General features: G+C 38.3%; 1 long non-coding RNA gene across 1 annotated transcript; it reads left to right on the forward strand.

The window, feature by feature from the left end:
• The first annotated feature begins 5,178 nt into the window (after window positions 1–5,178).
• On the forward strand, window positions 5,179–18,802 carry LOC113614826 (uncharacterized). Its single transcript, XR_003430739.1, has 4 exons — window positions 5,179–9,531; window positions 9,700–9,847; window positions 15,820–15,888; window positions 17,906–18,802. It is a non-coding gene; the product is annotated as an uncharacterized LOC113614826 (long non-coding RNA).
• Window positions 18,803–72,089: the final 53,287 nt, after the last annotated feature.

Here is a 72,089-nt window from a genome sequence, read left to right on the forward strand (position 1 = left end):
GGAAATAGGCAGTCTGCCTGAAAAAGATTTCAGGAAAATGATAGTAAAGATGATCCAAAATCTTGGAAATACAATGGAGAAAGTACAAGAAACGTTTAACAAGGACCTAGAACTAAAGAGCAAACAAACAATGATGAACAACACAATAATGAAATTAAAAATTCTCTAGAAGGAATCAGTAGCAGGATAACTGAGGCAGAAGAACAGATAAGTGACCTGGAAGATAAAATAGTGGAAATAACTACTGCAGAGCAGAATAAATTTAAAAAAATTAAAGAATTGAGGACAGTCTTAGAGACCTCTGGGACAACATTAAATGCACCAACATTTGAATTATAGGGGTCGCAGACGAAGAAAACAAAAAGGAAGGGACTGGGAAAATATTTGAAGAGATTATAGTTGAAAACTTCCCTAATATGGGAAAGGAAATAGTCAATCAACTCCAGGAAGCACAGAGAGTCCCATACAGGATAAATCCAAGGAGAAACACGCCAAGTCACATATTAATCAAACTATCAAAAATTAAATACAAAGAAAAAATATTAAAAGCAGCAAGGGAAAAGCAACAAATAACATACAAGGGAATCCCCATAAGGTTAATAGCTGATCTTTCAGCAGAAACTCTGCAAGCCAGAAGAGTGTGGCAGGGCATTTTTAAAGCGATGAAAGGGAAAAGCCTACAACCAAGATCACTCTACCCAGCAAGGATCTCATTCGGATTCGACGGAGAAATTAAAACTTTTAGAGACAAGCAAAAGCTAAGAGAATTAAGCACCACCAAACCAGCTTTACAACAAATGCTAAAGGAACTTCTCTAGGCAGAAAACACAAGAGAAGGAAAAGACCTACAATAACAAACCTGAAACAAGAAAATGGTAATAGGAACATATATATCGATAATTACCTTAAATGTAAATGGATTAAATGCTACAACCAAAAGACATAGACTGGCTGAATGGATACAAAAACAAGACCTGTATATATGCTGTCTACAGGAGACCCACTTCAGACCTAGGGACACATACAGACTGAAAATGAGGGGATGGAAAAAGATATTCCATGCAAATGGAAATCAAAAGAAAGCTGGAGTAGAAATTCTCATATCAGACAAAATAGACTTTAAAATAAAGACTATTACAAGAGACCAGGCCACTACATAATGATCAAGGGATCAATCCAAGAAAATACAACAATTGTAAATATATATGCACCTAGCATAGGAGCACCTCAAACATAAGGCAAATGCTAACAGCCATAAAAGGGGAAATAGGCAGTAACAAATCATAGTAGGGGACTTTAACAGGCCACTTTCACCAATGGACAGATCATCGAAACTGAAAATAACTAAGGCAACACAAGCTTTATTTATTTTATTATTATTTAAATTTATTTTATTTTATTTTTGGCTGCGTTGGGTCTTTGTTGCTACGCACGGGCTATTCTCTGGTTGTGGTGAGTGGGGGCTACTCTTCATTGAGGTGTGTGGGCTTCTCTTGTTGTGGAGCACGGGCTTTTGGCGTGTGGGCTTCAGTAGTTGTGGCTCATGGGCTCTGGAGCGGCAACACAAGCTTTAAATGACACATTGAACAAGATGGATTTAATTGATATTTATAGGACATTCCATTCAAAAACAACAGAATAAAAAAAAAAAACCACAACAGAATAGACTTTCTTCACAAGTGCTCATGGAACATTCTCCAGGGTAGATCATACCTTGGGTCACAAATCAAGCCTTAGTAAATTTTTAAAAATTGAAACTGTATGAAGTATCTTTTCTGACCACAATGCTATGATACTAGATATCAGTAACAGGAAAAAAAATCTATAAAAAATACAACACATGGAGGCAAAACAATACAGTACATAATAACCAAGAGATCACTGAAGAAATCAAAGAGGAAATCAAAAAATACCTACAAACAAATGACCATGAAAACATGACGACCCAAAACCTATGTGATGCAGCAAAAGCAGTTCTAAAAGGGAAGTTTATATCAATACAATCCTACCTCAAGAAACAAGAAACATCTCAAATAAACAACCTAATCTTACACCTAAAGCAATTAGAGAAAGAACAAGAAAACCCTAAAGTTAGCAGAAGGAAAGAAATCATAAAGATCACATCAGAAATAAATGAAAAAGAAATGAAGGAAATGATAGCAAGATAAATTAAAAGCTAGTTGTTTGAGAAGATTAAAAAAATTGATAAACCATTAGCCAGACTCATGAAGAAAAAAATGGAGAAGACTCAAATCAATAGAATTAGAAATGAAAAAGGAGAAGTAACAACTGACACTGCAGAAATACAAAGGATCATGAGAGATTACTACAAGCAACTCTATGCCAATAAAATGGACCACCTGGAAGAAATGGACAAATTCTTACAAAAGCACAACCTTCTGAGACTGAACCAGGAAGAAATAGAAAATATAAACAGACAAGTCACAAGCACTGAAAATGAGACTGTGATTAAAAATCTTCCAACAAACAAAAACCCAGGACCAGATGGCTTCACAAGTGAATTCTATCAAACATTTAGAGAAGAGCTAACACCTATCCTTCTCAAACTATTCCAAGATATAGCAGAGGCAGGAACACTCCCAAACTCATTCTACAAGGCCACCATCACTCTGATACCAAAACCAGAGAAAGATGTCACCAAAAAAGAAAACTACAGGCCAATATCACTGATGAACATAGATCCAAATATCCTCAACAAAATACCAGCAAACAGAATCCAAAAGCACATTAAAAGAGTTATACACCATGATCAAGTGGGGTTTATCCCAGGAATGCAAGGATTCTTTAATATACGAAAATCAATCAATGTGATAGACCATATTAACAAACTGAAGGAGAAAACCATATCATCTCAATAGATGCAGAAGAAGCTTTTGACAAACTTCAACACCCATTTATGATAAAAACCCTGCAGAAAATAGGCATAGAGGAAACTTTCCTCAACATAATAAAGGCCACATATTGCAAACCCACACCAACATCGTTCTCAATGGTGAGAAAACGAAACCATTTCCTCTAAGATCAGGAGCAAGACAAAGTTGTCCACTCTCACCACTATTATTCAACATAGTTTTGGAAGTTTTAGCCACAGCAATCACAGAAGAAAATGAAATAAAAGGAATCCAAATTGGAAAAAAAGAAGTTAAGCTGTGACTGTTTGCAGCTGACATGATACTATACATAGAGAATCCTAAAGATGCTACCAGAAAGCTACTAGAGCTAATCGATGAATTTGATAAAGTAGCAAGTTACAAAATTAATGCACAGAAATCTCTTGCATTCCTATACACTAATGATGAAAAATCTAAAAGAGAAATTAAGGAAACACTCCCATTTACCGTTACAACAAAAACAATAAAATACCTAGGAATAAACCCACCTAAGGAGACAAAATACCTGTATGCAAAAAACTATAAGACACTGATGAAAGAAATTAAAGGTGATACAAACAGATGGAGAGGTATACCATGTTCTTGGATTGGAAGAATCAACATTGTGAAAATGAGTATACTACCCAAAGCAATCTACAGATTCAATGCAATCCCTATCAAACTACCAATGGCATTTTCCACAGAACTAGAATGAAAAATTTCACAATTTCTATGGAAATACAAAAAACCCCGAATAGCCAAAGCAATCTTGAGAAAGAAAAACAGAGCTGGAGGAATCAGGCTCCCTGACTTCAGACTATACTAGAAAGCTACAGTTATCAAGACAGTATGGTACTGGCACAAAAGCAGAAATATAGATCAATGTAGCAGGATAGAAAGCCTAGAGATAAACCCATGCACATATGGTCACCTTATCTTTGATAAAGGGGGCAAGAATATACAATGGACAAAAGATAGCCTCTTCAGTAAGTGATGCTGGGAAAACTGGACAGCCACATGTAAAAGAATGAAATTGGAACACTCCCTAACACTGTAGAGAAAAATAAACTCAAAATGGATTAAAAACTTAAATATAAGGCCAGACAGTATAAAACTCTTAGAGGAAAACATAGGCAGAACACTCTATGACATAAATCACCGGAAGATCCTTTTTGACCCAACTCCTAGAGAATTGGAAATAAACAAAAAAAGTAAACAAATGGGACCGAATGAAACTTAAAACTTTTGCACAGCCAAGGAAACCATAAACAAGATGAAAAGACAGCCCTCAGAATGGGAGAAAATATTTGCAAATAAAGCAACTGACAAAGGATTAATCTCCAAAATTTACAAGCAGCTCATGCAGCTCAATATCAAAAAACAAATAACCCAATCCAAAAACGGGCAGAAGACCTAAGTAGACATTTCTCTAGAGAAGGTATACAGATTACCAACAAACACATGAAAGGATGCTCAACATCACTAATCATTAGAGTAATGCAAATCAAAACTACAATGAGGTGTCACCTCACACCAGTCAGAATGGCCATCATCAAAAAATCTACAAAGAAGAAATGCTGGAGAGAGTGTGGAGATAAGGGAACCCTCTTGCACTATTGGTGGTAATGTAAACTTACCCAGCCACTATGGAGAACAGTACGAAGGTTCCTTAAAAAACTAAAAATAGAACTACCATATGACCCAGCAATCCCACTACAAGGCATATACCCTGAGAAAAGCATAATTCAAAAAAGTCATGTACTATGTTGTTCATTGCAGCTCTATTTACAATAGCCAGGACACGGAAGCAACCTAAGTGTCCATTGACAGATGAATGGATAAAGAAGAGGTGGCGCATATATACAATGGAATATTACTCAGCCGTAAAAAGAAACGAAATTGAGTTATTTGTAGTGAGGTGGATGGACCTAGAGACTGTCATACAGAGTGAAGTAAGTCAGAAAGAGAAAAATAAATACCGTATGCTAGCACATATGTATGGAATCTAAAAAAAGAAAAAGATAAAGGTTTTGAAGAACCTAGGGGCAGAACAGGAATAAAGTCACAGAAGTAGAGAATGGACTTGAGGATATGGGGAGGGGGAAGCATAAGCTGGGACAAAGTGAGAGAGTGGAATGGACTTATATACACTACCAAAGGTAAAATAGATAGCTAGTGGGAAGCAGCCGCATAGCACAGTGAGATTAGCTCGGTGCTTTGTGACCACCTAGAGGGGTGGGATAGGGAGGGTGGGAGGGAGACCCAAGAGGGAGGAGATATGGGGAAAGAAAAGAAGGGAGAAACCAAAAGGGAGGAGAGGGCATCAAGACAGCAGCAAAGGGAAATCCCAGGATTCATCCATTCAACAGAAATTTTTGGTTGCCTACTACATGCCAAATTCTTTTCTAGGTAGTGGATATAGCACATTAGGTAATAAGTATTAAGAAGGAAAGTAAAGCAGAGTAAGAGACAAACAGTGACTGGTGCACGAAAGAGATGCTATTTTAAATAAGGTCATCTTGGAAAGCCTCAATATAGTAGAATCGAGCAGAGACCTGAATGAAGGGAGAGAAAGTGAGTGTGCAGATAACACAAAGAATAGCATTCTGAGGAAAGGGAAAAAGTATGTGCAGAGGCCCTGAGGCAACAATATACTTGGCATGTTTGGGAAATAGGAAGGAGGCCAGTTTAGCTGGACCAACTTGTTGGAGGGGAAAAAGTGGTTGAGGACTGGATCATAGTGGAGTAGGGATAAGGGGTCACATCTTTAATGCTTTGGAGACCATGGTAGTTGTTTGGATTTTACTCTGAGTGAGATATGAAGCCATTGGAGGGTTTAAGCAAAGGAGTGACAAGATTTGACTTATATTTTTAAAGGATTATTCTGACTCATTTGTGAAAAATAGACTGTAAAAGGGTAAGGAGTTAAGTAGGAAGATTAATTAGAATACTATTTCAATAGTCCATGTGAAAGATGATACGTGCTTGGACAAGAGCAGTCATGATAATAAAAGAGTGGTAAGGAATGGTCAGATCCTGGATATATTTGAAGTTAGAGCCAAAGATGATTTGCAAATGGATTAGGTGCTCTGATAGATATGGAGATGTGCTGCCTTGATCCCCCTTCCAGGAAAGACTTGATGAACCTCAGGAAGTGTGGAGGACAGAAATTCTCCAGCTGTCAGCACTTCATCTGCAGCAGCTATAGAAAACACTTTACCTGAGGTCACATCTTCCCTAGATCTGAGGACCGAACACAATGGGGATGTAAAACCCTTGCCATTTCAGCCTAATGCATCACATTATGTCAGGCAAAACTCACTCCAGAGCTTCCTCCTTTGCAGCTTGACTTCTTCCTCTGCACAATCTGCTTCTTCCCCTTCCCTTGACAAGTGCTCTGTGATAAATATCTTGCAGCCCAAATTCCATCTCAGGATCTTCAAAGAACCGTACTGTGACAGTTGGTCCCAGTAGTGGTCTAAGATGCCTGTGAGAAACCCATCACATGTGGCACATGGAACATAAGGAGCCCCTGGCTCAAGGTGGCAGCTTTCACCAGTGGTAAAATGAGAGAGTTCACCTGTGGAAGAGAATGAACTAGTGAGTGCAGGATATCAGGTACTTGAGACTCATGAAGGAACTCATGGAGTTAAGAATACCAGAATTGGATGGCTAAGTACCACTGATGCTCTACAGAAAGTGGGCCTCTTTAGTTGCACACAAAGCTTGTCCAGAACTGAGTAGTCTGAGTGGCTGAACTGGCGATTGTCCTAGGAGAAGAAATATTGGAAGATCAACCACAGGAAGTCTGAAATAGAGGCCTATGGATGGACATATTGGCACTGAGCGTGAGCATGAACAGTGAAGGTCTTTGTATCCCATGTAACACCCACCAGAGAGCATCCACTACTGAAGAGGCACTAAACAATAAAGAAGACTGAATAAATTGCCCAGTTGACATCATCTGCCTCAGTCATTGGCCAACTGGTGCTGGCCCTTGGGCACATGAATGGAGTGTCCACTGGAGAAGGGATGAAGACAGAGTGTGGGTTCAACTGATCAAGGCTAATTTAGCTTCTGCTGCTGCTGAATGCCCAAACTGCCAGCAATAGAGAGCAACACTGAGCTCCCGATATGACACCATTCCTTGAGACCAAGTGTCAAGTTGGCTACGTTAGGCCCCTTCCATCCTGGAGTGACCACCTGTTTCTTGTTACGGGAGTAGACACATATTCCAGATATGGGGTTGCTTTTCCTACCCAAAGAGCCTCAGCCAGTACCACCATCTGAGTGTTATGTAATATTAGATTCTCTAGCATGAGATCTCACATAATGTCACATCAAACCAGGGAACCTGTTTTGCCAAAAAAGGAAGTGCAGGAGTGGACCCTTATCCCCAGGATCCACTGATAATGTCGCATATCTCACCACCCAGAAACTGGTAGCTTGACAGGGCCTCGGAGCAACCTGCTGAAGGTACAGCTGAATGCCAGTTCAGAGGCAATACTCTGAAAGAGTGAGATGCCATACTCCAAGATGTATTATATGCATTGGATCAAAGATATTTGTATGGCACGGTGCCTCCGTACAAAAAATATGGGTCTAGGAGCCAAGGGGTGAAAGCAGGAGTGTCCCTAGCCCTTACAATCACTTCTAAGGACCCTTAAAGGGCTATTTATGTTTCCTGTCTTCACAACTCTGAACTCTGCATATTGAGAGGTCTTGGTCCCTAAAAGGGATACACTTCTAAGAAATAGAGCAAAAATTCCATTGAAATATAAGCTGCAGCTGCTACCTGGGTACTTTGGGCTCCTTGTGCCCAGAGACCAGCAGGCAAGAAAAGGGGACACCTTCTTGCCAGGGGTAATTGACTCTGATCATCAGAAGGAGATAGGGATCCTGTTACACTCACCATTAAGGTAGGAAACAGTAAATATGGAGCCCACTTAACAAATTGTGAATATAAAGAGAAGGTATAGCAATTCCATCCTGATAAATGCATGATGGCAGAAACTCAGACCCCTCAGGGAATGAGGGTCTAGGTCACAACACCAGGTAAGCCAACAACAGCAGCAGAGGTGGTAGTGGAGGATGAGGGAAATCTAGAATTGATAGTGGAGGGGGGAGATGACAAGTATTCTACAGCCTTACTACAGCAGTAGGGACTGTAGTTTGTCCCACTAACCTCTATCTTCTAAGTTCCCCTCAGGAAAAGAGGCCCCTTCACTCTTGTAGGAGCTGCTTCCTAAACATACATGGAGAAATAGACCTATATGAAGCAAGGGGTGGATTGTGGTAAGCAAAGAGATATGCTGTCCAGATTCATCTTCAAGAAAGGGCTTGCTGAATGAGGTCAGCAACCTCCAGCTTCCAGTTTCTTCACAGTCTAGCTCAACTGCAGAGAGCCACTTTGCTTCAGGTCCTGCCCTTCCTACATTTGGTGACTGAGTGAGATCAGCTGCATGCAGCTGCAGAAGTGACCCCAGCACACATGGGGAGCAAAAAATATAAACAGTCAAACAGTGAATTAAGAGAATTTATAAATGATTGTTATTATTTTAAAACACTACATTTTTGGGGGTGATTTGTTATTCAGCAACAGATAGAGAAATTGGCATCTGGAGTAGCATGTAATCTTAACAAAATGCAGAAACATATGGTACTGGCTTTAAGACTAGGTAGCAGGTTGGGGATTGGAAGAGTGTCAAGAAGACTGCTAGTGGAGGCTGAAAGGTGATTGTGGTAGACGGAATAATGCTCCCCTACCTCAAGATATCCACATCCTAATCCCCAGAAACTATGGATATGTTACCTTACATGGTAAAAGGGACTTGGCAGATGTGATTAAGGTTCTTGAGATGTAGAGGTTACCTTGGGTTATCCAGATGGGCCAATATAAACACAAGGGTCCTTAAAGTGGAAGAGGGATACATAAGAGGAGGTCAGAGTGATACGAAATTAAGACTCTGTTGCTGGCTTTGCAGATGGGCGAGGGGAACCACAAGCCAAAGAATGTGGGCAGCCTCTAGAAGCTGGAAGAGGCAAGGGAACATATTCTTCTCTAAGAGCCTCCAGAAAGGAATATTGTTCAGCCAACATCTTGATTTTATTCCTGTGAGATCAGTGTTGTGCTTCTAACCTACAGAACTATATAATAATAAATTTGTGTTGGTTAAGCCTGCTAAGTTTCGTGTTATATTACACAAGCAGGAGAAACATAATACAGGTGGTTAGAAGGCTATTAGCCTTGAAGAATAGTAAACAGACTCTTAGTAGAGGGTGGAAAAAGTCAGTAAGGAAATTATTAAATGGGGGAAAATGTAGGACCTGAGTTATATGGTAACAGAATGCTTGGCAATACTTCTGCCTGCCATAACAAAGAACATAGAAAGTGAACTTGGTGAGTTTATAGATCTCTTAAGGAGATTTCCAGGCAGAGTGATGAAAGTACCAATTAACTTTGTACAGCTACGGATGATAATGTACAAGAAGAGAGAAATGAGCTAACGAAGGAACTGTTCAATTTAAAAGAAGAGTTTAAAGGAAATATTTCCAACCCAGTGCTTTCCTTTTCTTAGGAAAAAGGAAGAATGACTGGCGGGCAGAGCCAGAATCCCAGAGGGAGGAGCCAAGAAGCAAGGTGAGGGATGGATTAGGAAATCACCACTAAAGGGATGAACAGAACCACAATCAAAGACTATCCGTTGCCTTTAGTGTAGAGGCCCTCAACAACAATTGTAGTTTTGTGTCTCCCGTTTCCCTGACCCCCTTTCTGACTGGGAGTGTTTGTGTGGTTTTTCTATCCTAGAAAATCTGGACTGAGAGAAGCCACCCCCAAGTAGCTGCACCTGAGGAACAATACCTGAGGCATTTTCTCCACATCTGGACCTGATTTAGATGATAAGAGATTGAACTTAAACTAATGTCATCATGGGACGAGACTTTTAGGGTACGGGGTGAGTATAGTTTTGCATGTAGGTGGGACAAGAATTGTGGCCAGATGGTGGACTATGATAGTTGTCAAAGATGGCCCCCAAATAATTCTTCCCCTCCCCGTACAAGCATACCACTCTTCTCTTCGAGGAGTGGGGTCCATTTTCCTTCCCCTTCAATCTAGGCCGGCCTTGTAACTTACTTTGACCAATAAAATGTGGTGAAAATAAGGCCTGACAGTTTCCATTTTCATGCTGCTGGAGTCCTGAGCCATCATGCTAGAATTCCATGCTATCCTGCTGGAGAGAAGGATCACATGCGGAATCCCTAGAGACACCACATGGAGAGAAAGGCCATATAGGGAAGAAATGAGATGCCCCAATCAATCACATTTTCAAGGCCTCAGACAAGTGAGAGAGGTCTTCTTGAACCTTCTAGCTCAGCTTAGCAACCATCTGAATACAGCCATGTGAGTGATTCCAGCTGACACCATTTGAAACAGAAGAATGACCAGTCAATCCACAGAAACATGAGAAATTTTAAAATCATTTGTTTTAAGCCAGTAAGTTTTGGGATTTTTTTTTATGTGGCAATAGATGATACAGAAATAATTTTGTTTGCAGAGGAGAGCTTAAGAGAAAAAGACTTAAGAAGAAAAGACTTGTAGAGAATTAGGGGGACAGACTTTTCCTTTTGAACTGCTTCTCCTTTAGTTGACTGATGGTATCTTCATCAATATAATTTTCTTAAAAATTGTGTGAGCCTTATTTAGCAAATTAGTCCACCCCATTAGACAAAAGCCACTTCCATAAATCTCTTCTAGGCAGGCCCCTCCTACCTTGGGCTGAGAATCCAAGTGCTGTAGAAAATGCCCACAGTATTTATTCTGTATCCTTCAGGGCCTATGAGGCATTGCTTGACATCATTCTAAAATCTTAAAGGGTCTTACAGCCTCTAATTTATTATAACCCTGATACTGTGTTTTATTGTTGGCACTTTGGGCCTTTGTCTTTGCCCCAAGATCATTTATGACATTGAAAATATTTTTCTGGCTGATAAAGATGGGAATAAAAAATGGTAGAGAATACTTCTTAGGCTTCTGGATGTGCTAAGAGTTTATAAGAGATGACATCTACATATTTTACTTTCCTCTCTAGACTCATCATAAAAAGCTTTGAAAATTTAATACTACTTTTTTAAGCTTGAATATAAGTTAAACTTAGAGGTAATATCTATTTTGTTATTAAGTATATTATAAATATTTATGTTATTGTAATACAGTACAGTCATAACAAGCATCCATGAGCATTTAACAAACAACTGTTAATTTCTGAAGCAGAGAAGAACATGAGTGAAAGTTCTGGTTAAATTTTTATAGTGAAAGCTAACTATTTATTACTTAAGAAATAATTTATGTTTGATTATCCTGTATGAAAGTGTTGATACCAACTGGTTCTCTGCTGGGAGTTCAAAAAACAACTCAAATATGTATAAAAGAATATTTATCTTATTTCCTCTTGACACCAATAACAATGTTTACAATCTTATTATCAAGGGCAATGGTTTCTTTTAACACATGTATATCCTTGACAATGCTGCAAATAGACTCAAATTTTCTAATTATTGATGGCTCCTTTTTCTTTAATTGATTACATATTTGGAATTTTATAACTATCCTGAATCTGAGAAAAATTGCTTTGTTAACCTCAGGGATTTTTTAAGTCTAAGTATAATGGATTGTAAAGATAATGGAATTTTTTAAAGTCTAGATTTCTTCCATTCTCAGAGAAGATTATCTAATCTTTTTATAACTTACTATAGAGGATTTTTTTTCACAGTGATATGTTATTAAATGTTTGCTATTGTAACCTTTTTTTCCTCCAGTTTCTCAAGCAAACATTTCACAAACGCTTTAGGAAACTCTAGAGAAACTTTTAATAATTTAACACACAATAAATTCTGATTTTAAAGCACTTAGGAAGGAAGGAAGGGAAGGAAGGAAGGAAGGAAGGAAGGAAGGAAGGAAGGGGAGACAACACATTGAACCAAGTAGCCTAATGTTTTATAATCTTAGGGGAAAAAATTCCTTTTTCTCCTTTCAAGACACATTTCCCTGAGAACATGTTTTTTGTGTTTAAAAAACAGAAGTCTTTGTTACTTTTGGAAAATACTTTTGTAAAGTTAAAAATATTTTCCAAATTTAAGTCTGGACACCTCAATTTATTTTCACAATGGGAAATGAAAATAAATGAAGAGCTATTCCAAAAGTAAATTAATTTTACTTCTCAGATGAAATCAATGTATAGAGATATTTAAAACTGGAACATGGTATCTTGAGAAGTCCAAGCTATCCTTCTAGAGATGTGGCAGATCCTTGGAGGCAGGCACTACGTGGAAAGAAATGCTACACAGGGAATAACTGAAATGCCCCAGTCAATAACACCAAAGCCCCACACACATGAGAGAGACCTTCTTGAACTTTCTTGCTCAGCTTAGCCACCAGCTGAATGCAGCCATAACAGCAAACCCACCTAACATCACTTGAAGCAGCTATAGAAAATAGTTTAACTGGATACCACATATCCTCTATATTAATCAACCAGATAGCTGACTGAATTTTTTTCAATGCCTAGTCAGTGATTCTGTCATATATGAAAGTAGCCATACTTGAAAGCCTTAACTCTAAACAAGAAAAACAAAGGTTTACTAATCATTGCTTTTACCCCCAAGGTTGCTAACATTAGGTCTTTACATTTAATGTGCACTTTAAAAATAATGAGTAGCATATTGCTTATTGAAGTGCGTTTGCAAATTGCTGACAATCACCTTTTTATAACCATTTATTAGAAACAACAAGAAATATTTGCTATTTCAAATTTCAGTTCACTAAAGAGCATGGCATAGTTTATATATCATTCTATATAAAAGATTTTACTTATGGGTTGGTGGACAACTGACCATAATTAAATGATAACCAACTAGTTTTTTAGGGGCAGTGAATTTGGATAAAGAGTTGCTCCTTTTTCTACCTATCTATATTAAGATCTTTTTTCCCAGGTGCAATGGATTGAATGTTTCTGTCCCCACCCCCAGCTCCCCTCAAATTCATATGTTGAAATCCTGATCCCCAGTGTGATGGTGTTAGGAATGGGGGCCTCTCGGAGGTGATTAGGTCATGAGAATGGAATCCTCATGAATGGGACTCCGTGCCCTTATAAGAAAAGAAACCAGAGAGATAATCTCTCCTTACTCTCCTCACATTGGTCAGAACTATACTATATGCACACCCCGAACTAATCATCAGCAAGGGCAGCCCAATCAGTATTTGCCTTTAAACTGGATTGACTTCATTGAAGGGATACATTATTTGAAGTCACTTCTGAATGAAGTTTTTAAGCAAAGAAGTAAGGAGGAAGGGGACGGGTATTGGGTAAAATAATATTTTTCAAATTTTAGATCGCAACCCATTAGTGGATCATGAAAGCAATTTAATGGAGAGTAATTGACATTAAAAAATTAAATAAAATGGAATAAAATAAGTAGAAATAATAAGCTCATCATACTTAGTTGGCACTAACGTGGTTTACGAAATTTATGAGTTATCTGTGTGTATATTCGGTCATGATGTAAAATGAATTTCTTAGTACAGATCAGAGTTTGAAAGCCACTTGAGTAGACTGCCAGCTGTGTCTGCTATACACAATCCCCACTGGTCTTCTGAAAATTGGTTAAAAAGGAATAGCTGCGTCCAGTGATCCTCCCCTACAAGATATAATGAGGCTCACCAGACAAAAGAGATCCAAGAGTAAAAACTAAAATATGTGAACTCTTTAAAATACATGGGCTTATATAATTATGTAAGGACAGACTAGATAATAATAAAAAGTGCCATTAATGAGAAATCATGCACCTGGAATTTTACATACTATCTCTTTTAATTTTCTCAACAATACATCTCTTCTAATACAACTCAATGTTATGTATTATTCTCATTTTAAGGTTAGAAAAAACAGCCAAACAAAGCTCAAAGAGGTTAAATAATTTACTGTGTAAGTCACATAGCAAATAAGTGAGAGACCTTGGATTTAAACTTAAGTCTTTCTGATTAAAAAAAAGCTAAAGCTTATTGACTACATTAATTTACCTCCCCAATGCTCACATGCTTCCAAACTATCACTATAACAGCAGTTTTATTCTATGGAACAATGACAGTGTTAACTTAAAATCACTCTAAAATTATGCAAACAAAAGCAACCATATAAAGGAAGGAAATAAAAAACCATAGATTTCAAAATAATTAAGGCTTTTCTGTTGGTGATTTCAAAGTGAGTCATTGACTGTCTTCCTTATTTCTAGTTGAAATTTTCCATTCAGTGCAAGAATAGTGATTTATGATGAATATCTTCTGATTATAGACCACAAGCCAAATAAGTGTTTGTGTTGAAATAAAAAGAAATCTTTTTCTAAACATCTTTATTGGAGTATAATTGCTTTACAGTGGTGTGTTAGTTTCTTCTGTATAACAAAGTGAATCAGCTATATGCATACGTATATCCCCATATCCCCTCCCTCTTGCGTCTCCCTCCCACCCTCCTTATCCCACTCCTCTAGGTGGTCACAAAGCACCGAACTGATCTCCCTGTGCCATGCAGCTGCTTCCCACTAGCTATCTATTTTACATTTGGTAGTGTATATATGTCAATGCTACTCTCTCACTTTGTCCCAGCTTACCCTTCCCCCTCCCCATGTCCTCAAGTCCGTTCTCTAGTAGGTCTGTGTCTTTATTCCTGTCTTGCCCCTAGGTTCATTAGAACCAGTTTTTTTTTAGATTCCATGTATATGTGTTAGCATATGGTATTTGTTTTTCTCTTTCTAACTTACTTCCCTCTGTATGACAGACTCTAGGTCCATCCACCTCACCACAAATAACTCAATTTCATTTCTGAAATAAAAAGAAATCTTAAGTACAATTTTTATATATAAAGTAACCATTTTCTCTATATCAAGAGATGAACTGGTTATATATTTAGCATTTTAAAGCTCTTATTTCATTTTTTTTCATTTATAGATTTATAGACCATTTGTCTGCTTGAACAGTTGGATACAAATAATTTTATTACTGAGTGCTTTAAGATGAATGATGTTTGCGTCTTGGTGCCTCAAAGAAAGACCTTAAACCTTCTCTGTTTCACCCACTAAAATAGAATATGTGCTATAGCTATTAGAAAGAACTGCAGTTTTATGAATATAATAATGCAAAAGTAAAATTAATCACAAATAACTAATAAATATGTGTTTACTTCATGAAAGATGTATTCCTATCTAACAAGAAATACTGTGGTTTCTCATTCTAAATGGAGGGTTGGAATGGATGTATAATGCTAATATTTGAAGACCTAATCTCCTGCTATTATTAGCAATGTTATTCTTGAGAATTTTTCTTCCTTATTTGTGTTGAAAGATGAATAAATTCAATGTACGTAAGATCATTAAGACAATGCAAATAGAATGTAATTTTTCAATCTTTCTGATATACGTTAATTGACCCAAATGTACAGAGCATATTACATATGAGTTATAGGAAACTAACATGCTACTAGAAGCTTAAGGTAGACTATTCATTATAATGTTTTAAGCCTAGCTTCTAGCTATCTTCTAGCTACCTAGCTTATTCTCAGCTGCTACTGTCCATGAGTAATTGTTATACTTTGGAGTATATCAGACCATGTTAATAACACCCAGAAGAACATATTTTGAAATGTAAATTTATTGAAAAACAAAAATAGAATACATTTGAAAGCTAAATTGAACACTTATTCAACAAATATTTATTGAACATCCTCTATATGCCACTATGCTTGTGACTGTTTTTAAAATTTTTGACTTCCAAATGTGTATTGCTAGTATTTAGAAATGTGCTTTGTTTTGTGTATTGGACTTCTATCCTGTGAATTTGCTAAACTCACCTTTTTTTTTTTTTTTTTTTTTTTTTTAGGTTTCTTGGGCTTCTACATAGACAGCTCTATCATCTGTGAATAGAGACTGTTTTGTTTCTTCCTTCCCAGTAAGTATGCTTTTTATTTCTTTTCTGTCTTTCTCTAGTTTAGATATCAAGGTAATATTGGCTTCCTAAAATGAGTTGGGAAGTGTTCCCTCCTCTTGTGTTTTATGAAAGAACTTGTATAGATTTTTATTCTTTCTTTCTTAAATGTTTGGTAGAATTGACCAATGAAACCATCCAGGCCGGAATTTTCCATTTTTGGAAAGTTTATAAGTGAAATTCAATGAATAGATATAGGAAAATTAACTATTTTTTCTTGAATGAGTTTTGACAGTTTATCTCTTTCAAAAATTGGTCCAAATCATCTGAGTTGTATAATTTACGGGCAGTGAGTTGCTTGTAGGATTCTCTTATTACCCTTTTAATGTCTGTAAGGTTTATGGTCTTCTATTTTTTCTTGATCAATCTAGATAGTGGTTTATCAATTTTATCAATCTTTCAAAGAATAAACTTTTTCACCTTGATTTCCTCTAATTTTTATTTAACCAATTCTATTGACTTATGCTTTTTTTTTTTTTTTTTTGCTTACTTTGAGTTCAGTTTGCTTTTTTTCCTGGTATTTTCACATTAAAACTTAGATTATTGATTTCACATCCTTCTTCTTTTCCAATATAAGCATTTAATGCTATAAATTTCCTTCTGAGCACTGCTATAGCTGCATCCCATAAGTTTTGATATGTTTTTTTTTTCATTTTCAGTCAGTTCAAAATAATTTCTGATTTTCTTTGAGACTTCCTATTTGACCCATGAATTATTTAAAAGTATGCCATTTAATTTTCAAACATTTGGAAATTTTCTAGAAAGTAATTGATTTCCAATGTAATTCCTTTTGATCAGAGAACAAATTATTATTGTTCAATTATTTTGAATTTGTTATGATTGATCTATCATCATGAATTTCCATGTGCACTTGAAAGAAATGTATATTCTACTGTTGTTGGAGTTTCCTTTAAGTGTTAAGCAGGTTAAGTTGATTGATAGTGTTGCTCAAGTGTTCTGTAATCAGTAGGAGAGATAGGATGTAGTTGGCTTACTCCATCTTGGCCAGCAGTGGAAATTTAGGTTGGATTTTGAACCCAGATTTTTCTGACTGATAAATTGGTATTCTTTTCATTATGCCATAATGAAATATTCAGGATCTCTAAAAGCTCTAAAAACTCCTTATTTATTATGCAATGTAATTCTTGATCCTAATAAATTCATTTTTATGCAGCAAGTAAATTTTATTTTTGCTTTAAAGGGAAATATCAAAACCTACTTAGGAAATGAACAAGTTTTTCTTGTTCTTTGAATACACTTTAAACTTTTTATTAAATTGCTCCTTGCAAACAGGCTTTGCATATATTTATGCAAATTTTAAAGGCATGCCCTTCTGACTATCTCTTGCAAAGGATAATAGCTGGATTCATTTCCTTTTAGAGTCAAAGAGTTACTTCTTAGCTTTATAGGGAAAACTGAAGCATAGTGAAGGAAAGATATCTACTAAACCACTGAATCAGGTGTTGAATTTGAGCTTTTATTTTCTTCTGGCTGATCACTCTACTGTGTTTTCTTCCATTCATGGTGAATTAGACAGGCAGGTTAGAGCAGTGTTTCTCAGTATTAAAAAAAATAAAGAAAGAAAAAAGAAAAAGAAAAGAAACAACAACAAAACTGTTCCCCTTTCACAAATACAAATATCCCAAACTCTCCTTCTACTACATTTACATTTTCTAAATAAATGAACATTTTGACTTAAAGAAAATTTTAAATAATAACTTTAGATTAAAAAAAATTCCGCATGTTTCCCTCTCCTAAGATTCATATACACTACTTATATTGAAAGTGCAAATCATTTCTCTGTGCTAGATTCATCTATACCTGTTCATCTGGGGATCCTTTGGCAGTCTTCTAGTTTTCTTCAAAGTCTTGTTCACCCTAACTGGTCAAACTGTGGCCCATCTGTATATCTAGAAATAGAGCAGGCTCCACTACCATAGACGGTCTCCTCCCTTTACCCCTGTAAACCCATGCCTTCCAGATAGCAGCGGGACACAAAGATGCCAACCAGTCCATACAGAAGTATGCAGAGGAATCACCTGTGTCACAGCCCATGAGGACAACCAGTGACAGGTCAGAGATGGTTGGCCAACGGCTAAAGGCCAAGCAAATGCTCTGGGGCAGGGTAGGCATACCAGCAGGTCATTAGTAATGATAAACTTTCTCCTTTGCTGTTTGTTATAGTAGTGAAACCATATCTGGCTCTGCTACCAAGTCTGCCATCATTTAAACAAAGCCTGCAGATAGACTACCAGACAAGTCTATTTTTTAATGGGTACCTTCCCTAACATACTTATAATAATGGGAAAAATTAACAGGACATATTATATCAATGGGTCATACTAACCTCTCTCTTCTTTTTCTAAGTTCTTTTTAATTCTTGGGTATATTGGCTGTGGGATGATGTGGGATATTTTTAAGGATTTTTCCTAAGATTTCTACAGTGTTATATAAAGCATGAGGAAGGGTTATAGGGGTATGGAGAAAGAAAGGCAGTAATAAAAATAAAAGAGAGGGAGTGAGCAAGAGAATGGGCCAGGGTGAGAATGAGAGTGTGCATGAAACTAAAGGCTTGGCATATTTTAAGCCTGAGATTAACACTATTTCTTAATTGAGCTTCTTGCTTCCATTTTCATTCTCCTCTAATTGAGCTTCTTTTATGCCAGAGTCAATCCTTAAACTGCAAATCTAACCATATTGGCCCTTTGCTTAAAACTCTTTAGAAGATGAAGTCCCTCCATGATCTGACCCCAACCCTCTGCTTTATTCTCACCAACTGCTACCCTTCAGCTTACACTGAGACAATCTTCATCACCTTTGAGTTTCTGAAGAACAGTGGGCTATGCCATTCCTCTGGGCCTTTGCATTTTTTGTTCCTTTTCTCTGGCATGTCTGGTCCTTGTCTTTGCTGTAACACCCCCTCTGTGACTTTCTCCCAGACCATACATTCTGTGGGAGTTAATAAGTTCTTCTTCTGCAAAATATTATACATAGTACTTTCATTTTAACAAGCAATTGTTGTATGGTAATCATTGGTTTTGTGTTTGTTGTGCTACTTGCTCTGTGAGCGCCTATGGGCAGGGACGAATTCTTATTTGTCATTTTGTCATCTGTGTCACTGTGCCTGATACAGCATAAGCTCTTAGAGAATGTTGGTTGATCTAAATCAGATAGAGCTGTAACAAGAAGTCACCATACAGTCTCTCACTTTGTAGACTTATGCTCAAGTATGTAGCTGTGTTCAGCTATTATAATTTATCCACTCTGGAAAAAAACCCCAACAACATTATTTTAGGCAGATAGCTGGGTCAAGCAATCATGTTGTCTTTTTCCATTGGGGTAAGGATATCCCAAAGGAAAAATATAATGAACAGAAGCCTCTTACATCAGTCTTTTATATTTAGGGGGGAAAAGGATTTGCAAAATTTTCCAAAAGCCAGTTAGAAAAATTAAGCACCTATGCAATGTGATACTTCTAAAAATAATGCCCAGAAGAACAGCAGTTCTAGAGAATACTAAATCCGAGTGTGGCTAGATTCCATCTTCGTTTTGGAAACAACCACAGCTGTGGTCAGCCCAGTCAGACAGTGGAATGCAGTTGAGAATTTGATATGGGGTGAAAGGAAAGGGAACTAGGTTTCCTGCCCTGAGTCAGTTGGTGCAAAGTCCCTGGTCCCTCCCCTTGCCCCCATCTCTTGCCCCCAACTCTCTCCTCCTCACCCAGGAAATTTATTGGTGATCTGGGCAAGATCTGGTATTTGGATTCTGTTTGTACTTTGGGGGATATTGCAGTAAAAGGGCTTTAAGAAAACTAAGATGGCACTGTTATATTATACAGTACATCTCTAATTCTTCCAAGTTTGGACAAGTATCAAGTTAAGCCACAGAGAAATGCTTTCCTTCTCTTTAAAAATTTCTATAAATGGTATTTTGCAATTTATCTGAGACGAAAGAAACACAATAGTTCCAACTTCATTAAGCTTTCCTTTACCAAAAATATTACAAGATCACACGCCTACTAGAAATGACACACTGGTCTTAACTGACAATATTTTATGGAGAAGATAATTTCCGGTCCTATCTTCTGTATCTGTCTTGTACTCTACCCACCTTTTCCCTGTCCTTTATTAAATCATAAAACACTTATATAGCAAAAATGAGGGAGCTATCAGCAACTACATGGAAGTGGCGTGTCTTCTGTTAAAGAGCTGCCAGGAAAACTAATTTATGGCTGTGTTAGTCAGGATAGTGGTTACCCTTAGGAGGAAGGGTTGGCAGTAACTGGAAGGAGACACGGGGAAGACCTCTGGGGTGCTGCTCATGCTCTATTTCTTATTTGGGTGCTGATTACATGGATATGCTTAACTAGTGAAAAATAATTGACCTATACCCTTATGATTTATATAATTTTATGTAGGTATGTCTTATTTCAAAAAAATAAATAGTAATAATGATAATAAAGGTATCAGGCTTGTGTTGGTTCAAAATGTACTTAGCACAAAGAAAATAAAGACCAGTAAATCCATGTCTGTACAATAATAGACAATGAGTATATATATATACTCAGTAGGAGCATGTGGAATATACTGTGGACGCCTGCCATATCAGTAAACAAAGGATGTTGCAGCCATCAAGCCCTCAGCCACTGCAGCCACCTCCAGCAGTGCACCCTGAGGGGATTCAGGATGGAAAAGAACATGATACTGGCCTTAGATAGCCAAGGTACATATCAAAGGAATGATTTCAGTGAGCCAGACTCTTGCATTTCCCCATATGTAGAAAAGAGCTAAACTCATTAACTTGAGATGTCTGGTTTTCTTTGTTTGTTCGGTTGTTTTTTTTTTAAGGAATTCCTTAATTTTTATTATTTATTTATTTATTTATTTATTCATTTTTGGCTGTGTTGGGTCTTCGTTTCTGTGCAAGGGCTTTCTCTAGTTGTGGCAAGCGGGGGCCACTCTTAATCGCGGTGTGCGGGCCTCTCACTATCATGACCTCTCGTTGCGGAGCACAGGCTCCAGACACACAGGCTCAGTAGTTGTGGCGCACGGGCCTAGTTGCTCCGCGGCATGTGGGATCTTCCCAGACCAGGGCTCGAACCCGCGTCCCCTGCATTGGCAGGCAGATTCTCAACCACTGCACCACCAGGGAAGCCCCTGGTTTTCTTTAATTAACAGTACTCTTTTGATGTTCCGACAGCCTGGTTTTTGTTGCAAAAACTCCTACATATCCTGGCTCCTCCCTTCCCTCTTCAGAACAGTCCCTCAGAGCAATCTTCTGAGCTTAAGTCCTTAGGAAGTCTACTGAATAAAACATAATTCTCAGCTTTTATGTTGTGTATCTTTTTCAGTTGATGATACCTTTTAGTAAGAGGTCATTTCTTTACTTTTGGAATAGGAGGCCCAGAAGTCCAGACGAAGAGGCCTGTTTCTCAGCGAGTAATAGGCAGGAAAGGTTCTGTCCAACTCTTGTTGCCACATTGCCCAGATTTTGTTGGGTCATCTTCTTATTGTTACAGAACAATTTGGGGGGAAATACAGGGCAGATATTATTGACTCATCTTTTAAAAAGAGGAGGCTTAGGTACATACTTTTGAATAATTTGTTCAGGATAATAGAGATAATTCCCTCTTTTTGATATCAAATGAAGAAAATACTATGATTATTGACGGAAAGCCTCATTTGGACTCTGCTGACCTTGATCAAAGCCTTCCTGGTTAAACTCTTTTCTGTGACTAATCTTACCTAATCTTCTAGGAAACAGTACCCATTCCTCTCTGGAATCTCCTGTAGGCAGGAAGACATGAGATTTCTCAGCTTTCCTCAAATAGCAGACAAAGATAGCATGTCTATGAGAGGAATTTTTAATAAAAGAGGATGGTGGAACTTTATGGGATACCTGCATTGTGAGTTTTTGAGATCTATGTGAGAACTCAGCAGTGGCTTCCCAAGAGGTGGGGGTGGGGGAGCTGTGGAAGCAGTCTGCCCTAGGCGCAGGCAATAAAGGATGCATCTTCTATAGAGAGTTTTCAAAAATAATAAAGCCAACTGAAGTTGTTCATCTGATTTTTATTATCACCTTGTGCCTGAGAATCCTCTGGAGCCCTTCCTAGAGGCTCTCACCAGACCAGAAAGCAGTGGTGAGGGGTGCAACTGACCCTTCTCCCCACCTCCACCCTGTGCCCCATTTGGGCATTAAAGTATTAGTTCTTATAGTTGTAAAACATGTCATAATTGCCAGTGCACTGAGAGACATTCTCTGTCTGTCTCTGGGGCCAAAAGGAGGAGGGAATTTTTTGTAGGAGGTGTGGTAGGTAGACCTTCTGGCTTGTTCAGGGTCTGCACCTATCTCAGGGCCACATTACTGGTGTCTCTTCACAGAACCGGAGCCCACAGTATTTGAGCAGATGATTGATACGTGTGTAGGGTTGGGCTCAGAGGCTGTTGTGAAGGAGATACTCTTGCTCCTATCACTTTTCAAGACCACAGTGCTTCCAAGGTGCTGCCCACTATCTTGAACAGCTGAATAACTTCTCCTCCACCCCTACCCACCCCCCACCACCAAGACATCTTTGTTCACTTTACCTACTCAGGCTAAACTCACTGTCTTTCCTCTTCTACTCCCCACCATTTCACTGTAGAAATGAGTTAAAAGCTCCAAAACAAAAGAGTACAAATGATAGCGTGTAACTGTCGCTGGTCAGTGACTGAAGAAGAGGAAAGGAGTGAAGGGAAGTGCATCTCCTTCCAGTCAGACTCTGGATATCTGTAGTGAGATGTCTGCTACCCCCAATTATGCCCTGTGCCAAACTTATTATGCCTTAGTAACTGACTCCAAATTTAGTTCCAAAAATTTGAAAAGTAAGGGTAGACCAGGTTGAACTTAGCAAATGATAACTCAAATAAAGCATAAACAGTAATATTAATATCAGAGAAAGTAGAATTTTAAAAGGTCATTAATTATAACAAAGAAGATACACTAAGCCTAAGTGTTTATGTACAAAAATTATAACCATACAATATGTATTACAAAAATCTTTGGAAACACAAAGACATTTATAGAAACTTAATAGTAGCCTTGAACATATTCTTTTCAGAAACTGATGGATCAAGTAGACAGAAAAAAGTGAAGTTATTGAAGATGTAAATGAAAAAATAAGCAATGATAGATATATACAACAGAGATTAGATTGTTCAAATACTCTTGGAACATTTAGAAAATTTGATCAAGTAGGTCATAAATTAAATCATAATAAATTCTCCAATGAAGAAATCTCAGGGTCCACATTCTCTGACCAAAATATAATAAAACTAGAAATTACAACAAAAAGATAGCTCAGAATGTTTAGATTTCAATAACAAATAATCTCCTTGAGCTAAAGAGGAAACTAGATTGTTTATAAATCTATTTAAAAATATAACAATGAATACATAATACATCAAAACATATGGGATGCTACCAATACGTATAGTTATTAAAAAACAAAAAAGATGGAAAATATTTAAATGAACTAAGATTCAATTAAAATTTTGAAAAAGAAAATAACAGAAGAAAACCAAAAGAAAAAAGAAGGAAGAAATTTGTAAAGGTAATATCAGCAATTAATGAAGTAGGGAAAAGTTTTAAAAGTGGGTAATAAATAAAACAGATAGTTCCCTGAAAAGACCAATAAACTGCTGACAGACATGACCAAGATAATGAAAATATCATGCACATGTTCATTTATTGAGTGTCACAATAATCCAGGCATTATTCTAAGTTCTGAGATATTTGTTAATTTTTCTGCTTGTTCAGCATTTTTTTTTTTTTTTAATTGATGCTTCTTCCATTGCTAAGGTTTCGTCACATAGCTCTGACTTTTCCATATCAAGAGTAAATAGGTCCCAAACTGGCCAATTCTCCTGGATACAGTGATTTATCCAGGCTTGCATATGTGACACAGGTAGGCACCAAGAGAGTCCTCTTTGGGGGGGATTCAAATGGACCCTGAGAGACATAGACTCTCTCTTTTTCTAAGGAACTAAATTCAGACTTATTTAGTACCTTTTTCTAAGGTACTAAATAAGCCTGAAGATCCTGGGGCCCTCTTTGCTGCCTGAGGATAATGTCAACAAAGAGGCTTTTTAAGAAGAGATAAAAACAGAGGGAGAAAAAGAGAGCAGTACATGCACATATGAGTACCTTGCCAGGAGAGTGGCTTTGGTTCTGAAGTTCACAATGTTCCACCTTTGATCTCAAAACAAATATGTTTTCTTGGTCTTGAATGTGACTCTGAGCACTGGACACTTTCTTTTCTGGAGGTCATCACTTGCTTTTACCACCAGCAGAATATACACTGAGAAATAACATCAAAAGGGCTTCATCTGTGTGCTTAGCACGTATGTTAGCATTATGGTATCACTGAATCCTCACTTCAACAGTGACAGATGAGCAGAAACCAAGAGAACTTAGGTAAGGTAATGTCTTAGTCATTAGACATTCATTCATTAAACAAAAATTACTATATGGCAGACACTATTCTAGTTACTCCAGATACATTAATAAATAAACTAAACTAAAACTTTGTCCTCAGGGAGCATATATTCTAGTGGGGGGAGAGAAACAAAAACCAGTGAATGTCGTAAATAATATGGCATGTTAGAAGGGGACAAATGCTATGGGAAAAATAGAGCAGGCTTAGGGGTTTCAGAAATTGTATATGTGTGTTAGAGGGTAGTGCAGGTTGCATATTAAATAGGATGGTCAGGATAGGCCTTGAGAAGTTATCATTTGAATAGTGACATAAAGGAGGTACGAGAGTTCCCCAAATGTATAACTGGGTGTGAATTTCAACACTGAAGAAATAATTTTGCAAAACCCTAAAATAGAACCAGCTTTGTTGCTAGTCCAAATAGCCTTCCTTTCCCAAAACACTTCATTGCCACTTGACAGAAATGTGTGGTAGTAAATATGCACATCTATGATGACAGTGAATGTGAATGGTGCTCTCTACAATTGGGTACTGCACAACCTGTACAGTTATCACAGCCATCCGTTGCAATCATAGTGCTGGGCATATCTGGGGTAGAAAGAGCATGAAGTGGAGAAAGCCTCGGGGAGATGCAGTCAGCGAAGTCAGGCAAGATGTTGGTCATTGTAAGGAACTTGTCTCGTATTCAGATGTAATAAAATGCCATTGGAGGTTTTCAGCAGAGAAATGACATTACATGACAAGTTTTAAAAGGATTACTCTGGTTACCCTGTTCAGAATACACTGTTGTGGGCAAGGGTGGAAGCAGAGAAAGATGCTATTGCAAAAATCTAGGTGAGAGATGACAACATCATGGAGCAGCGTATCAACAAAGATGTACTTGGAGAGAAGTGGTTGGATTATGTATATGTTTTACAGATTGAGCCAAAGAATTTGCGGACAAATTGGGTTTTGGATGTGAGAAAATGAGAGGCATCAAGGATGATGCCAGGTTCTCTGGCTCAAGATACTGGCCCCCAACTATTGTTGAAGTCTTTAGCTAAAATCCTTTTTTTTTTTTTTTTACAAAGCTGACCCTGATTATCTTAACTATGTTTAGCCAAAACCCCAAAATAAACGAAACAAAACAAAATCTTTTGATATGAGGTGGTTATAATATACCACACAAATAAATGTAAATATATAAATATAGGGAACCATTTTTTTCCATTCCTCTTCCTGTAACCAATTATCTATCTACGTCATCTACCTATCACCTATTTATCCATCTATTAATCACCGTAAAACTGTATTACATTTTAAAGTAATACACTGTTTACAAAGCATTTTAGACCATTATCATAACTGATTCTCAATGATCAGGTAGGTATATTGTCTGTATCAATTTGAGTAAATTCCAGAAAGTCTCTATGCTCTCCTCTGTAAAGCATGAGACATCCTGTTTTTACATATAAAATGTTGCTAAGTTGAGTATCTGTTAACTGAGTAGAGCCTATAGACCATACTAGACTTTCTGAGGAGGCGCAAGGCCAAGTAATTAATTTTCAAGCAAAATTTTTTTAAAAAATTACCCTTCCAGGACAATTCATTGTATATTTGAATTACAGCTTAGCAAATTTCACCAGGTTTTACAGACATGTACTTCCCAAAGTGAATTTTCTCTTACCCAAAAGTGACAGTCTTTTAGAAATTGTATCATGAAGGAGATGCTGCTGGTGCCCTGCACAGACGCCCTTCACCAGCCAGGACAGCTATCCTCTAGATACTAGTAACTCAACTCATTGCTACTTCTTTTTCCAGAGAATTGCTCTCAGCCCAGCAAAAGCCATCTCACCCAGGAAGCTATTCTTGCTTTACTTAGTGCCTTTGCACTATATGGCTTCTCTCACTTCCCATCTCCTGAGAGCATTCCTCCAATAAATCACTTAATCAGGAATCCCCTTCTCAGCTCCTGCTTCTAAGGAACTTGACTAACGATACAACATTTGATCATTAAATGCATACACGTCCCCAGACATACTCACTATAATCCAGTAGAGAGCATAAGGTGCTTATCATGCTGGAATGCATGTTATAGGGAAGCCAAAACACACATTAGAAGTGTCCTTACTTTTTGTTGTGGGGTAGAGAAGATTTAGCACTCTTACTCTCCACTGTTGTCACTGTCAGACAACCTGACATTTGAACATTTCCTGAACCATACAGAGCCAGTTCTGGTAAGATCCTCAAAGTACCAACTGCTGTGTGTCAAAGTAGCTTCATGTTGGATCCATCCCTTAGGAACAAGGTGGTTGGAATTCTGTTGGCAGAAGGTTGAAATGATAATTCAATCTGGCACATAACCTATCTCTTTGTAATGGGGACCTTGTGAATGAAGACAGAGATGACAGAGGATGAGGGGGATATGTCACCAAGAGAGAAGAGGGAGTGAACTCTGGTTGGGAAAACAAAGTCATATGAATTTGTATAAGTTGTTTATATCCTAGGTTTCTCTGGATGGATATGGAGTATAAGGGAAAACTATTTTACTAACTAAGATAATTAACTTTCTTGTATGTCAAAGACAATGTAAAAAGTTAGCGGAAAGTTTAAAGCTCAGATAATATTACCCAGGTATGTTTTCTTCTATGTACACAGACGTATGTAGACATATATTACAAAACATTGAGGAAACGAACATGAGATGGCTCAATCTTTTATTGCTTTTATACATGTCTTTCTTTATATGTCATTTTTGTGGTATTTATCACATCATGTCTTCTATGATATCTATTTGTGTTTATTTTTCATTATGCTTTCCCCATCCCTGTCATATGATTTTGAGCTCCTTGAGGGCAGGACATGGTATCCCTCATAGAACCGGGCACAACATTCAGCACACAGCAGGTGATCTGTGTTTACCAACATGAAATGAATATGGCCCTAACCAAGCATCACTAAGGCACATAGAGTTGACTTTTTAAATTGGGATGGCTTTATTCTTATTATTATCTCCTCTCTCTCTGGAAGAGTTTAACTTTGTGACATGAAAAATGAATTTATAAGACAGAAGTTAGGCAGTTTGTTAGGTAGAAGTTTATGGCTATAAAACAGAATTGGGATAATTCTTCTGCTTTGGGGCTGAAATGGGCAATGGAAAATTGCTCCATTGACCAAGGAGCTGGGAAAAAGTGCAAATTAGCCCCTGCCAGACTGACAGAAAACCAAAACCAAACAGAAAACCAAAACCCTGTCTTGTTATATTCAGCTGAGGATGAAGGAAAATGAAGAGTCAATCTTTGAGAAACTGCATATTTAATTCTAGTGCTCTGACTTCTGATAACGTTAAAAAGCCTTTAGCTTGACTGATACTGATCATCTGTACTTGAACTAAAGTTTAGTTTCTCAAGTGCTTTCTTTTAAAAGGAGGAGAATATGTGATTCTTCCTGTTATTTCTAATTTTTTTTCTACTAATAGCTTTCATACTCCCTTGATCTCAGCCCAGAACAAGATGCCTGATTTGAAAGACATTTCCTGTAAGAGGCCTGATCTAGACATATCTACATCAAGTCAGAATGCTTGGGCACCATCCAAAAGAGCAGAAAATATGTTCTGTGTTATCAGAAATGCTGGAATGGAAGTACAAAGTAGTATACAGTAAGTGAGAGCATGTTTTAGATCTGTGACAGGGTTTTCTAACATTTTGAGGCGCAGACTAAAATCAGACGAAAGGGAGCAGCAGTAAGTCCAGCCCTTGGCTTTGTAAAAATGCCAGGTTGTAATCACATCTTATTTATTTTACAAGATGACACAACAGCCTAAGAAAATTTAGTTTACAGGAAGATTCCAGAAACAGTGCATCAATAATCCCCCAAAGTATATGTAATTATTATTTATTTCTTGGTGGAGGTAGTGGAAATAAAAATGGAGGTGAGTGGGAGAGTCATTATGGACCTTGATGATCACTGAAATATTGACAGTGGGGATGAAATAAACTTCCTTCATTGCTGGCTGCTCAGTTTTATGCCCCCTTGCATTTGAGGCCTGTGAATTCTCAAGGGCTGGTTCCTGAAGAAATAAAGAGACTCTACTTGAGCTTCTTAAGACTGAGAGTCTCCAGGAGAGGCTGAGTATTTAAAGGAAAACCTATCGGAAAACTTGAACTTGGATTATCCCGTAGTATCCCAGTTGATCAGAGTGAATACGTTCCAGAGGAGCACTTCATTTCCGGAGCCCTACGGCACTGCCCCCAGGATAATTCACAGGATTTACTTGTGGCAACCAAGTCATCAGTGACCCTGAAGATCGATTCCACTTACTGTTTGCTGTTCAACAAATCATACCAAATTTACTTTTTGGTGTTATCTTCTTGCCCACATGCTGTTGTTTCAACTTCTGCAAATGGACCTCTGTCCTTGTTAAGACAAGCTGTTGAAGGCCTCCAGCCAACTCTTGTGCATCTGACTTATCTGATGGACCCAAGACAAAGGTCAGTCTTTCTGAGAACCTTCACAGCACTGCTCTTCTCTTCTCCAACATCACCCTACCTCGTTCCCAGAGGCCTAGAAGTGGTGTGCTATTCACTGGGTCTGTGATCGTAAATGCTTCTTCACAGAGGGCAGGGGAGTTGAAAGCTTACGGAGGAGTTAAAATATTTACCAATCAACAGTCAAGGTCAGCTGAAAAATCATAGAAATGTACAGGCCACCTGACATTCTCTCTCTATCTCATTTCTTACTTCCTTCCAATTTATGCAAAGAATTGAAGATCCCAAGAAATAGTTAAAATAGGCTAACTATAAAAGGCACTTTTCCTTAGTTTTTAAAAATATAGGCATAGATGTCTGACTTAATATATCTTAAAATAAAATAAGATGCAGATGAAAAACCATATTTATATGGGGATCTCTCAAAAATTCATTATTTATCCTATGACTCAAATGATTACTGACAAAGCTACAAATAGTGTTCACTTTGGGGAATACAATGATTTTCAACTATTAATCACTCATTTCTTTACCAAATATTTGTGAAACAGGAACTGCTCACTAAGGAAGATTTACAGGGTAAAAAGTCAGGAGCTTATTGTGAGAATGAATTACTCAGAGAGAAAAAGGGAAAATGGATATTGTGTAGAAAACAGGAAGACAAACAAATGTGAGAGAAAACACCTGCTTTCCTGTAAACATTTGACTTAATACAGTTCCCAGAAATGTTCAATGAAATAGCTGCTAACAAGAAATTCATATTCAATTAACATAACATTACAATTTCAAAGGTCAGGAGAAAAGGCTGCCTTTCTTCTCTCTTTACTTTTTAGCTTTCTCCCTGTCCAGAATTCTCTGGTGTTGCAGCCAACAGATGAAGTTATTTCTTTTTAAGCTTGGAGAAAGGTCACAAATATCTTTCAACAGATTACAAACGATTTGATACATGATTTCAGAAGCTGGAAAAATTCCTTGGATGCAGGAAAACTTCGAGAACTGATGAAAAGATTTTATAACAGTGCAGGCCAAAATTAATATTGCTAACACAGGTTCTATTTTAATTAATTAGGTGTAAACCATAGCACAGCCCTCTGGATCCGTTGTGACTGTTTTACTAGACAACTTTGAGAATTCTTTGATATTTAAATTTGATGTTATTGCTTAACAATGAAAGGCCTTTTGTTACCTTAAGGTAAAAAAAGCTTCTGCTTTCAAACCCAAACCCAGTCCATAGTGTAATTTGAAGGCTTACAAAGGCACTGTCCTGTCCAAAATTATTTTCTTTAGACTCAACTGAAACAATATTCTTATTCTATGCTCCCTACATGGGATAGAGACCCTTTTCGTTGCTGTGGATGTCTGGAATTTGCTTTTTAAAGATAAAGGAATCCTCAGAGATGACTGGTCTCCAGTTTTACTAAAAGATTCCAGATATTGGGAGAAATCCTAGGATACTACAGTTTTACTTGAATCAGGCTCATTATGGGTTAAAAAGTGTCTTTTATTGCTTAAAGGAGAACAGTTCTGAGGTCCCTTAAACTTTGGGATGTGAATCCTCCAAAGAATATAATATTTTTTTTTTAATCTTTTCTAATTGATTTCAGAGAGATTAATGGAGCCACCATCAATCTTAAACTCTTTCTGTCTTTGGTTATTAGTCGATGGAGGTCAGTGAATTATAACAGTAATTAGTAAATATATTTCATTTCAGGATCATTATTAATAAGTCAGCACCCTGTACCAATTAGGAGCTAGTAAGAGTTGCCTTAGTATAGATACATTTGTCCTCTTTCTCAGCTCTGTCCATATTTAACCTGGTAGTTGAGAGTATCACAAGCTTCCTCTCAAAGTTACACAAAGAAGATTTTTAAAATTTCTTTTTAAGAATAGACTCTCATAGATTTCATAGCAGTGTAATTTAAATGAGAGTTTGTTCACCTATTTCAGTCTTGGTTTCCTCATTTGTAAAATGAAGTACAAAAATTTTTTCTTGCTCTAAAAGTGTTATGATCCATGGAGATTTTTTTAATGAATGATGTAACTCTGTGGTAGTCAAGAGTCTTTGTGTACCACCCATGCGCTCTTCCTCCCAAAGTCCTAAAAACATCCTAAAAAAATGTACTCTACCAACAGAAATTAAAGCAAGAAAGAGGAAGACCTAGGGTCTAGGGTATAATGATGTCCATACAGTAGACGTGAGGAAGTCCAATTATGACAGTGAACAAAAATCCTGGGACAGTATTGGGTAGCAGGATTATACCGTTACTAATCGAGTTCAAAACAAGAGGACAGAGGGCTTCAGAAATGCTACCTTAAGGAAAAAATAATATGGAACTTATAATTATTTTGGTTGTGTTTGCCATATTTGAAAAGGACTTTAGAATTCTCTTAAAAGAATTTGAGGATAAATTAGAGTTAGTGCATAGAAAAGTAATCATTGAAAAATTAATTTGTTATTAACTCCAGGGAAAACAAAAGTTGTACAAGAGAGTAAATGCAATACACACTACGTGATTCTACTGTAAACCATATTAATATCTTGATAATGATGTAAATGTTACTCTTTATGCAGCTAAAGTCTGCATTGTAATTATATTACGATAATTGGTGGGAGGTCATAGAAAGAAAATGTGTGCATGTGTGTTAGTGTGCATGTGTGTGTGTAGCGGGTGGGTGAGGGGAGTTGGGCTGTGCAAGAGAGCTGTATCCTAATATTTCATAGCCAGAAATCAATAGATATTATCTAAAGTAGTAACAGCAGTTTATGCACACAATTTAGAAATATGGAAATAAACACCAGGAAAAAACCCAAAATGTGTTGAAAGTGATTGCCTCTGGAAAGTGGGATTCCACAGTGGGGATGACATAGCAGGGGACCGCTCTTCTCCCTCAGAGCATTGTACTGCTATTTGATTTCTCAAACTATGTACAATAATTATTTCAATAAAAATTAAAATGTTTTTAAATGTATCTTATGTATGTTCAGGAGAAAGACACCACCATTTGGCAACTGTTTCTACCCAGACAGAATGATTCACTTTATTTCAGAGTGGTGCTTATATTTTTACACTTCATTTACATTTGTACAAATGAGATTACTACACTAAAATTTTATTTGTTTATCTGACATTCAAATTTAATAGGGCATCCTATAATTTATTTCTTTTGACAACTTTATTGGAGTATAATTGCTTTACAATGGTGTGTTAGTTTCCGCTTTATAACAAAGTGAATCAGTTATACATATACATATGTTCCCATATCTCTTCCCTCTTGCGTCTTCCTCCCTCCAACCCTTCCTATCCCACCCCTCTGGGTGGTCACAAACCAACGAGCTGATCTACCTGTTCTATGCGACTGCTTCCCACTAGCTATCTATTTTACGTTTGGTAGTGTGTATATGTCCATGCCACTCTCTCACTTTGTCACAGCTTACTGTTCCCCCTCCTGATATCCTCAAGACCATTCTCTTATTTATTCTTTATTCCTGATCTTTATTCCCGTCTTACCCCTAGGTTCTACATGACATTATTTTTTCTTAGATTCCATACATATGTGTTAGCATATGGTATTTGTCTTTATCTTTCTGACTTACTTCACTCTGTATGACAGACGCTAGGTCCATCCACCTCACTACAAATAACTCAATTTCGTTTCTTTTTATGGCTGAGTAATATTCCATTGTATATATGTGCCACATCATCTTTATCCATTCATCCGATGATGGACACTTAGGTTGTTTCCATCTCGGGGCTATTGTAAGTAGAGCTGCAATGAACATTTTGGTACATGACTCTTTTTGAATTATGGTTTTCTCAGGAAATATGCCCAGTAGTGGGATTGCTGGGTCATATGGTAGTTCTATTTGTAGTTTTTTAAGGAACCTCCATACTGTTCTCAATAATGGCTGTACCAATTCACATTCCCACCAGCAGTGCAAGAGTGTTCCCTTTTCTTCACACCCTCTCCAGCATTTATTGTTTCTAGATTTTTTGATGATGGCCATTCTGACTGGTGTAAGATGATATCTCATTGTAGTTTTGATTTGCATTTCTCTGACGATTAATGATGTTGAGCATTCTTTCATGTGTTTGTTGGCAATCTGTATATCTTCTTTGGAGAAATGTCTATTTAGGTCTTCTGCCCATTTTTGGATTGGGTTGTTTGTTTTTTGTTATTGAGCTGCGTTAGCTGCTTGTAAATGTTGGAGATTAATCCTTTGTCAGTTGCTTCATTTGCAAATATTTTCTCCCATTCTGAGGGTTATCTTTTGGTCTTGTTTATGTTTTCCTTTGCTGTGCAAAAGCTCTGAAGTTTCATTACGTCCCATTTGTTTATTTTTTGTTTTTATTTCCATTTCTCTAGGAGGTGGGTCAAAAAGGATCTTGCTGTGATTTATGTCATAGAGTGTTCTGCCTATGTTTTCCTCTAAGAGTTTGATAGTGTCTAGCCTTACATTTAGGTCTTTAATCCATTTTGAGTTTATTTTTGTGTATGGTGTTAGAGAGTGTTCTAATCTCATACTTTTACATGTACCTCTCCAGTTTTCACAGCTCCACTTATTGAAGGGGCTGTCCTTTCTCCACTGTACATTCCTACCTCCTTTATCAAAGATAAGGTGACCATATGTGCATGGGTTTAACTCTGGGCCTTGTATCCTGTTCTATTGATCTATATTTCTGCTTTTGTGCCACTACCATACGGCCTTGATTACTGTAGCTTTGTAGTATGGTCTGAAGGCAGGCAGCCTGACTCATCCAGCTCCATTTTTCATTCTCAAGATTGCTTTGGCCATTCGGAGTCTTTTGTGTTTCCATACAAATTGTGACATTTTTTGTTCTAGTTCTGTGAAAAATGCCAGTGGTAGTTTGATAGGGATTGCATTGAATATGTAGATTGCTTTGGGTAGTAGAGTCATTTTCACAATGTTGATTCTTCCAATCCAAGAACATGGTATATCTCTCCATCTATTTGTATCATCTTTAATTTCTTTCATCAGTGTCTTATAATTTTCTGCATACAGGTCTTTTGTCTCCTTAGGTAGGTTTATTCCGAGATATTTTGTTCTTTTTGTTAAAATGGTAAATGGGAGTGTTTTCTTAATTTCACCTTCAGATTTTTCATCATTAGTGTATAGGAATGCAAGAAATTTCTGTGCATTAATTTTGTATCCTGCTACTTTACCAAATTCATTGATTAGCTCTAGTAGTTTTCTGGTAGCATCTTTAGGATTCTCTATGTATAGTATCATGTCATCTGCAAACAGTGACAGATTTACTTCTTCTTTTCCAATTTGGATTCCTTTTATTTCCTTTTCTTCTCTGATTGCTGTGGCTAAAACTTCCAAAACTATGTTGAATAATAGTGGTGAGAGTGGGCAACCTTGTCTTCTTCCTGTTCTTAGTGGAAATGCTTTCAGTTTTTCACCATTGAGGATGATGTTGGCTGTGGGTTTGTCATACATGGCCTTTATTATGCTGAGGAAACTTCCCTCTATGCCTTCTTTCTGCAGGGTTTTTATCATAAATGGGTGTTTAATTTTGTCAAAAGCTTTCTCTGCATCTATTGAGATGATCATATGGTTTTTGTCCTTCAAATTGTTAATATGGTGTATCACGTTCATTGATTCGTGTAAATTGAAGAATCCTTGCATTCCTGGAATAAACCCCACTTGACCATGGTGTATGATCCTTTTAATGTGCTTTTGATTCTGTTTTCTAGTATTTTGTTGAGGATTTTTGCATCTATGTTCATCAGTGATATTGGCCTGTAGTTTTCTTTCTTTCTGACATCCTTGTCTGGTTTTGGTATCAGGGTGATGGTGGCCTCATAGAACGAGTTTGGGAGTGTTCCTCCCTCTGCTATATTTTGGAAGAGTTTGAGAAGGATAGGTTTTAGTTCTTCTCTAAATGTTTGATAGAATTCGCCTGTGAAGCCATTTGGTCCTGGGCTTTTGTTTGTTGGAAGATTTTTAATCACATTTTCAATTTCAGTGCTTGTGATTGGTCTGTTCATATTTTCTATTTCTTCCTGATTCAGTCTTGGCAGGTTGTGCATTTCTAAGAATTTGGCCATTTCTTCCAGGTCGTCCATTTTATTGGCATAGAGTTGCTTTTAGTAATCTCTCACGATCTTTTGTATTTCTACAGTGTCACTTGTTACTTCTCCTTTTTCATTTCTAATTCTATTGATTTGAGTCTTCTCCCCTTTTTTCTTGATGAGTCTGGCTAATGGTTTATCAATTTTGTTTATCTTCTCAAAGAACCAGCTTTTAGTTTTATTGATCTTTGCTATCGTTTCCTTCATTTCTTTTTCATTTATTTCTGATCTGATCTTTATGATGTTTTTCCTTTTGCTAATTTTGGGTTTTTTCGGTTTTTTTTGTTTTTTTTTTTTTTTTTTTTTTGCAGTACGCAGGCCTCTCACTGTTGTGGCCTTTCCCATTGCGGAGCACAGGCTCCGGAAGCGCAGGCTCAGCGGCCATGGTTCATGGGCCTAGCCGCTCTGCAGCATGTGGGATCTTCCCGGACCGGGGCAAGAACCCGTGTCCCCTGCATTGGCAGGTGGACTTTCAACCACTGCGCCACCAAGGAAGCCCTGGGGTTTTTTTGTTCTTCTTTCTCTAATTGCTAGGTGCAAGGTTGTTTATTCGAGATGTTTCCTGTTTCTAAGGTAGGATTGTATTGCTATAAACTTCCCTTTTAGAACTGCCTTTGCTGCATCCCATAGGTTTTGGGTCATTGTGTCACCATTGTCATTTGTTTCTAGGTATTTTTTGATTTCCTCTTTGATTTCATCAGTGATCACTTCGTTATTAAGTAGTGTATTGTTTAGCCTCCATGTGTTTGTACTTTTTCAGATCTTTTCCTGTAATTGATACCTAGTCTCATAGCGTCGTGGTCGGAAAAGATACTTGATACGATTTCAGTTTTCTTAAATTTACCAAGGCTTGATTTGTGACCCAAGATATGATCTATCCTGGAGAATGTTCCATGAGCACTTGAGAAAAATGTGTATTCTGTTGTTTTTGGATGGAATGTCCTATAAATATCAATTAAGTCCATCTTGTTTAATGTATCATTTAAAGCTTGTGTTTCCTTATTTATTTTCATTTTGGATGACCTGTCCATTGGTGAAAGTGGGGTATTAAAGTCCCCTACTATGAATGTGTTACTGTCGATTTCCCCTTTTATGGCTGTTAGTACTTGCCTTATGTATTGAGGTGCTCCTATGTTGGGTGCATAAATATTTACAATTATTATATCTTCTTCTTGGATGGATCCCTTGATCATTATGTACTGTCCTTCTTTGTCTCTTGTCATAGTCTTTATTTTAAAGTCTATTTTGTCTGATATGAGAATTGCTACTCCAGCTTTCTTTTGGCTTCCATTTGCATGGAATATATTTTTCCATCCCCTCACTTTCAGTCTGTATGTGTCGCTAAGTCTGAAGTGGGTCTCTTGTAGACAGCATATATATGGGTCTTGTTTTTGTATCCATTCAGCCAGTCTGTGTCTTTTGGTGGGAGCATTTAATCCATTTACATTTAAGGTAATTATCGATATGTATGTTCCTATTCCCATTTTCTTAATTGTTTTGGGTTTGTTATTGTAGGTCTTTTCCTTCTCTTGTGTTTCTTGTCTAGAAAAGTTCCTTTAGCCTTTGTTTAAAGCTGGTTTGGTGGGGCTGAACTCTCTCAGCTTTTGGTTGTCTGTAAAGGTTTTAACTTCCCCATCAAATCTGATTGAGATCTTTGCTGGGTAGAGTAATCTTGGTTGTAGGTTTTTCTCCTTCATCACTTTAATTAAATATGTCCTGCCAGTCCCTTCTGGCTTGCAGAGTTTCTGCTGAAAGATCAGCTGTTAACCTTATGGGGATTCCCTTGTGTGTTATTTGTTGTTTTTCCCTTGCTGCTTTTAATATGTTTTCTTTGTATTTAATTTTTGATAGTTTGATTAGTATGTGTCTTGGCATGTTTCTCCTTGGATTTATCCTGTATGGGACTCTCTGTGCTTCCTGGACTTGATTACCTATTTCCTTTCCCATATTAGGGAAGTTTTCAACTATAATCTCTTGAAATATTTTCTCAGTCCCTTTCTTTTTCTCTTCTTTTTCTGGAACCCCTATAATTCGAACGTTGGTGAGTATAATGTTGTCCCAGAGGTCTCTGAGACTGTCCTCAGTTCTTTTCATTCTTTTTTCTTTATTCTCTTCTGCAGTAGTTATTTCCACCACTTTATTTTCCAGGTCACTTATCCATTCTTCGGCCTCAGTTATTCTTCTATTGATCCCTTCTAGAGTATTTTTCATTTCATTCATTGTGTTTTTCATCATTGTTTGTTTCATCTTTAGTTCTTCTAGGTCCTTGTTAAATGTTTCTTGCATTTTGTCTATTCTATTTCCAAGATTTTGGATCATCTTTACTATCATTATTCTGAATTCTTTTTCAGGTAGACTGCCTATTTCCTATTCATTTGTTAGGTCTGGTGCATTTTTATCTTGCTCCTTCATCTGCTGTGTGTTTTTCTGTCTTCTCATTTTGCTTATCTTACTGTGTTTGGGGCCTGCGTTTTGCAGCTGCAGGTTTGTAGTTCCCGTTGTTTTTGGTATCTGTCCCCAGTGGCTAAAGTTGGTTCAGTGGGTTGTGTAGGCTTCCTGGTGGAGGGGACTAGTGCCTGTCTTCTGGTGCATGAGGCTGCATCTTGTCTTTCTGGTGGGCAGGTCCACGTCTGGTGGTATTTTGGGGTGTCTGTGGCCTTATTATGATTTTAGGCAGCCTCTCTGCTAATGGGTGGGGTTGTGTTCCTGTCTTGCTAGTTGTTTGCCATAGGGTGTCCAGCACTGTAGCTTGCTGGTCGTTGAGTGAAGCTGGGTGTTGGTGTTGAAATGGAGAACTCTGGGAGATTTTCAGTGTTTGATATTACATGGAGCTGGGAAGTCTCATGTGGACCAGTCTCCTGAAGTTGGCTTTCCCACCTCAGAGGCACAGCAGTGACTCCTGGCCTGAGCACCAAGAGCCTTTCATCCACATGGCTCAGAATAAAAGGGAGAAAAAGAAGAAAGGAAAGAAAGAAAGAAAGGAAAGAAAGAAAGAAAGAAAGAAAGAAAGAAAGAAAGAAAGAAAGAAAGAGGAAGGAAGGAAGAAAGGGGATAAATAAAATAAAATAAAGATAAAATAACATAGTTATTAAAATAAAAAAATAATAATTATTAAGAAATAAATTTTTTTAAAAAGTAAAAAAAATGGACAGACAGAACCCTGGGACAAATGGTGAAAGCAAATCTATACAGACAAAATCTCACAGAGATGCATACACATACACACTCACAAAAAGAGGAAATGGGGAAAAAATAATAAATCTTGGTCTCAGAGTCCACCTCCTCAATTTGGGATGATTCGTTGTCTATTTATGTAATCCACAGATGCAGGGTACATCAAGTTGATGGTGGAGATTGAAGCCACTGCTTCTGAGGCTGCTGGGAGAAATTTCCCTTTCTCTTCATTGTTCGCAGGGCTCCCGGGGCTCAGCTTTGGATTTGGCCCCGCCTCTGCGTGTAGGTCGCCTGACGGCATCTGTTCTTCGCTCAGACAGGACGTGGTTAAATGAACTGCTGATGCGGGGGCTCTGGCTCACTCAGGCCGAGGGGAGGGAGGGGCACGGAGTGCGGGGTGACCCTGCGGCGTCTAGAGGCCGGCGTGACGTTGCACCAGCCTGAGGCGCGCTGTGCGTTCTCCCGGGGAAGTTATCCCTGGATCCCGGGTCCCTGGCAGTGGCGGGCTGCACAGGCTCCCCAGAAGGGAGGTGTGGAGAGTGACCTGCGCTCACACACAGGCTTCTTGGTGGCGGCAGCAGCAGCCTTAGCGTCTCATGCCCGTCTCTGGGGTCCGCGCTTTTAGCCGCGGCTCGCGCCCGTCTCTGGAGCTCCTTTAAGAAACGCTCTTAATCCCCTCTCCTCGCTCACCAGGAAACAAAGAGGGAAGAAAGAGTCTCTTGCCTCTTCGGCAGGTCCAGACTTTTCTCCGGACTCGCTCCTGGCTAGCCGTGGTGCACTAACCCCCTTCAGCCTGTGTTCTAGCCGCCAACCCCAGCCCTCTCCCTGCGCTCCGACCCAAGCCCGAGCCTCAGCTCCCAGCCCCTGCCCGCTCCGGCGGGTGAGCAGACAAGCCTCTCGGGCTGGTGAGTGCTGGTCGGCCCAGATTCTCTGTGCGGGATATCTCCGCTTTGCCCTCCGCACCCCGGTGGCTGCGCTCTCTTCCGCGGCTCCGAAGCTTTCCCCCTCCGCCACCCGCAGTCTCCACCCGCGAAGGGGCTTCCTAGTGTCAGGAAACCTTTCCTCATTCACGGCTCCCTCCCACTGGTGCAGGTCCCGTCCCTATCCTTTTGTCTCTGTTTATTCTTTTTTCTTTTGCCCTACCCAGGTATGTGGGGAGTTTCTTGCCTTTTGGGAGGTCTGAGGTCTTCTGCCAGTGTTCAGTGGGTGTTCTGTAGGAGTTGTTCCACTTGTAGATGTATTTCTGATGTATCTGTCGGGAGGAAGGTGATCTCCGCGTCTTACTCCTCTGCCATCTTCCCCTGATCCCCGGCATCCTGTAATTTTATTTGCTAGATCTGACAACCCTACCATGCCTAAGTGTTAGTGCGGGGGTTCCTTTAGTTGCTGGGGTTAATGAGTGGTAAACACAGTTAATGACTTTCCCAGACTCTGAATTTTTCAGGTTCAAATCAGATTACTGTCTCTCAATTTCTTTCCCCCTGCTTGCCAAACTCACTGAAGACTTTATTTCGAATATGTAGTGTATAAACAAAATAATAACAGCATATACAAGACAAAAAATAAACAAGGACAAAACCCAGTGATGTAAACTCCTTTACCCCAGAAGACTCCATTCTCATATATCCTGCATTCTTATATATTGATGGTCCACAGCTTCTTTTATCCACTGAATGAACAAATACAGAAAGCAAGAGCTTTATGTTAGTGATTTAGTTAGCTATTTCATTCTCCAGCTCAGTACATTATAATAAACAAATATTAGAAGGATTTAACAAATATTAGTTGGTTCAGAGCATGGTTTGCTAAGTCCGTTTCGTTATTTATCTGAATAGAGCACATTTCCATATACTGCCTCTATCAGGCATCTTTACTTAAAAAAAAAAATACCTGAAGCCTTAATGAATTTCAGATGCTTGATGAAGAAATAGTGGTCTAATCCACAAAATCATCCAAATACATGAGTATCATGAGGGATTAAAAACAAATGTCAATGACTCAAACTTTTTGTGATTAACTCTATGTCCAAACAGGTAACCAAAAATGACCTCTCATGCAGCTTTTTGAAAACGATTCAGTGATATTCTTGATTCTAATAAGAAGGAAAGGTTTAGTAATGTTTAGAGAATCCTTATCAGAAGCTATTTTGATACCTGAAATGGACACCAACTGTTGATGGATTTGCTTCAGATGGCCCAATAGCAGTGTTTCTTAGTAAAATGGCCATGAGTGTTATCAAGTAAAAGCAAGAAAATTCCCCACCCTGAATGCTTTCCTAGACTGAAAATAAAATAATGGATCCAGAATTGCAAAAACAAATAAACAAACACAAACTCCATTTCAGGCAGTATTCAAAACCACAGACAACGTGGATGATCTTTTCTCATGGTAACCCACATTCTGCCCCAGTCTATACTGCTACATTTGGTTGAGCAGTTTGTGTAGCCAAGGACTTCTGGCAATTTACACAGAAAAACTGGACTAAAAAATTTTTCCCAACTGTAAAATATTTGTTTTATGCAAATTTCTAAAGAGTCCTGAGACCAATAAAAGAGGGGGAGAGGAGAATGAACCAAATGTAGCTGTCCTAAATTCTGACCATTAGATAGATTTCCTAATGACCTCTCACATCTTTTACGGCTGTATATTTAAAATCTGGGAAAAAAAAGAAAGTGGTTGAACATCTGAATATTATTAAAGCAGAACGACCACACAAACATTAAATGATTTCTAAATGGCATTGTCTCCTTTCACTCATCACTCTTTGACATGTTTTGGACCCCTTTGTTTTTATTATTAGGGGAAAAACAGGAGCAAAAAAAATTTTTTTAAAAAGGAGGAAAAGTAGATTTTTCTGTATGAGGCCTATAATCACCTTCAACAATTACCCTGGCATCTTTGCTTAGCATTTTAAGGCCTTTACATCTGTAATGCTAAAACCATTAATTTGCTAAATTCCATGCTTTATTCTGTAGAACTAGCTAAAGACAAAAGTCTCTGGGTTTCTAGAAAGAACTTGCTTCTTCCTGTCTGCTTTCTGTAGACTTCCTGTGACCTTTCTATCTACTTGCAGCCCAACAACTGGCTTGACTGATTTTCTACATTGAGTTCAGAAAATAGTTAGCAGTTCCATAAACACAGTCTGAATCATCTCCTGGTTGAGGTTTAAATGATGGAATGAGAAGGTTCACCCAATTGTGAGTTTTATTTAAACATATGATATTCATGGGCCTAAAGAACAATAGAACTGACCACTCACCTTCTACCAGCAGGGGCAACAAAGGAGTTTCTCTCTTTTCAGTAGCTTTGTAGGATATTGTTAGGTACCATGAAGAAAGTGAGGAGAGTTTGATTGTTTTTAGTGAGTATAGATCCAAGGGTAATGTGTTATTTAAAATTTTTGTAAACCTGAATCCTCAAGATCCTTGCATTAGAAAACTTTGATCTACAAATTAGCATTGACTAAAGATCTTGGAAACCAAAATGCTATTACTTAAGAATGGGACATAGTAAACTCAGAAATCCTAACTGATAATGAAAATTGCTTGAAAAAAATAAATATGTAACATACTATTGCTGACTTAGGAGCACAGAATTTTATGCATTATTTCTCCTGATTTCCCATTTTCCCCTTAAAGGAAAAAAATATAGGTATATTTTCTTAAAAATTGTTTTTGCAGCTATTTCTTTGGTTGAATATTCTTCTGGATAAGCCTAACCCTGTTGATGATAGAAATTTTGAAAAGTAAAAGTTATGCAAAAGTGCAGACTCTGTCTGCCTTCCAAGTGACTGGAGAAAAAAATTACTTTAGATGCTTCTGTAACTTTTGCTCATTAATCAAATATCTGTACAACTGAAACAGGAGGGATCATTAGCAGAGGTAGGAAAATCCATTCTTGGGAGAGATATTACAGTTATTGGCTTTGGACATAGGAGATTGAGTTTCAAGTAATGATTAGGACATCTTTGTGGAAATTTGCAGCAGACAAAAGAAATTCTAAACTGAGTCTTGGGATAGAGGAAATGCTTAAGATATTGCTTTGGTATCATCTATCCGTCCAAGGGAAGCAGAGAGAAGAGAGAGAGAGAAGGTAAAGCAGAATTCCTAGAATCAAAGCAGGTAAAGCACTCACATTTTTAGACTGAAGAAATAAAAATCAGAAGAGGCAAGGTTTGAAAAAGATCAGGATAGCTGCGTATTGTAGAAGCCAGGAGGAAAATATTTTAAGGAATAAGGTGGGCTTCAAGAGTGCCAAAAGGTGCAAAGAGGGCAAGAAGTACAAACACTGAGGAAAAAGTCATTGTTGGTGACTACTGAGTGACTATTAAATGATCTAATGAGGGTAGAAAACAGATTTTTGGATACATTCCATTTAGAGAACAGAACCATCCTTGGGGAAATCCTCAGATGACTCTCTCCAGTTACATAGGAAGCCCTGATATTGGGATATGTCTGTACAAAGACACACTATCCATAAATAATGGATCTAAGGTCCTCACTTTACCACAGATCAGAGACCACTTCACCAATGGAGCCACCTCATAAGTTCATTGAACAACTTCATTTTAAGCAGTCCAGTGTGTGAATAAATACACCATTTACTCCTAATGATACACAAAGATAATCTGTGTTCACAAGCATAAATGTTCTTTGTCTAATTTTGCTAAGGTTCTCTAAAGGCATTTTGTGAAATTGAGGACCCAGTTATATCAGTTCTACATGTCCAGGGCCGTACGGTTTTTTTTTTCCTCCTATTTTTTTTATTGAAGTATAGTTGATTTACAATGTTGTGTTAGTTTCTGCTGTACAGCAAATTAATTCAGTTATATATATATATAAAGTTATGTATAAGTTATATATATATAACTTTTGTATATATAAAAAGAATGTGTATATATATACATATATATACACATTCTTTTTATATATTCATTTCCATTATAGTTTATCACAGGATATTGAATATAGTTCCCTGTGCTATACAACAGTACCTTGTTGTTTATCCATCCTACATATAATAGTTTGCATCCGCTAATCCCAAACTCCCAGTTCTTTCCTCCCTCACCCCCTCCCTTGGCAACCACAAGTCTGTTCTCTATGTCTCTGAGTCTGTTTCTGTTTCATAAATAGGTTCATTTGTGTCATATTTTAGATTCCACATATAAGTGATGTCATACGGTATTTGTCTTTCTCTTTCTGATTTACTTAGTGTGATTATCTCTAGGTCCATCTGTGTTGCTGCAGATGGCATTATTTCATTCTTTTTGATGGCTGAGTAGTATTCCATTGTATGTTTTTACCACATCTTCTTTAACCATTCATCTGTCGATGGACATTTAGGTTGTTTCCGTGTCTTGGCTATTGTAAATTGTGCTGCTATGAACGTGGGGGTGCATGTATCTTTTTGAATTATAGTTTTGTCTTGATATATGCCCAGGAGTGGGATTGCTGGATCACATGGCAACTCTATTTTTAGTTTTTTGAGGGCACCTCCATACTGGTTTCCATAGTGGCTGCAGCAACTTACATTCCTACCAACAGTGTAGGAGGGTTCCCTTTTCTCCACAGCATCTCCAGCATTTGTTATTTGTAGACTTTTCAATGATGGCCATTCTGACCGGGGTGAGGTGGTACCTCATTGTAGCTTTGATTTTCATTTCTCTAATAATTAGCGATATTGAGCATCTTTTCATGTCCCTGTTGACCATCTGTATGACTTCTTTGGAGTAATGTCTGTTTACGTCTTCTGCCCATTTTTCGATTGGGTTGTTTGTTTTCTTGTTGTTGAGTTGCATGAGCTGTTTGTATATTTTGGAAATTAAGCCCTTGTTGGTCACATCATTTGCAAATATTTTCTCCCAGTCCCTAGATTGTCTTTTTGTTTTGTTTATGGTTTCCTTTGCTGTACAGAAAATTGTAAGTTTCATTAGGTCCCATTTGTTTATTTTTGCTTTTATTTCTATTGCCTTGGTAGATTGACCTAAGAAAACATTGGTATGATTTATGTCAGAGAACGTTTTGCCTATGTTCTCTTCTAGGAGTTTTATGGTGTCATGTCTTGTATTTAAGTCTTTAAGCCATTTTGAGTTTATTTTTGTATATGGTGTGAAGGTGTGTTCTATTTTCATTGATTTACATGCAGCTGTCCAAATTTCCCAACACCACTTGCTGAAGAGACTTTTTTCCATTGTGTATTCTTGCCTCCTTTGTTGAAGATTAATTGACTGTAGGTGTGTGGGTTTATGTCTGGACTCTCTATTCTGTTCCATTGATCCATCTGTCTGTTTTTGTGCCAGTACCATGCTGTTTTGATTACTGTGGCTTTGTGGTATTGTCTGAAGTCTGAGAGGGTTATGCCTCCTGCTTTGTTCTATTTCCTCAGGATTGCCTTGGCAATTCTGGGTCTTTCATGGTTCCATATAAATTTTAGGATTATTTATTTTAGTTCTGTGAAAAGTGTTATGGTTAATTTGATAGGGGTCACATTAATTCTGCAGGGCCATAAGTTTTTAAACATAGGTAATAGGAACTTAAAATTATAGAAGTGCTACATCTAATCCCTAAAACAGTCATGGCATGAATGTATCCCCATCCTTTATGTGACTTTCTGTTCCTAGTTAGAAGCATCCTTGCCACCAGTTCTTGGTAAACACTTATTGAGTATCTACTATGTGATGGCAACCCTGAGAGTTAATTTATCCTGTTTTTATAGATCAGCCACACGACAACCTTAAACATACTGCCCAAGGTCACTCAATAGAGAGTGATAAATGAAATAGAAACTTGTACAAGGTATAGAGTTGCAAATAGGAAGGTACAACTATCTTAATTGATATAACAGGGGAGTCCTTTTAAAGTTGGGGACATTTGAGCTAGGTTTTGAAGGACAATGAAAGGCATTTATAATCAGTAGAGGAGGGAGAAGGCATTCTTGTACAAAGGCAGAGACTCACCCCACCCTCCAGATGGACCTTTGGCATTTAGTATGAAGGGCTTAGGGTAGCATATAGGGATGGAGTGTCACTTGCCTGAGGGCTTTCCTGCTTGGAACCAGGAGGGAAAAAAAACAGAACAGAAAATATTAAGGAGAAGCTGAGTAAAAGTAAATAATAATGGAAAATATGGGTAAAACATGATGACAGTCAAGGAGTCCGGATATAAGGGAAACTTGGACAATTCCCAGAGCTAAAGAAATAGCTGTGAGGGGTCTTTATAGAGGTTTTGTATGTTACCTAAATAGTAGCTGTTGAGGGAACTGACCTATTCTGGATAGGGATGGAGGCGTGAATAACTAGGAATGTTCAGAGACCTGTCTGAACTGGAGACATCATTACTGGAGGATAAACAAAAATGAGCACATGGTTTGAAGGAGCCAAGCCATGAAGGGCCTTAGGTGCTATACCAAGGAGCTTGGGCTATCTTATGTAAAAATTTAGGAGCCATTGAGGCAGGGGTGAGAGAGAGAGTTAAGAAGGGGGTGTGATACGATTGTGATTTAGAAATTTCACTTCTGTGGCTTTGTGGAGGGAGAATAGAAACTGGAAATAGTTGAGACTAGTTTGGAGGCAATTGGAATCATCCAGAGGAGAGATGTTGTTGGCCTAAAATAAGGCAGTGGTTGTGGCAGTGGTGATGGAAAAGAGAGAATGTACTTGAGAGCTATTTAGAAGATCATACACAAAGTGAGGGCTGTTGATTGGTGTGGAGAACTAGGGAAAATGAGGAATTGAAAAGTCCGCTTGGATTTCTGGTTTGGGTACATGATAATGCCACTAACTGAAGTAGAAACTCTAATAAGAAGAACATGTCTTGCAGAAAAGATGTTGGGCACGTTGAGACTGAGGATCTATGACATCCTGGTGAATCTGTCTGGTGTGCAGTCTAGTATATTGGTCATGAGTCCAGAGGAAAAGATGAAATTGGATTTAAAAGCTATTTTTTTCAATTCTACATAATTTATTCTACTCATTACTTTTATAAGTAGGATCTAAAAGAAAAATTTACTTCACTCTCTCCAAGGATTATAATATAGTATTTTAATACAGACCCATGTGTTGGTATTGGAAGGACTATTTTGAGTACCTTGGCATGCCTCTCATTCTGTTATGGGTACAGCCTGTACTTGGAGAGAGATACCTCTAATATAATCTAGAAACTCAGCCAAAAACTTAGGAGTGTTTGTCTACAGTGGTTTGCTGACTTCCTGACATATGAACTTCTGGGAGAAATTAAGGGAGAACTCACTACACTCTAGGACAATGAGCAAACTATTGAATGAGTCCTTACATCACAAAAATTTAATTAGAGAAAACTGTATGCATCTTGAAGAGCTAGGAGTCACAGAACAAATTCAGAGACACTCCCAGAGGACTCACGGTACATGAAAGAACATTTGCTCAAATATAAAACAACTTGCCGTTCCCTGTCCCATCCTCTAGTTGCATGACAGGACAATATGTCAAGACTTACCTATTTGTTGAGAAATGTTTTATTTCCCTCTTCTCCTGAGGCAAGAATATTAAGGAATGGAATTCAACAACCACCAAAGATTTGAAATCTGCTTCAAAAATTTGTTTTATCTTGTACCCATTTTTAAACCTTGGCAAGTGGAAAAAATAAAACTAACAATAAGCAACAGACAAAAAGCCCTGGCACAATAATGTACCATAGACCTGACTTGCCTCTTTTAAGTATTTAAGGATAATTCTAACTGACAGCAATGGAAGTTGAATCTGAGGGTTTGGGCAGAGTTTCGGCTGCGTTTAGTTCTCTTAGGCAGATATTATTTTCACTGCCTTGTCTTAAATGAATTACAGTGAAATCTTCTAGATGTTTATTCATTTGAAATTTTTGTCACAGTGGTCCTAACTCAGTGACCTTTGGGTTGTGACTGTTGCTCAAAATGTGCTAAATAATATATGAAAGGTCTTTTATCTTTGCAATGGGATTTGAGGGGAGGGAAAAAGAACTGCATATTCCTGAACTTCCACTAAAAATATACAGTAGTGCAGCTCTCAGTGGTTTGCCCCATGTTGGGGGTCTAATTTAGGGGAAGCAGGAGTATGAGTACACGTCCCACCATTTTCCTTGGTGTACCACTACTTTCAACCTACATAAAAACCATCAAGTCCCCAAGAAGCTTTCCCACCACTGTTGACATAGACACTTATCCCAGTTACTAGGGCTCTAGAAATGATTGGCTACAGTCAACAATTATCCATTGTGATTTAGGCCTGAACAAAGTGTTGGGCAGAAGGATCTCAAACTTGACATATCTAAAACTGAACATATTAGCTCTATACTTGTCCAAAAGAAATACGTTCCTCCTTCTTTTTTCCCAGTCTCCATAAATGGTGCCACCATTTACCCAAGCCACTAGTTACCCAAGCCATGGAATGAACTCCTGATCTGGATTATAAAAAGCAATGTGGTAATAATGGTTAAGAGGAAGGATGCTGGAACCAAACTGCCTGGATTTAAATACTGGATTTATCATTTATTAGCTGTGTGACTTTGAACAAAATTCTTAGCCTTTCAGTGCCTTGGTCTCCTCAGTCAAAAAAAAAAAAAAGGATGATAATAATAGTACTTTACTTCATAGGGATGTTATAGTTATAGGGGGTGAGTTAATATTTATAGCATGCTTGGACCAGGGCTTAATACATAAGTACTCTGCAAATATTCGTTAAATAAATTCAAATACCTGTTATCCTCAGGAACTTATCAATCACCTGGACTTTTTGTATAACAGCCTTCTAACTGATTCTTCTGTCTTCATTCTTATTCCTCACAACTTGTCCTTCATACTATGACGTGAAACCTTTCAGTGAGTCTCCTTCAACGAGCTATAGGATAAAGTTTCAACTCAGCCTCATCTCTTCCTACTTCTCCTCACATACCTCATGACCTGACCTAATTTCACGTAAAGTTTTTCCCTTTTCCTGGAAGGTGCTTCAGCCATTTTCTACCTACCCAATTTCTATTGTTTTCAATACCAAGTTCAAGCATTCCTCGACCCACTAGACCAATCCCCTCATCTAACCCAGGCACAGTTAGATATTCCCTTCTCTGCGCTCTCATGGCACTTGGCACACATTCTATCAGTAATTGTGATGCAAATATCCAACTGTGTTTATCTTTCCACCAGGTTAGAGCTTCCATGACATCTCCAGTACCAAGTTCAGAGTTTGTCACATATTTGGAGCTAAGACATGGTGGATAAAGCGCTCAAAATTACCTATGTCTCTCCAAGAAGTCTACTGTTGTACATTTTGGAGACAGAAAGGCAGAAAAGTATATAAAATACATGATGAAAACAGGCACGAATTTATTTCATATGTTAAGGCTAAAGTCACAACTCTTTATGAAGTTTATTTTTTGTATTTATTTATTTTTATAAATTTTTATTTATTTTGGCTGCCTTGGATCTTCATTGTTGCGTGCAGGCTTTCTTTCTAGTTATGGAGAGAGGGGGCTACTCTTCATTGCGGTGCACGGGCTTCTCATTGCATTGGCTTCTCTTGTTGTGAAGTGTGGGCTTTAGGTGCGCAGGCTTCAGTAGTTGTGGCATGTGGGCTCAGTTGTTGTGGCTTGCGGGCTCTAGAGCGCAGGCTCAGTAGTTGTGGTGCATGGGCTTAGTTGCTCTGTGGCATGTGCGATCTTCCCGGGCCAGGGCTCAAACCCATTTCCCCTGCATTGGCAGGCAGATTCTTAACCACTGTGCCACCAGGGAAGTCCCTATGAAGTTTTAGATGAGCTGTTTAAGTACAGATTTGACTGATGATCAACTAAGAACAAAACGATAATGTCAGCAATATTATCACAAAATTGACAAATATTTACTTTTTCAATGATCAAGGTTGTCACTTCCTAACTAGCAAGTAAAGACCTTAATAGCTATTTTTATGAAATCTGTGAACTGTAGCTTGCTAAAGCTTATTCAGCTCTTACACTGTACCTAGAATGTACTAAGTACTTCACATGAATCTACATGTAGACTCAAGTAGATATTCCTATAAAATGTAATAATTTGAACAATATTAGTTATAAAGAGTGAATCCAAGCCCAAAGCTCCTCAAAGAAATGCTCACATATATTATGAGGGAGCAGTGAAAATATTAATAGAAACAGAAAAAAAGAGTGCCACATATTTTAAAAACTGCCTCTGTTCTTCCTTGGCTAGAGGCAGTCTTCAGGGAGTCAGAATGGCCTGTCCCTCTGTCCCTCAAAGGAGAGATTTAGGGTAGATAATACATAAATAACCTATCAAACCTGCTGTCTTGCCACATAACATTAGTAAGAGAAAAACTACACCTATGACACTAGTGCATATGTATTACATGATGATGTATATTTAGAAACATGTGAGATTCATTAAGTATTGTTTAAGCTAAAATTCTAATGTTTTCAACAACCCCCCTTCCCCTGTTGCAATGCTAGCCTACTGGTATTCAATAATCAATTGCAACTTCATATTTTTTCTAAATTACCTGTTCTTTGGACAAAATCTCCCTGCCTTCTTTGCAAAGGCCCTTAGATTAAACTAGACTTTTCAGGAAAAAAATGTTCTCTTTGGAGTGTGCTCATGAGGATTAGAAAATTTCTGTTTTCTTTTGCAGGTGAAAACATACAATTTCCAATATACCTACTTTGATTTTTTTCTCCATGTTCTGCTAATTAATCTATGCATTAGCCTCTAAATTCATATACTTTCTAGTCACTGGTTAGAAACCATTCTGAGTAGTTAAGGAAATCTTTATCCAAAGTATCTCTTTTCCTGCATATGAATATTATTGAAGCATATCTATTCCTCATCCAATCCAGCTGGGATGTTTTTATTTCTTTGGAACTTACTTCAGCTCCAACACTTGCCTATTCCCTGGAATAAATGAACTATTTCAAAGATGCCAACTCACCCTTTCTCCTACCCCAATTCTTCAGAATTAGGATTTCCTTTTGTATTTGTTAATAATTTCCCTAAATTATCCCAGGGTATTACCAGTTGTACCCAAATGGAACATTTCTTACTTGTGTACCAATTACAAACTGAAAATATAGCACAGAGTGCCCAATCTCTACCAAATGAATCTCCTAAGTTTTATCATCAATTTATTTATTCAGATTTTGCTTGAATATCAAAACCCAATGAATGAAAAAGTAATATCTGCATATTTAAGTTAAAAGTCGGATATTTGGTTCAGTCAAACCTAAATAGTTATGTGTTCATATTGTAACTGAGAAGACAAGCACAGCTATGATTTTACTCTCAGTTTCCATGTCATTGTTTCTCTGATGATCCAATCAAATCCCTTAATCACACTCATCCTTTGGCTCAAGGTGAAAAATACTCTTTGCATGGAGAAATAGTTTTTAATCAATTCAAGATGCAGCTGGAATAAATGCTACTGGCTTGAGTAGCCATTGTTCTTGGCAAATCTCTCCAAGCAATAAACAATGAACACCACACCCTCATGAGAAAGGGAGTGAGGGATAGGGATAGTCATTGTTCTCATTTTATATTGCTAAATATTATTACGGTCTATTTATATGCTGTGGGGACTGACATATACACTTGATACAGAATAATACAGAACAATCAGTGATTGTGAATTGCTGGAGACAAGTATTCTAAGTTTAACAAGCTCTGAATTCAGTCATGAAACTAGTGCTCATTGCAGACTATTAAAAAAACAGAACACTTTATCAATAAGCCGATAGGAGGAAAATTTTAGGAGCCAGTCAAGGATTGAGCATATAGATCCATATAGTGTTTATTTGGAAAAAGAACAAAGTATTCACAAGCTTTGAAAACTTTCATGGCTTATCCAAAACCACTTACACATAGCAGTGAGTATCTCATCAATTGTGTTTTCATTCACTCATTAAATAGGGTTTCAATAAACGATGCCTTTTATAGTTATGTATTTTTGATATTTTAAAAACAGAATTTCTTATTTCTTATCATGTTAAAATTGATACTTGTGGTTCAATGATGGCGGGAAATCCAATTCCACAGCTTCAAACTATAAGGTTTTAAACTTTGGAGCCTATGCCTTAAATTCAGAGAATTTTCTTGTAGCATTGAGTATCCTCCTTATTAAACAATTCAGACTTAAACATCTGAGTTGAACCTCTTGCTAACTCTTCCTATGGGTAGTCTGTGTTTTAGTGTTTTAGGCATAGAGGCTGAGAAGATAGTGTGCTATGATTGACAGGATTAGTCAGCTCTATATTACACTCATCCTCTAAAGAAGTGACCATTTGGAAATACAGAACATGCCCTTCATCCACTGGCCTCGACCAAGGCAAGAAAATCTTATGGGAGGCATCATATTTACGGAGACAATTCAGCATAATGGTTAAGAACAGGGGCTTTGGATTTAGAGACCCCAGGGTAGGAGTCTTAGCTCCGCTGCTTACAAACTGTGTGACTTCTGGAAATTTACTTAATCTCAGTTTGCACACTATTATAGAAGGAGTACCTATCTCATAGAGTTCCTATGAGGATGAAATAGGGCAATACACATAAAGTGCTGGTATGGAACCTGAAACATATTCAATATATATACAGTCAGCCCTTACTATTCATGGAGTTTGTACCTGTGAATCTGCCTACTTACTAACATTTATTTATAACCACAAAATCAATACTCAGGGCACTTTCACAATCATTCACAGACATGCTCATAGTGGAGAAAAATTTGTCACCCAATGGGCATATTCCCAGCTGAGGTAGAGTAAATCAACACTCTGCCTTCTTACTTCAGCTCTCATACCATAAACGAGTGTCCTTTTTGCAGTCTATTTAGTATGATGTTTTTCATATTTTTGTGCTTTTTGTTGGCAGTTTCTCTATTATAATGGCCTTTCTGAGGGATCAGAGAGAGGGTGGGGAGATGATTAGTGCCCTCCCCTCTACAGTCTCAAACTCAAACTGCTATTTATTAAGAGGGAATATTCCCTTTTATTTTCAGGGCCCTTATCCAGGGCCTTTTTTATTTTAGTCTGTTTGTTCTCTGTTGCAACCTTTGGGCACTCTATGGGAAGTCTCTGGGAATCATATGTGAGCCAGAGCTATGAATGGACTCAGTTCCTTAAGTCCATACATGCTATTGAGGCTACACTCCTCGTCTGATAAGACAAATCTGAATTAAGACCGATGGCATTTTACTACAAAACAGAATTGCTTACATTCCAAATTTTTCTAGTTTATCACATATAGTTAAAAGCCCAGAACTTATCACCTCAGCACTTTTATACATTTTCCCTCTTTCTGGAATGCTGTCCTCTATTTCTGGGGAGTTGCACAGCCTTTCAGTTTGAAATTCAGCTTAAGTATCATCATTTTACAGAGGCCTTCCCTAGCCATCTTATGCAAAGTAAATGCCCTGATATTCTCTATCATGGCAACCTGCAATTTTCTTCACATTTATCACCGTCTGTAATTGTTTTTTATCTGACACTTGTTTATTATGTGGCTTCTACCCCAGCATCTAAGTTCCATAAGGGCAGAAATTTGTTCTCTTTCGCTCATTGTTTTCTCCTTATTGTCAAGACCTTGAATTAGTACAGGCACCCAGTGAATGAATGAATCCCATTGCATTTTGTCAGTTTGAATCTTTATATATTTTATTTTCAAACCTAAACAAAATCGTTCATTATTTGAGATGGATTACCTTCCACTTTTAAACTACCATTCTCAGCATCATCCAGCAAAAGATAGGAGAGAGAGAACAATGCACTTTAAAAAAAAATTATTTTACTCATTTATTTTTTTTAAAGGATTGATGGAATTTCCATAGTTATATAGAAAGGGAATGGAGAAAGTCCACAGGACATATTGAAGAAATGGTCACTAATTCAGCAAGGTCATCAAGATATATAAATCAGAAAGTATCATTGTGGACTTTTATTACTGGAGTAAGAAATCCCGATTTTCTTCAATAAGCAGTAAGTAGCCTTATGAAGCTTTTGAAAACTATGATATAATAGTAGTTGTTTCTTTTTTTTTAATTTAATTTTATTTTTTTATCCATTTTATACATATTAGTCTATACATGTCTATCCCAATCTCCCAATTCATCCCACCACCACCACCGCCCGCCGCCACTTTCCCCCCTTGGTGTCCATATGTTAGAACAATGCACTTTTAACCAACCTGGTGCACTATGCTCATGTCCATCATATTAAATGTAGCATCTCAGATCCTAACCCAATGTCCCAAATACATACCACACATAAAACTTCAAATAAACTGTCATTTGTTAGTAGGCCAAGTAGTACTTGAGTTTCTGCATTGGGGAGTCTAAATGCTAGACAAATATAACTTTGAGATTTTTATCTAGAATCTAAGATAATAATCTAATATGTGACACAGTATAAAAAAACACTGTTCCAAGAAGCAGAAAACATGGGTCATAATCTCCATTCTGCTACTAACTTGCTGCATTACTTTGGTCAATGTTTTAAATCCCCGTGGGCCTCACTATCCCCATCTGTAAAAAATAAGGGTTTGGACCAATAGACACTACAGTTCCTTCCAGCTCTCAATGGCTATAAAAGCTGAATTGAATCCATCTCCTCTTCTTTCACAGAAGAGGTGGTGGAGGCCCAAAGAGCTAAGACCTGCCAGGTCAAGTGTCTGATTGGAAGCACTAAAGCAGACTCCTGCCAGGGTCTGCCATGTGCATGCAGCAGGATACTGTGTTGTGAAGATACCCTGAAGTAAGTATCCCATGAGGACATGAAGAGAAAGACCAAGTTTTTAAATCTGCTTAGCTTGTGGTTTCTATTTTACAGGCAGGCCTGCATGGGAAGCCAAATTGTAATGAGGATTGCTTAGTGTGCATGGAATTACAGCAATGGAGCAGGGGAAGGAAAGGAGTCTCTTGATAAGTTGAATGATATTTGAATGAGAACGTGTGTTTGCTAAAAGAATTTGAGACACCCTTCCCAGCATGACTATAATGTTGTTAACCATAATTTTAAGAGTGGGATTGGCAAAACTTGCTCTCTATGGTGGTCACTGTTGAGGTTTGCTTCTGTGACCTTCCTTCTCCCTCACTCCCAGCTTTCTTGAAGTATGATTGACAGATAAAAATTGTTTGTACTTAGGTAGTAAAATATGATGTCTTGATATATATATACATTGTGATATGATTGCCACAGTCAAGCAAATTAACATATCTATCACCTCACATTGTTAACCCCCTTTATTTTGTGGTGAGAACTACTCCCTTAGCAAAGTTCAAGTGTACAATATAATACAATACATAATATTATTATTATCTATAGTCACCATGCTGTACATTAGGTCACCAGAACTTATTCATCTTGTAACTGAAAGTTTGTACCCTTTGACCAACACCTCTTTATTTCTTCTACCCTCCCAAGCCCCTAGTAACCACCTACTACTTTCTGTTACTATGAGTTGACTTTTTTTTTTTTTAGATTCCACATATAAGTGAGATCATGCAGTCTTTGTCTTTCTTTGTCTGGCTTATATATCACTGGGCCTAATGTCCTTCGTGTTAATCCGTGTTGTGGTAAATAGCAGGATTTCCTTTCCCCATTGAATCATCTTGGTTTCCTTGTCAAATATTATTTGACCATATATATGTGGGTTTATTTCTAGGCTCTCAAGTCTGTTCCATTGGTCTGTGTCTGTTTTTATGCCAGTACCATACTGTTTTGATTACTATAGCTTTGTAATATAATTTGAAATCAGGAAGTGTTATGCCTCAAGTTTGGTTCTGCTTGATAAAGATTGCTTTATTTATTCAGAGTCTTTTGTGGTTCCATATGAATTTTAGTATTTTTTGACTCTCCTTTTCTCTCTTTCATGGCTGACCATCTGATATTCTTTCTTTAGTATTGTTAGTAAATCTGTTTTAGCTGGGCTCTTAAAAAACCCAGAAACTGCTTCAAATATTTACAATGGGTTTTAATTCAGGAAATTAGTTACACAAGTGATGTCATAGCTTAAAAGCAAAACAAGGATAAAGCAACCCCAAAATTAGCAGTAGCAGGAAACCCCTTACCAGTAGACTAGAACTGTGTTGTCCAGTATGGTAGCCAGCCACACCTGGTTGATGAGCACTTGAAATGTGGCTAGTCTGATCTAAGATGTGTTCTTAATGTAAAATACATGCCAGATTGTGAAGAATTAATATGAAAAAAAGAATGAAAAATAGCTCATTAATAGTTTTTATATTGAATACACAGAGAAATATGTTGAATATGTTGGGTTAAATAATATATAGTATTTAAATTCATTTCAGCCTTTAATTTTGACTTTTTAAATGTGGCTATTAGAAAATTAAAACTTACATATATGGTTCTTACATTATATATATATGTTTGATGGTGTTGGGCTAGAGAGACAAATGTAGAAGGTGACATTACTAAAGCTTAGGATCCAGAACCTCAATGCGCTGACCCACTGAGAACTAGAGGCAGGAAGGAAACACAGCTGTTGCTTGAAATGCCAACCAGAGCCATATAGAAGGGGAAGAGTACCCTGGCTTTACCCTGCCACCCCAATCTCCTGTCAGTGCTGCTGAACCCAACAGGAAGTCACCTGGAAAATGGCAGCCCCCAGGGGTCAATCTTCCTGTGATATGGAGTGGAGTGGGGCAAGGGCAGGGAATGCATCTGAGGGCAAATGGATTCGTTTAGGTTACAGTCAGGTCCCAGTGTGTCCTTTTTGTTCATTCACTTATTCAACAAATACTGATTGAGTACCACTTACTACAGAGACGGTTTAGAATTATTGTTCTGAATTCCTGATCCTTGTTGTTCAGATTCTTTACTTGATTTGGTTCCACATTCCCTCCCTGCCTAGACTGTGGTCTGGATACTTATAACTTCCCTGTCTTTGATCAAATGAGTTGTCCTATTCTCTGTTATGTTCTTGATGTTTCTTTGACAAAGAGTATTTGAACTCATCATCGTATCTTGTTCTCCTAATTCCTAGTGTCTCGTCCGGGATTTTCACTCAGTTCTTTATTCAGTCTTATTTATAGTGCTTATACAATCCCTGGTACCAAATAACCAGCTACTTCCCACAGAGGATCAGCTACTATAGCCAGTCTTGTAAACAATAAGCCTTGTTTCTCCTTTCTTCTTTCTTGCTCCCTCTCTATAATACACCACCACACATGAAACCAGTGGTGAAAAAGCTGACCTCATGACCCATGGCATGAAAAGATACCTAAAAGGAAATATACAGATCTTGAGTCTAAGGGTGAATCTTTCTGGCCAAAAGCTAATTCTCATAAAGTGTTTACCTTGGAAAGGTTTACTCTTTAGGCCTGGTAATCACCAGTTTCCTAGAGAAATATGTGTTTTTATCATCAATAACCATTTTACCCAGAAATGGCTAAAATGGTTACTGTGTGTTAGGCAATTTTCTAAACAACAGAATACAAGATGAAAAGGTAAAAAACCCCTGGAGGGTAGATATAAGAAAAGATAAGCAATCTAAGGAGTCATGATAACAAGTGGCACAAATAATGAAAGTCCTGGGAGTTTAGGTGAAGAACTCCCTTATGTCACAGAGTGTTTCAGAAAAGAAGGGAACCTGAGCTGGGCTTTTCAAGAAGGCAAGAATTAGATAAACAAAGTGGAAGGATAAAGTTTTCCAGAAAGGGAAAATTGTATACACAATAGGAATATACAGAAGCAGGAATAAATTCACTCTCTATTGAAATGGAGTATATTATGGCCAGGAAGCTCAAGTCTTTCAAGAGTAGTCTTCATCTCAATGAGACCCCGGAGCAGTATCAACTTGAGTGAAGGACCTTATAACATTTTTATTAAGATTAACGATATGGCTGGAAAGTGCAGCTTGTTAGGAGGTAGAATGGGAATCTTTCATCGTTAGTACTCTCGACACTACAACATGACTTGGCTCCCACTTTGGACCATAAGCTTCACAAGGGACAATGCCTGACCTGTTCACTGTTTAGTCCCAAGGCATGGCCCAGAGATGCTCAGTGATTCCGTGTTGAATGAATGAATGCCAATAAATGGTGTGATAATGCATGAGTCCCTGGGCTGAGGAGACCCAAGGCAAACATTGATTCAATATTGCTGTATTCCAGAATAGGGTTTAGGGAATTAGAAATGAAGTTACGCATTGTACTCCAATTATTAGGAGAAATCCTTTCAGGGACTTTGGGCAGTGTGTCCTCTGGGTCACAGTTTTACGGGACTTAGGAATCCCAGTGGAGAATTTGGTCAACCTGGCATGTTATTAGGAGATGATAAAATTTATAATATAATTGTCATCACCTATGCCTTTGTAATAGTTTTCTTTATGATAATACCTATTTAAGGCTGATTCTATTAGGTACGTCGGATTGAATTTAAAGTTATATTAGATTTCATATCAGAGCTAGTATTCCAGAGACCAGATCCTGCAGGCCAAGGCGAGTTCATTAAATTCTGAGATATCAAAGCAGATAAATTATTATTACAGAACCTGGGAAACTAGAAGGATCATTGAAAGTTTCAGGGGAACAGCATTACATGAGGGAGGGTTTTGAGGAAGTCCCAGTTTATTGACTTAGACCCTGGGGAGTGTTGCTGTGTGTCAAATGCGGGCTGTTTGTTAATCCAACACTCTACTATATGGAGGCCACATGGCTGTTTAGAGTGGGCATTGTCTCTAGAATCAGCCAGAGTCGGATTCAAAGCCTAGAGTCTACACGTATTACTCTATAAGTTTAAACAAGTGATGGGGTAAACATAGCGCTTACACCATAGCTGCAAGAATTCAATAAAATAATGCAAGTAAAGCCCTTGCCTGTCACAGAGAAAGTGCGCAGTAAATGTTAGTTCTCTCTATAAGAACCGTAGAAGTGCACCTAATACACGGGAGTCTTTAGTTTTCCAAAGAGGACACACCCCCCACACACACAAAACAAACACACAAAGCTGAATGTTCATTCAGACCAACTGTGTACATGCCCTATTTCCTACGCCTTACCCCAAAACGTAATTCATTCAACCCTTTACTCCCTTTGATCTTGGATTTATTTGCCCATGAATCATTTTTGTGTATCCTAGTTCCCCAGATGAATGCTTCTTGCTCTGACTCCAGCACAGCTCCCCTGTCCTGGTTTTGCTTCACTGACAAGGTTTTGGCCTGTGTGTCTTGCTCTTCTTAGCATCTGACCTAAGTTTGCCCCCACGTTTCACTTCCATCCTTCCGATGACTCATGGTGGCCTTCATATTACTGCAGAGCTAAAACATATTTCACAGAGAGGAAACAAAGTAAATAGCTTTAAAGAGGCCTTTTGGTTGAGGATGAGAGAACAGAGTTGGAGAGAGAGTTTCCAGAGTGGAAAGGTACACAGAACACACTTCTCCCACTTTACAATCCCGTCTGGGGATTGTGACAGTAAATACCGGCTCTGGTGGCAGTAGGATTAGTCAAGGAGCCACTTAATCAGAAAAGCTCTTTACCCTTAAAAATACCCTCCATTTCTCCACTTACAGAAATGGAAAGAAAAAGCTAGTTGTGTGATTCCTCAAATCCCTGAAGTTGTAGTTTTGGTGCAGATTTTCAAAGTGGTCTCTGCCAGAGTGTTACTTTGATAAGCTGAGGACCAGGCATTCAGCTTTAGGGAAGCCAGGGATTTGGAGGTAAGCCACGGTGGGCCCAGCGCCAGCTCCCAGACTTGTGATGTCTTATGGCATTTACAACTCACTGCCTTCCATTGAAACCATTGCCTCAGAAGAAGGGTATAAGAAAAGAGTGAGCCATCCTAATCAGGGAATTGCCCTAGGCCATTGGGATACCTGCTCTGTTATGGGAAACCCTGCAGTTTGAGCATTGGTATAGTTCAACATGGCAAAGACTGGAGGAAAGTGATGCTAACCATGATTGAAGATTCCACCTCTGGCATCTCATATGCAAAAAAATACAAGCCTGCAAATCTCTCCACCTTTCCACTAACCCCTTTCAGAGTCATTAAGGCAATTTGGGGGCCATGAGAGCTGGTTGTCTGGCAACACCAGGCTCTGTCCACAGAGAGAAAGTTCTTTTTCACAAACCACAATCTTCTTCCTCAGAGCCTCTGCCCAGTCCTCCTTATTCCTGCCAGGATACTGCCTCCTTCTTGTTATAATATTCCACATTTTCTCCACATCCAATAATACAGTTCAGGGAGTCCCCTCTAACACAAAATGTAGTATGTCAGATGGTTTTAAAGTGCCTTAGAGGAAAATTAACCATGATTAATGAGGTAGAAAATGAGGTGTTACTATTTTATATTAGCGTTGTCTGGGAAGGTCTCTTTGATAAGGTGAAAATTGAGCAGATAATTGAATAAAATATCCAGTGAGACTTGGAAGTATTAAAGAAAGATTATTCTAGGCAGAGGGAACAGCCAGTGCAAAAGCCCTGAGGTGGCAGAGTGCTAGGCATGTGTTCAAGGAAAAGCAAGAAAGTCAGTATAGCTGGAACACAACAAATAAGAAGAGTGACAGAAGAGCTCTTGGGGAGCCAGATCACTTAAGGTTTTAGAGGCTTTTACTCTGGGAAAGACAGGAAACCATGGGAGAGTTTTGAGCAGAAGAAGGACATGAGCTGACTTGAGTTTTTAAAGGATCACTGCCTGCTGTGTTGAGAATAGACTAGGGAAACAGGAAGGAAAAAAACAGCTAGAAAATTATTGCAGTAATCCAGGTTTGTGATGATAATAGCTTAACCAAGATCATAGCAGTGGATGTGGGTGAGAAAATTGGAACACAAAGACATGCTGAGAATTGGTAGTATTATGGATATATTTTTAAGGTGGAGCCAACAAGAGTTCCTAAAAGATTGATGGTAGGGTATGAGGACAACAGAGGAATCACACAAACGTGCAGGGGTTTTGGCCCAAGCAACTGGATTGATGAATTGCTATTGGTAGAGATAAGGCTAACTGCAGGAGAATAAGAGTTGAGGGGAAAATCAAGAGTTCTGTTTTCAACACATTGAATTTAAATTTGTATTAAACATCTGTGTGGAGGTTTTGAGTAGACAGAAAAGACTTCACGTAAGAGGTCCAGGCTGAACTATAATTTTGAGCATTAGTGGTATATAAATGGTATTTAAAGCCATGAAACAACTTGAAATTGTAGATATATAAAGGCATCCAAAGATTGAGCCCTGGGGCAGGACAACGTTTAGAGTTCAAGTGGTTGTGGAAGAGTCACCAAAGGTGACTGAGAAGGAGCAGCCAATGATGTAAGGAGAGAACTAAGAGAGAGTGATGTGCCAAAGCCAAATAAAGAGACTATTCAAGAAGGAGGAAGGGATCAACTTTATTGAATGCTGCTGTTAGGTCAAGAAAGAGGAGAACTGAGAGATGACTAAAGTGGAAAGTTGAAAAATGGAAGTTGTCCTACAACTGAATATTTAATGTATTTTCTCTTAAAGAAAAAAATTGAAGACCCTAACAGAAATATGTGAGACACATTTATTAATTTCCACTATAAATTTGGTGACCAAATTTCCTAAAGACTAAAATTGATACAAGTGGTATAATACTGGAGCAAAATATTTGAAAATAAGATTGTTCTCTAAAACTCAAGCCGTGTAGATAATGACCAAGAAAGAGCCCTCAGCAGAGAGATTGGCTCACTACATTCTGGATGTCTTTCCACCCCACTGAGAATCAGTGACTCATTCATCCATTTTTTCCTTTATTTTATAAAACACCAATATCCATACCTCTCTATTTCTCTATTTTTTTCCCCTCTATCTGCCTGTCTATCTAACCATCCTCTGCCTACCAACCTACCTATCTACAAAAATAATGCTGCTTTAATAGAAGATAGCCTTAACACATAGTTTTTGCCAGCAAGATCAAAAGATTTTATAGCATTTTATTCCTTAATATTTGTAAAGGCTATAGAGGAATATACCATTTCTTTTTGCTGCAAGAACAAGAACCACTTTGAGAAACAACCTAAACCTATCATTAACAGTTTATGTCTCTTTGTATACAGAGATTTGTATTCTTTATGAGGAAGGTCAAGGGTGAGGCATTTCAGAATGCAGTAATAATTGCAACACTTCTCAGAATGACCACAAATTACAGTGAAGATAATGAGAATGTGTTCAGTGGAGTTTGAAGTGCCTAGAGGATGTTTAGTAGGAAAAAATGTCAGGTAGGAAGGGATATATGGATACATGGGTTTGTAGAACAAGATAGAAGTCTATTCTGGGTAAATAAAGTTAAGAGTTTGAGCCATCATAAGATGGGAAAATTTTGGTTTTGATAGAGTCATAGAGAGAGATTATAGAGGCACAAAGGAGAAAAGCTGAACAATTATTCTGCTAAATTGTTCAGGGGACCTCCCTCTCTTTCATAACTATGCTTAATCAACATGAAAACATTGTTTTCTCATAAAATGCCACTTTTCATTCCATAATTGTAAAACTAAACTGTGAGAGAAAATAGTGAAAGCAGTTCATCATCAGCCTTCACGTCTCATCAAAGGAATATGCTGAGAAGTCTCTCGTACTCCTTGATGCCTCCTGCCCCCGTCCAACTATTTTTGGATTACAGTTGTTCCACTATCCTGTAAAAGCCTGGGGTATTTTCCTGGGGACATTTCTGGATAGGGATATCCAGAACAGAGTAATCCTTCTCATAAAAACAACAGAGCATATAACCCTCAGAGATGGAGTGTGTCTAGATAATATTTAATTTGTTGTTTCATTTCTTCTGAATCATAATGTGCTTTATTTCCATTTGTAAGCATGGTAAGAGCAGACATGAAATGGCTCTGAAAAAACACTACTATTTCTCTTTTAAGAGGTTTTTCACTTTCTTCTTGATTTGAACAACGATGACACTATTTGGACTTTCTGTGGTAAAGCTGTTTCTTTTAAAAGTCAGATTTGATTCTACAGACATTTTAAGTTCAGCACATTACATCTTGAGCTAGCATCTAATTCAAGCTCCTAATTATATAACCATCCTTCCCTGCTTTCATTACCTCTTTTGTGATCAGGACTGGTGCCTTTGTGAGTGTATATATGACACCTATAGCCCAGCATCTTGCAAATCAGATGTATTTTCATAATGAAACTGACTGCCCTGGAAAAATATTAAAAATTCATGTCTTAGTTTTGAATTATTAGAAAATTGAAAATGTATATTTTAATACATTGAGTTGTTTAACATGAATTTAAATGTGTCATTGAACAGAATAGTAGATATACTTCACCATTCAATTTTTTCTTGGTACTTCAATTCAAAATGTTTTCCTTACTTTTTTCCAAGAAATGTATTAAAACTTTCCTTATAATTGAAGCAAGGATTGTTTTTTGACCAGGATGAAAATCATAAACAAAATTCACAATATGAGTAACATACATGGAAGTATAGTAAGAAAATATGTGTGCTTTTATTTGTGCTGAGATAGAAGATGCTCAACAATTAGAAACCCAGATCATCCAACTGTGCACCCGAAGTTGCTTTGGCATGAAGCCATTCAGGCAAAACAAAAGTTGACAAAATGGTGGGAGTTGGGCAGAAAATGATAGAGGGGATAAATGGCACTTTGCAGTTGCCTTTTTAAGGAGCCATTTTAATGTGTGGACTTTTTCACACAATCCCCAAAAAAACCATATTAAAATTTCAAGTCCTTTTAATATTGAGAAATATTAAATATCCTTACCCCATCCCTTGGCAAAGAAACTAGTAAGGCACAAGGTAAGGGTAAGGTAGGGTAGGGATGAGGAGACACCCAGACATCATGTAGCAGACACAGTACACATAATCAAGAGACATGTATTTACCAGACTCGCTCATTTCCGAAAAGGCCATCCAGTCATTCTTCACTAAAGCAACTGTCCATTCTCTAAGAATTTACATGACTGAGTGAATGGTTCAAGTGTCAAATTCTGAATTCCCTTTTAAAGCTATAATGGCAATACTAATTTATTTTATTTTATTTATTTAGTTTTTGGAGCACTTTCTTCTTTTTTTAATTGAGGTATAGTTGATTTTCAATGTTGTATTAATGTCAGGTGTACAGCAAAGTGATTCAGTAATACCTACATATATATCTTTTTTTTTCATATACTAATTTATTTTACATGCAACTTCTGCTTAATAGTGACAACTGCCGTTTTTTTTTTTTTTTTTTTTTTTTTTTTTTTGCGGTACGTGCGCTTCTCACTGTTGTGGTCTCTCCCGTTGCGGAGCACAGGCTCCGGATGCGCAGGCTCAGGGGCCATGGCTCACGGGCCCAGCCGCTCCGCGGCATGTGGGATCTTCCCGGACCGGGGCACGAACCCATGTCCTCTGCATCGGCAGGCAGACTCTCTGCGCCACCAGGGAAGCCCGACAACTGGCTTTTTAAATCTGAAAATGAAGATAGGCATGTATACCTTCTGTGAGCTTCCTGAAATAGATCGTATTTGGGAAAGGGAGGATATTGGGGCAGTAATTTCATCTATTAATATTAGCGTCACTCTCCATAGGGAATCCTTAATTTATACTTAATGATTCTCTCAGTACTCAATAAAACACATATATTAATATTCTTAAATTGAAAGTCTCCTAAGATTGCCTGGGGTTAATGTGTTGCAAATATTTCTTAGTAATTAAAAAAAAGGGAGGAGAAGGTTGTACATTAAATGCCATTTTAATACACTTTGACTTAGTGTATTATTTATTGCCACACTGTGGCAAATGGCTGCCTCCAGTAAATGTGTCGAAATGCCTGTGTAGTCAAAAGAGCCTTGAGAAAGTGACTCCATAAAGTTTTCTTGTTTCAAATGCAAACCTAGGGATCAGAATTAACTTGGACCTACAGAATGTAGCAAATTTTGTTCTTTTCCTCATGAGAATAGTGGATGGAAAGTTTTCTTTTTTTAATTGCTTTAAAGAATGCATGATTGTGTCTTTTGGAAACCTCCAGATCAATCTCTTATTTTCTACTGCAGCAAAATATCAGATACTAGAATACTTGAGAAATAGTGAAATATGATTAACTTGTTATTTTATTTTTCTGATGTTTAAGAAAATTTTTTTTCTGTGCATGGTTGTTTTAATAGTCACTTTAGGAGAAGTAGGTGCAAGGAAACATTATAAAATATATTAGTCCTTTGTCCTGGCTTAATTGAATATTTATTAATTCAATAAGTATTTATTGATCATCTGTTTGCTAAGCAACATTGGATGAAGGACAGTATGTTTTTGCCGTCAAACAGTTCATTGTTTAGTAGGAAGAGACGGGGATATGAATGTAATTATAGGGTATATTAGTCAAACTAGGCTAACTGTTAAAACAAGCAGTGTTAAATTTCAGTGGTTTAACACAGCCTAGGTTTATTTCTTGGTTATGTTGCCATACACTGGGGGGGCACAAAGAGGATGGCACAGGGTCTCTGCTCTATGCAGTTATTCAGGCTTCTTCCATCCAGTGGCTCTGTCATTTTTTTGGTCCTCAGAGAGCTCCACCAAATTTTCTACATCTGTCTAGAAGGCCAGGGAAAAAAGAACATGCAGTATACAAGGGAGGTTTCATGGACCAGGCCTGGAGAAGCCATCTTGCCACATTCTGTTGGTCAGAACTCAGTCATATGGCTGCACCAAACTTGAGTGTTTTGATCCAGTTCATAGGACTTTAAAGATGTTTAAAGTATATATATATATATATTCGTATATGTCTGTTTTTCTGGGATTTCTGTTGTGATGCATTGGTTTATTTATTCATCCCTGTATCCATACACACTGTCTGTATTATTATTATTTTTTTTAATTAATTAATTTATTTATGGCTGTGTTGGGTCTTGGTTGCTGTGCACGGGCTTTCCCCAGTTGCGGTGAGCGGGGGCTACTCCTTGTTGCGGTGCATGGGTTTCTCATTGCGGTGGCCTCCCCCATTGAGGAGCATGGGCTCTAGGCATGCAGGCTTCAGAAGTTGTGGCATGTGGACTCAGTAGTTGTGGCTCGCAGTCTCTAGAGCGCAGGCTCAGTAGTTGTGGCGCACGGGCTTAGTTGCTCTGCGGCATGTATGATCCTCCCGGACCAGGGCTCGAACCTGTGGCCCCTGCATTTGCAGGCAGATTCTTAACCACTGTGCCACCAGGGAAGTCCCACACTGTCTGTATTATAAGTCTGGTAGATGGAGACTCCTTACCTTGTTCTCTTTTTACAAAATAATCCTGGCAATTATTGGCCATTTGCTTTTCCAACAAAATTTTTGAGTCACTTTATAAAAGTTCCATGAAAGAGCTTGTTCCATGAAATGTTTTGATTTAAATTGCATTTGACTATCATTTTCTTAGAATTAAATTTGTATCTGATTCACCCCAGACTTTATTACATTGTAGTTGCTCCATAAACACTTTATTGACTAAATGAAAGATGACAATTCTAAGCTTCAGGACAATGAGCCCATTATAAGCATTAACTATGCTCAGAATTGCAAACCAATTTTAAAATTGAGCAAAATAAAATTTAAAATTTAACTGTTGCAGATCCTCTACCATATAATGTAGTCCAAAGATATTATTAGCTTTTCAGGGCACTGAATTTAGTCATTCGAATATTTAACTGTGACAACATATGTAACATGCCTAGCACATCAATTAGTCTTGTTTTACATGGTAACAGCAGATGGTATGGTTGAATACGTGGTAATTCCCTTTTGCTAGACCACTGTTCTACTTTATTAGCAAAGATCATTAAATGCTACTTTTTTTAAAAGTAGCCCAGGGAAACAAAAAATAAACATTGATGTTTTATTTGTTACTTTAAAAATATTATTTAATACTTATAAAGTTTATTACTACTATTTAAAATCAATTAATTTGAGTGCTAATAGTCCCTAATCAAGCTACAGCTACATTCCTGTATGACTATTTGATTGTTTGCTAAAGTTTAACAGCAACATACATAAAAGTTACTCTTACTAAAACATAAGATTATCTTTTAAATACCTAAAAAATTTAATATAGATCTGTGATGGTGAGCTTTTCCTAAAAGGTAAATGGACTACCATTGTGAGCTAATGAGTAAACTTTAGTATTATGTGAAAAATAGTTTGACACAAGGTATTTTCCGAGGAAAGGAAACACATACCAACTGGTATCCTTACCTGCAAAAGCATATCCTAGTTGAATGACATAATCCCAGGGTTGGAAGTTGCCTTGATAAGATTCATTACTATTTCCTTCCTCTCTCCCCATCCCCCTTCCCCATAATGTCTCTGTTTCTAATCAGGAAGAATAAAGTTCATGGCTGAAAGGCAGTTAGGAAATCCAGATGGGCAGCAGGAAACCACAAGTCTGATTTTCTGTTTATAGGACTAGATAGAGAAGTTGACATAGTCTATTAAATTGATGAGGTCATTAATGGTTCATTCTTTCTCTGAACCTATAGATAGAGGTGAAGGATAAAAAGATTCAGAATAGACCTAATGTGCTACAGTCACATTACAAGTGGTGAGAGAGATGTGAGTAGATCCCAAGCTCATGCCAGGAAATACTAAACACCGCATTTCAAGGTGTCTGTGAGAAAAAAAAAAATCCCAACTCCAACTATAATTTTACTTTACCACTGTCCACTATCAGACTGTTCCAGAGGACTGAAAATGACGAGAGCTTGTGCTCAAAAGCACATATAGGGCTTCTAGACTCTAAAGCAGGCAATTTGGAGTTGTAGCGAATTGGCAGAGCATAGCTCTGAAGTAACAGTCATTTGTAAAACTATCTTGAGCACTAGAAAGAAACACTAGAAATATTTACCAGGTGGCATTTTGAGTTCTCTCTTGTCTGCCTGAAGCTCAGAAGTAACAGGAATGTGCCACAGCTAGAGAGCAGGCCCATTCTTGGTGTCCTTATAACCCAGAAATCATTTGCACACCCTTCTGCCCCAGCAGGGCTTGGGATGGAGGGGAAGAGCTCGGACCCTGGAGTCAGACAGTTTGGGTTGGATCCCAGCTCTGTTATTTACCAGCCATGTCTTGGGCCCAGGACCTTGGAATCTCAGTTCTTTGCTCAGTAGTATGGGAATAAAAATATTGATCAGATTGCTGTGAGGATAATATAAATGAAGTAGCTCCTTCTAGAAAAGGCCCCCAGGCCTCACATCTCTCACCATTGACTCTCAAGTGCCTAAAATTCCTTTATTGGTCATGACTGTGAGATAAGGCAGGGGTGATGCACTAAAAATAGAAATGTATGGGGTGTTGGTGGTAGGGGTGTATGACATTTTCAAACTAGCACCTTGGTCTTTATTTACTTTTGCAAACTAGTTAACCAGTCACTATGCAGGGAATTCATAGGCTAGGACAGAGTATAGAAAAGTTTGGAATATAAAAAGGCATTTAGAAGCAGAGTATGAGGACCTATCAAAGAGGGAGAGCCTGGGGTGGGAGAGTGAGGTGACACTGAAGCGCTTGGGTAAGGAAATGTGAGTCCTCAGGATTAGAAGAGGAGGGTAGTAAAACAAAGTGGGGGTGGAGGTGGGAGAGGAGAGTGACTGTACGCAGAAATGACACTTGAACTTGGAGTCATCCTTGATTCCTCTCTCTCAGACACACCTGTAGCCAAATCATCAGCAAATTCTATTTCCAAAGTTTATCCAGCACCCAATCAGTTCTCACCACCTCTGCAGTTACCCTGGTTTAAACCATCTTATTCTCATGTCCCAATTACCACAGTAGCTTCCTACCCTTCCCTCCTACTCTCTGGTCTCTGAGTGTTCCTTTTAAAACATAATGTCAGATCATATCGCTCCTTGCTCAGAACTCTCTAATGACTTCCTATTTCACCCACAAAAAAAATAGTAATAATCTAGTCCTCCCCATGGCCTGCTTTCCTGACCCCACATGATCTAGCCCCAGCAGCCCTCTGACCTGTCCTCCTTTGGCCCACTGTGCCCAGATGCACTGACCTTACTGTGAGTTGAACATTCTTCAGCCTTAGCACATTGGCACATTTTTTCCTTTCTCTGGAACTTCCTACCTCCAGAAATCTACATGACTCACTTCCTCACTTTACTCGGATGTCACTTTCTCATCCCAGAGGCCTTTCTGACCTCCCCTAATATGGCACCTTGCACCCCCATCATCATCTATTCCCCAATGCTGGTCTTGTACCCAACCACACTACCCAGTGACAGCCTGCCATTGGATTTGCACAGAGGCATACAGCCACCTCATTGGAGCATGGAGCCTGAAGCCTTTGGATCTGAAGCCTTTCCTTTGAGCTGTACTAATCTGTTCTCTGAGGGCCAGGAACTGGGTTCTGTGGACTTCAGATGTCCCTGCTCTGAAATCCATCCAGCAAAGTGGGGTCCAGGGGTATGGCCAGTTCTGAGAAATCCTGGATAGCATATAAGTGACCAGGAACACATATCTTTTGCAATTTGTTTACTTTACCCTCAAAGAAGGTATTTGCCTGGAGGCCTACCTAACAGAACATCTTAAAAATATTGACCTTAATACACTTCTAAGCAATCTCAGAAAATATTTAAAATAAATGGAGACTAGCAAAACAGTCTCCTCCCAATAGCCAGGGTCTCAGCTATGGAGAAATTCCGGTGGTATTTGAGTCTCAGTGATGGCTGGTTGCTATCAGGTTGGCCAGAATAGCTATTAGTGTAGCGAACGTTGTGATGTGTCACCCAATTCCCACTGCAGGGCAGACACACATTCTCCCAGTGCTGGGAGTGTGGCCTGCTGATGACTCACAGCTGAGTCCCTCTCTGGGCCTTTCCTATAGCCGAAGGGAGCTGTCTGGCCCAGTTACATTCCCTACCTAGGGATAGCCCACACCTGATGACTGGTCAGCATGGAGGCAAAAGGCCTGGTGTCTGTACCACAGTTTGAGATGACTCTAAAAAGCCTTCCCAGCTTCAGAGCTCCCTTTGGGATTGGCCGTGACCTTTCCTGCAACTACTTTACCAAATCTCGCTTTCCTCACTCCCTCACAGGAGGCGTTCTCAAGTGTGCCACCCCATTTACTCCCTGCGTACAAATCTCCATCTCAGAGTCTGTCTCCCAGGGGACTCCCCTTAAGACACTGAAGAAATTCAATCTAATCATTACAGTGGCCTGAAGAACCAGCCTGCGCCACCTGGGGTCAGGTGATTGCCACTGTGGCTGATTCAGGAACTTGGGGAAATGTATTGACTCTTTTTTTTTTTTAACTTTTTATTTTATATTGGAGTATAGTTGATTAACAATGTTGTGTTCGTTTCAGGTGTACAACAAAGTGATTCAGTTATACATATACATGTATCTATCCTTTTTCAAATTCTTTTCCCAATTAGGTGGTTACAGAATATTGAGCAGAGTTCCCTGTATTGACTCTTACAGACTGTTAATGAGTAGCAAGTGGCAAAGCCAGAGCTCAACCCACACATTCCACTCCAGCTAAGGTTTCAAAAGAGAGCTGGATCCACTCGAAAGGCATGCCACCCTCTCAATGTTCCCACACTGCTTCCAGACTGACCTTTCAGTTCCTCACACAGGGTGAGCTCTCTTCTGACTCAGGGCCTTTGATTTTGCTGTCCCCTGTATGTTAGAAGTGTTTTCCTGGAATCTTGGCTTGACTGGCCTCTTCTCAGCCTCAAAGTTTCAGCTTAATGCTGCATCCTCAGGGAAACCTTTCTGGAATGCCCATAACCAAAGTCATTTCCCCCACTCCATTTGATACCCATTTATCCCAGATCCTTGCTTATTTCTTTCAGTGGTTCTCATTTACCCTAAATGTTCTTGTTTGTTTATGTCTCCTACGTAACTGTTTTTAAAAATTTCTTCTCTCTCCCTACAGACTGCAAGCTCCATGAATGTAGAAACGATCTAGCTCACTGCTGTATCCACAGCGACTGGAATGGCACCAGACATATGGTAGGTTTTCAGTAAATGCACTGGAAGAAAACATGAACATCCTTTTCATTCTTTAGTCTTCTCTCTACATACTACAAGAAGCTGTCTGAGCCAACGTACAGACACATAAGCTCTTATACAAGGAATTGGCTGGAGCCAAACGACAAGGTCTGGAGAGAGGTTTGTTTCTACTCTCTGTGTTTATAATGCTGGCTTTGAGGGTCGATGGGGGTGGAGATGTGTATAATATAGGAACAGACAAATTGCAAAACCAAGTATTGAGGATGGGAGTACGAGTCAGCTGGGAGTTTCTACTTGATGCCATGTAAAGTTGAAATGCAGGTCCTCTTGCAAGTTCATGTGGATGTTGGAAGAATTGCTTTTCTTACATCTGTAGAACTCAGAGCCAGTAGGAGGAAGAGAAGCCCTGCTGTCTGGAGTCTCTGAGGGACAGACTGACTTTCCTGGAACAGTTCATGTAATGAAAATGAAACTTACGTTGTTCACCCTTTCTAGCTGGGACTCAGAGTAGAGCAGTCTTTGGAGCCTCAGAGAAAGTTCTGGCTGACCAGCTGTGAGCCCAGTGAAGGAATGGCTAGAAGCAAGACAGCTGTGTCTGTTCTTGATGTGAGCCTTGGAGGCCCTGCAGGAGTAGGGCTCATGCTCTTATACGTGAGCTGGCTCCCCACCAGACCTACCACACTTGTACGGCCCCTGCAAAAGTGGCAAGGTGCTTAAACCTGTATGCATCCTCCCAGTCTGTATCCTGGCCAGCCTCTGCTGGAGAGCCATAGCATCATGAGGAGATACCTGAGTCAGAAGAGAGCCTGGGGCTTATCCCCTGCAGTAGTTTTTAAGCTGGGTCCTCTGCTTTAACCAGAACAGCTTCGCTTTTCATCTCTTTTCTCCATTTCACTTGAGAAAGGCAGTATATTTCTAAAGGAATTAGAAACTACCAAACATATAATTCTGTTGTGTTAGAGTTGAGGAAATCAAAATCCCAAGAGGTGCAGTGAGGAGCTGTAGTCCTAAAACAGCTAGTGACAGAATCAAACTATGACTTGTGGGTGTTGTGTCTTCAAACCCAGCTCCATTTCTCAACCTCCTGCATTATTGCTGTGCCAGTCATTTTATATGGCCTTCTTTGTTACTTAACCTTCCAGAGCCAGTTCTACCCTCTTCCCGGGCATGACTCTTCCCTCCTGGAGTTCCAGAAAAAGGCACAACTATGGAAAAAGTAAACACGTCCAACCCCACACTCCTCTGTCCCCGTAGACTATACCCCATCAGCGTACACCATCTGGTTTCTCAGAGCAGCACTGCTGAAAGCCATTCTGTCTAACTAGGGTTACAGGTGAGTAAAGATGTGATTGCTCTCAAACCAGTTCCACTCGGTCCATAGAGTCTGCTCTTTGATCTTTGTCCCCTCCTACCCCTTTTTTTGAGGGGCGAGGGGGAGATGGTGGTGAAATTACAGGGAAAGGGGGATGTATTAGTTAATTATTGCTGCATAACAAGTTAATGCAAATTTAGCAGCTTAAAACAATATGCAATTATTATCTCACAGTTTGCATGAGTCAGGAGTCTAGGCAAAGCTTAGCTGGCTCCTCTGCTTAGGGTCTCACAAGACTGCACTCAAGGGGCTGCAGTCTCACCTGAGATTCAGGGGTCCTCTTGCAAGTTCATGTGGATGTTGGAAGAATTGATTTTCTTACATCTGTACAACTCAGAGCCAGCAGGAGGAAGAGAAGCCCCACTGTCTGGAGTCTCTGAGTTCAGGGAAAGAAGAAGCCCTCTTTTAAAGGACTACCTGATTAGGGCAGGCCCATCTAGGATAATCGCCTTTTAATTAAGTCAACGTCAAACTGTTTAGGAATTTACTTTCATCTGCAAAATCCCTTCTATAACACAACATAATTATGGGAGGGATACCTCATGCCCATCACCATATCCTATTAGTTAGAAGCAAGTTGCATATCCTGTCCACACTCCACAGGAGAAAGGTACATGAAGGCATGGATACCAGGAGGCAGGGATCACTGGAGTCATCTTAGAATACTGCTACCACAAGGGGATTATTAGAAGGATAATAGAAAATGAAC

This window comes from Aethalodelphis obliquidens, unplaced genomic scaffold (assembly GCF_003676395.1).
Source record: "Aethalodelphis obliquidens isolate GAN/ISIS:26980383/991018 unplaced genomic scaffold, ASM367639v1 scaffold105, whole genome shotgun sequence".
NCBI lineage: Eukaryota > Metazoa > Chordata > Mammalia > Artiodactyla > Delphinidae > Aethalodelphis > Aethalodelphis obliquidens.